The sequence below is a fragment of the Halichondria panicea genome, chromosome 1 (genome assembly GCF_963675165.1).
Source record: "Halichondria panicea chromosome 1, odHalPani1.1, whole genome shotgun sequence".
In the NCBI taxonomy this organism is placed as follows: Eukaryota; Metazoa; Porifera; class Demospongiae; order Suberitida; family Halichondriidae; genus Halichondria; species Halichondria panicea.
The window spans coordinates 9,115,919-9,186,546 of record NC_087377.1 but is presented as its reverse complement, the minus strand read 5'-3'; the positions used below and the strand labels follow the sequence as shown (position 1 = coordinate 9,186,546).

Genomic DNA, 70,628 nt, shown 5'->3' with positions numbered 1-70,628 from the left:
GATAAACAATTTAATTTTGCTGCATGCAAAAACTCAGAGAGTGGGTAATGATCGACCATGATTGTTGTTAAAAACGATTGATGCCAAAAGTTCAAGTCTAAAATTAATGGAGCCTTGCAGCTCTCTTCTCACTCTTGCAGCTACCAATAGCTAGCGTTCTAGTGTAGAGCTATAACTACTAAGTAGAGCAACACTCGGTAAACAAGTTTGGCTATGTGCTCTTCTGAAAAGGCTGCAATGGCATTCCAAGTAAGCAAACTAGGCCGCATAACTCGAGAACGAAGCATTACCGGTATTTTGCAAATCCACGAATTAAAATCCAAGTAAACATGACTAGAAGCCTATAGAAACTCTTACTTGATTCATCCTTCAGCAGCTGTAGCAGTCTACACACACACAGACACACAAACACACTACCGTATACCTCGCTTGCGCATGCACTGAGGCATAATAAAGACTGTACGTCCAAGACAACTGTTGAAGAGCTAGTAAATCTGTGATACATATTAAAATTTGGTTTAAATTTTTCTTTGAAACAACCAATTGAATATTTTTTCCTGATATTATAATGCCTCAAGTACAATTACCCTCTTTGTAGAAAAAATTTGGTGATGGGATCATAATGGGTTTTGGAGTTAATAATTATTAGGTGTATACTCAAATGAGTATAGTCTTGTCTATAAGGTGTTAACTACATAATTACTTTATCTCCAAAACCTATTATGATCCCATCACCAAATTTTTTCTACAAAGAGGGTAATTGTAGTTGAACATTATAATTCAGTATACCAGGAAAAAATTGGTTGTTTCAAAGAAAAATCTAAATCAAATTTTAACATGTATCCCATAATCAGTAAATTGATTAATAGAAGCCGCACAACATACCATACGAAACCCCGTTACATAAGCTACAAGTTGATATTAGTGACACATCTTGGAAACACTCTGATCATAAGTTATTTCTCTTTACGTACAACTAAGTGAGGGAAACTGTGTGGGAAAACGGCAATATTCAGGTGGCCATACCTCAGAAGCCATACAATAAATAATTAAGCTATATGGGTTAATTACCATCAGAGAATTTTCAATGGCTGCATCATGGATAGAAACATATAAACAACATCCAATACAAAAATCAACTAGCTTAACATTAATTTTGTTTGTGTGCACCTACGTTTGGGTAGTGGAGTATATCATCTATTAAATTTTCAGTAGACATAACATTACTTTTAGTTGTGTTAATTAACTCATGTCCTGTGGTTAACTTTACTTCCTGTATAGTACTTTTCTGTTATTGTGGTTTCTGTTCGTTAGTAGGTTCTTTCTGTATAGTTGTTCTTTGTTCCCTTTGTGCCTAGCTATAGGGGCCCGCTCCAGGCGGCTCTTTGTGTATGGGAGCCTCTGTTCCACTGCCTTTTGTCTTGTACATACTTATACCTTTGTTCTTGTGCATTTTATCAGTTGTTGAATACGATTTCACTAAACTCAAATGTCTGCATGAACCTGCGACATAACAAACACTTCCTAATAAATTCACACGGTAAACATCCTACCAGTAATTTGAATCCCTTCCAGACTCTCCCGAGAGAGTAACATCTTGTTTTTTGCACCTGCTTCCAGATCTTCGATAGCATTGACAGAATCCTCCCAATCTTGAAGATATTTCAAAAAATCCTCATCAAGCCACTGTACGGGAAAAACACAGGACATAAATTTTGTGAATATAATTACCTTCCAGTTACCTGAGAAGTATAAGGCTTTAGCTGAGGCTTTCGTTTTCGAACATACTCTTTAAGCAATGAAAGAATTAAGATACAAAACATTGAGTTTCGACGGTTGCAGGGTCATTAAAATACGCAAAAGCACTTGCTACACTCTGGCTCAACACCTAAAAAGCAATGATTATAGATCAGGTTATAACATTAAATGAGTGCAATTTAACTCACTTGTGCAGCTAGATCCACACGCATCCTCGAAAAGCAAGAAAGCTTAACGTGTTCTCCTTGAGTTTTGGTAACAATGACAATCCTTTTGAAGACAGTGAGGTACTCTGAACTTTGTTATGGAGAGCTCCGCAGATGTTTCCATTCAATGTACTTTCCGGATACCTATATACGGAAAAATAACAAAATAGTTACAACCTGCAAAACTGTATTACCTTCATGCATGAGTCGGGTACCGCCAAACACTGAATGCGACCAACAATTGCGAATTGTCTTTATCAAGTGTGGCTGGTCAGAAAAGAAATACACCCATCGGTTTTCAATACTATAAGGATTCCGTGCTTTGTGGATAAAGGTATCCTTATCTTTCGGATTTTTGTACATCCGGAAAAATTTTCGGTTCGGACTTGCTCCGTCGGCAGTTACAGATATAACACTTAGTCCATTCAGTTCAAGCCTTTGAATAGCTTCCCATATGATGGGATACAACAAGTCGGCCGTAATACCGAGCGTTCCAAAGTTAGCATATGGAAAAGTTAGACTAAACATCGTACCACGGACCATCAGCACCAGAACTTGCTTAGCTAGGTGATTCTCCTCCCCCTCCTCTAGCTTTAACAGATCATTGTTAATATCTCCAATAATTATTAGTAAAACCAATAACACTACCCGTTGCTTTATTATATACAATCCCCTCTTTTATCTTCATTTCGTCAATTATCAGACTTATACAAAATTTCTATGGTGGAAGATCGTCTAGCAATTGCTTATCAACCTCATCTTGAAATTCAATTTTCGACTCAAATACATTTGAATAATCTCTAGAGTCCTTGCATATGGGAGAGTTAAAAACCCACTGGTACGTAGGGCACTATAAGCACCCCCAGAAAGTAGTTTCAGATTCAAACACCATTTTATTACTAGAGGATGCCACCATCTCATACCATTAGTTTTCTAAAGAGGCAGCTTTTCTTTGCTTGTCTCAAAGCAGTCGTGGGAAACTTCCCTCAGGAAAATCTCTAGATACATTAGCGTCATTTTTCGTTCATGATTGTAAAAATCGGAATGCAATTTGTCATCTATACTAGCTCCCCATTAGACTCGATTAATGTCTCAACTTTTGATCTCTCTTAATCTTGTGATAGTTTTTCCATGGCGTTAACTTTAGATCGTAAAATCACCATTTTCTTCTTCTTTTCAGGAGTGCTTACATATCTCTCATTACAACGAACATCGACAGTAACAGTATTAATTGATTTCTTCCATTGCATGTGGATAGAACGCAGATTACCTCTATACTTTATACAGGCTTTACACCTCCCACTTGCGAAAATATTACAATTTGTTGTACGAATAGTTTCGGAATAAATTGTTTGCCATTAGACTCAACTGGATTCTTGTCTAAGAAAGAGGTGATCTTTCCACAAACTGAAAGTATTTTCCCTTTTTTTGATTTGATCATTGTAACAAAATCGTCGTCTGGATGGCCAGCATGCACACAAGGTTTTTTGATCTAATACTGATAGTATTTCTGTCACTTTGATAGGAGAGATACATGCATACAGGTAGATGCTTCAACACATCACAGTTCATGCGGTCGACTTCTTTTCCGTAGACATGCATGTACAGTCCAGGTTCCATCCTTCTTAACGGTTACATTGTGCAACACTTTAGCTGGTTCCACAACAGCCTCATTGATGGAATCCCTAGAATCCCATTTACAATATACAGTCTTTGTTTGCGTCTTCAGGCAACCCCACAATTTGCCTGGCAACTGAACTTCAGTACTATTAATTATGTGTTTGGCTTGACAGTTTTTATCTCGTTCCCTCCTTTTGTCAGCCTTCCTATATATGGCGTTTTCGAGGCATAGAGATACAGTATGATACCGATTGTGTTACATGTGTATTACGAGATCTAACAATGGGTACTTCTACAATACTACGATACGATGCACACACTTATATAGAATCAGTATATCAAGCTAAATAGCACAAAACTCCAAGCATTATTTTTACAGAGGGGAAAAATCGATGTTTTCATCAATTCAGTTAAACGTTTTCAAAATTAAACTTATAGTTTCATACAATTCTCTCAGTGATATATTCACTTACCTTTCAAAATCAACAATTCAGATTCTCATAAAAGGGATTAATGGACAAAAATACTAGTTGGTTGGGGAGCTACAACACTGTGGAAAAGTCAAAACAAACCTCAACGGTTTTTGAAGACTTCTGTATAAAGCACACAACCATATTAGCAAGCATGCACATTTACATTGCATTTAATCTCAGAATAAGAAGACTGTAGCTCATTTCCCAGGAAATATACAATGCAAATAACGCATCTGCCATCAGTACACATGTAGAAACATAAGCCCACGAGATCAAGTTTCCAATCCCTCTCCCTCCACTATCTATGCTTATATACTGACAGCATGCAGGCCTTCTTCATACAGAAACAATTGACAGGGGGGGTGAGGCGATTATCTGCATGTGTACTAATGCACACGGCCGTCTGGGGGCATGCTCCCCCAGGAAATTTTTGCATCGCATCTGATGCATTCTTAGGAAATGTGGTGTCAGTGTTAGGGGTATATTGTTATTTACTACTATAATAGTATTGTGGAATGTAATAAAAATGCAGAAATTCAATTACCTAGGCTGAATACTAGATAAAAGCCACAGCCCGAGCGACACAAGCCTTTCTCACTTAATGAAATAGAGGTGTTACGGTACGTGTGTTTGAGTTTCGTACGTCGTATATTTCATCTATATAGTATGGTCAGGAGGTTGATAATTATAATGGCTGATAGCAATGAATAAACTGTGGCTTTGCAGCTACCAATTAAATAGCTAGCGTTGTATAGTGCAGAGCTACTAAGTAGAATATAGCTAAGTTATAATTATTATAACAGATTTTGCTACGCTACGCAGTCTGAGAGTCCTACAAAACCAACAGCGTCGCAAAATTATTTTTAAATCCACTAACTGCAATGTGACTTATTATAGAAACTCTTACTTCTACTTTAAAGCATTATTTTGTAAATCCACTAAAAAAATTGTGACTATCGTATATCTTCTAATTTATCGGACAGCAAAAAATAATTATTTTGGAAATTGTCCGTGTATAATTGGAACAGATTTTTATAGAGCATGCGAAGTGTCCGGAATAATTAGAACAAGCAAGCAGCTGCGTGCGAGCTAGCTAAGTTTAATAGAACAGTGTGCGACTGAATAGTTGCACTAGCTATAAAACTATATAGTTACTCAAAGCTATATAACTGCAGCACTCTAAGTCTTACTTGCCGTCTATGAATGCAACTTTGTCCGGATATTTAGTAATATTAAAGCACTGGAGTGTCCGTTGTATTAGAACAACGAAAATTGCCCAAAAGAGTGTCCGGGGTAATTAGAAGTGTCCGATAAATTAAAAGATATACGCCGTATATCTTTTAACGGTAAAAGCGTATAGAACGTTCTCTCTCACACACACACAAACACACTACCGTATACCTCGATTGCTGCGCATGCACACCCGAGGTAAAAACATGGCATCCTTATTATGATAGTCGCGTGCCAAAAGTAGCAAAGGCTGATTATTATAGACTGTCATAAATCTAGGTGATGGAGCCGCTGAAACCTTAGTCCCACCCACTCTTCCCAATGGAAGACTGTGTTTCTGCCCTGGTGATATGGAGACCTACATTTGTACTGTGGTCGGTGGAGTTATTACGGTGTGGTCAGGAACTGCCTTTGATTGTCCAGCCAACAATGTGATATTAGTCCATAGTCAGTACTCTGGAGGGACTGCTGTTGGAACTTGTACAAGTGGGGCTATTATCGGTAATGGTACTTCAGTGGACACTAGTGGAGCAGAACCTTGCTATACATCAGAACTGTCAGTTACTATCAGTGCCAACATGGATGGACAAACTGTAATGTGTTCAAGAGATGATAGTACTGTGATTGGCAGTCATTCCTTGCAAGTAGCAGGTAAACAGCATCACAGTGTGACAATAGTCTACTGACGTTTAACCTCCCACAGGTCCACCCCCACCACCCACTAATGTGATGGTGACAGCTGTTGATGTGGCCACATTCTCTGTAACTTGGATGGACTTAACCAGTGGCTGTAGAACCTCGTCGTCTTATGATATCATCTCAGATTGTGGAGGCTCTTGTTCAGTTTCTACCAACATGTTAGGAGGAGTTTGTTCTGGTTTGACTGCTCCACAGAGCTGCTCAGTTATGGTCAGGGCCAACTCTATCTTGTGTGGTGGTCAGACAGGAAGCTTTAATACCATAATGCTTAACTTAATGGGTGAGTGAGAGCTATAGGGTGAGTGTATCATTGTGACTCTTAATAATTATATAGAACCGTCTCCCCCTCCTGCTGGTGATGTCAGTGTGCTGGCAGTGTATTCTGATGACAGCCTCGACTCTATCATTGTTACCTTCCCAGTAGTGGTAAGCTCTAACTTGGTAGCATTTGCCGGTACTGTGCGTTACAAACACTTTTCATGCACATGCAGACTCCTGTTGTGGTTGCTCCTGGTTTGTCTCCTGCAGTTACTTACTCCGTACAAACCGTCGGTGATCCACAAGTTGTTCTCATGAGCGACTGCAATGCTACCCTGTGTCAGTACCAGACTAATTTCATTAGTGATAATCGCCCCAGCAACCCCTTTACTGTGACTGTGACTGTGTCCAATGGAATAGGAGGTGGTCAATCAGTGAATACACCCTTCCAAGGTGAGTTTGATATTGTTCATCTTTGATATTAACCATTTTTTGCAGTGCCAGTCAGCATCTCTTCATTGGTGACTTTGACAGTAGTTGTAAAAGATTCCAATGCTACTGTGTCCGCTCGTCTGTCCAGTGGTTTCCAAGGCTCAACCGGTTTGACAGTGACCTACGGAATCATGTCTAACTGTGATGCCAATACTGTAATTTCAGCTAACGGCACGGCTGGAGATACTCTGGAAGTTATCCTTACATCTCTACAACCTTATTGTTATTCCATTTACTTCAACCAAGGAGTACTATCATTTAAGGTGACGGGAGTATTACGCTCAGGTGAGTGGTATATAACAGCAAATATTGACTATGTGCATTTACGTATGTATACCACTGCAGAATGTGATGTAGCTGAATTGTCTGAAGGTCCAATAGAACCCTCGGAGATGTGTTTAATGGATGGTTTTGTTGGTGGTATCATCATTTCCAATGGGCGTGTGTGCTACAATGGGACCACCCCTGGAGCCCAAAACTTTGCCATACCGTTCTGTAATAAGGGCACTCACCTACTTTCAGGTGACTCCTCTCCATACAGAGAGTGTTTGAGCAATGGTGAATGGAGTGGTACTGTTGCTCAGTGTGAACCCTTTATACGTGAGTTTAATGCAGTATAACATGCACAATACCTGATTGAGACCAACTGCATCTTCTTTTGTTACACATGCTCTAAACATGATCTTATATATATATATATAATTATAATATATACAAAATTATATAGCCATCGCCCTAGCTGTGTTCCTTGCATTGAAGAATTAATGCTCACAGCTTCATCAATTTTATTTCCGAATTGCGTTTAACATTTTTGTGTAATGTGTAATTATATGTCGTATGCTTCTATTTCTGTAGCTACCTTGTCTCCAGAAGCTGCAATTGCTCTCACATTTGCCCTAACTTTCCTGTTGACCCTGGTTCTTGGAGTATCCATTGGTACCATCAGTGCGCTGGCAATAAACAAGTGCAGGAGGAATCAGAAAATAAATCTGGAAACGGAAACTGAAATAAGACCACCTGTAGTTGCTATATATGAAGAACCAGACAGTATTAAACCAGAACCCCACACCCAGGGGAACCTTGCTTATGGACATGTGCAATTTTAAACACTATAATAATCATCGTATTGTCCATTGTTTTTATTACTTTAGATGACTTCTATTTTTGCAACTCCAGTGACTATAATTAACGATTACATTGTATAGTGTTTAGATGTAAAAAATTATAGCTCCAGGTGTCTTGTGTGAACACAAAAGTTCTTATTTATTTGTTCTGTTTTACGGCTATAATATTATTACAATTATGTATAGTGCTTGACAGCATAACTGCAACCAAATATGATACCCAGCAATATTAATGCATAACTGTCTGTAGCACCATCCAGAACATTTTTTACTTCTCACCATAGACTGGAGACAGAGGGAACATTAAGGTTGCATTCCATTAACCGCAACTATATGATAATCAATTCTAGTACTGCATGAGAAGAAGGAAAACTCAACAAAAGGAATTTACTGACTAGACTGGAAACCACGCCCCTTTCTTTAGGGAAAGAGACTGGCCAGGTTACTATCAACGACTCGTCTTCATTGTGTACTGAATTTTGCGGAAGTGGTTCAGGGAAAAGGGTGTGGTCACCAGTGTTGCGGTTTAGTATACTTTGGCTAGATCGAGCTAGATCTACTTGTACTCTAGCAAGCTAGCTAGCTCAGCCACCTACCAAACTTAATTTCAATCACAAGTCAACTGCTGCAAAACTATGTCCAAGTCTGGAGCTAGCTGTCACCTGGATGTACCTAGTTCTTGTCCTGTCTGTGGCAATGATACCGCTGTAATAGAAACTCAAATGTTGCTGGCAATAGGGCAAAGCAAAGGGACTTTCCATAAACCAGTTGGCAGAGAGACAAATATATCTGATCTCTGCTACTGACTTCTGTCTGTTATTTTTGCAGTGGCCTTGTAGCCAGCCAGGTTATAGCAACTTTAGAATTGCTTCATTGGAGAAGTACTGATAGACAACTTATATCCAAACAGCTAGCTAAGTAGACATAACATTTATACTGCAACTGTACAGCTAAAAATATTAATACTCACATAATAATAAAATTTATGCAATATTGTGGTTTAGATATCTCCCACGCATTCATGCACACACTACATTCCAAGCATTCCGTTGGGACGAGTCGTTGATAGTCACCTGGCCAGTCTCTTTCCCTAAAGAAAGGGGCGTGGTTTCCAGTCTATTTACTGACTTCCTGTTCATTAATCTACGGTCTACATCCTGTTGAATGTGCTGGTTTAGCTTGATTGCCCGCCCTCTAGGGCTAAGCTTGAAGAGTATTGGAGGAAAGCTAAGCACTAGACTCAAATACACAACATCATGCAAGGCACAAAAGCCTAGCCTCGAGTCACGACTTATTTTAAAGCGGCTGAGCCTCGAGGCTAGTTAAACGTCACACTACCCTGACTGACTGAGAATCGCACTGCTAGCATGTTAAGCTTTAGCTAACTCAGTCGGTCAATAACGTCTTTTTGTGATAAGGAATGCCAAAGTTGTGTAAATCTAATCATATCATTATAGACAACGTGAGTCCATCGTACCGTGAATACGGTGTCACAGGAATGAATGACTCCCCTAAATAATGACTCCCGGTACGCGGTCACTCCTACCTAGGCACCAGTGACTCCCGGTCACTCACGCCTAGGAATAAATGACTCCCCCGGTCACTGACTCCTAGTCACGAATGACTCCCCCCTGGAAAAAATGACTCCCCCGAAATTTATATACGAACACTGATCCATAGAGCTAAAGAGACTTCAGGGGCTATACTAAGTACAAGCATCCCCAAAAACCTGTCACAGTGTGACTATACAATCAAGCTCAAGACTGTTATCAGGACTGTATGCATGCTATCTGTGAGAGACCTGTTTAATACATAGTATGACTATAATTACAGCTGTTCCTTATATACTGTAAACTGGTTCAGTCTAGCTATTAGTACCTATAGTACTTATACTACATTGTACACTCTGTTCACATTTTTACACGTCTCACGGTCACTGTAAAGCAAAACTTATAATACAACAACATCCATCAAAATAACAAATAGATCTACAGTGCATGAAAAACAAACAAAACAACAGTGCAAATTAACAGTGTATAAACAAAAACAGCTAGTGGAAGATAACGAAATGCTAAAAAAATTCTATCTAGATCTACAAGTAGGACAAAACCAATCTCCAAGTGGAGATACTTTAATACGAACACATTTATAATGATACCACACATTACACGTATCGCACTGGACCATTTCATCATAACAGTCAGGGCGGAGACAAGGGCAGTATATCGTAATTACTATGCTGGAAAATCTTTCTGGTCTCTTGCGGCTACTAACATCTTTTGACTTTGGAAATCTTCTGAGTTTCTCATTTTCAAAGCAACGCACAAGATGTGGCCTCATTTTGTCTTCATTTAGGGTGATGGTATCCAGTTTTTTGTCTCCTTGCAATGCGTGGTATGCAGCGGCAATTGCAAACAAACCACAGTTGTTACTGCCACTGCTCTGCTGTTGAATGGAGGCCACAGATAGTAACAGCCCATTGTGCGCTATTAAAGGCTTATACATCTGTGCGATTTGCAGCTCAGCACTTGGCTCCAGGTCTTTCCCATATTGGAAGCAGCTATCAAAGAGGAAAAGTTCCCCCTTGATGAGTGCTGTCGCAATCCAGTGATCCCTCTCTGTTACAAAGAATATCTGCACGGCTGTATAGGATATATATGATATAATTATTATACGGTACGGCCAAGGATGAGGATGAGGTATAATTATACCAATACTATAATAATACTACTATTAATTTAAGTAGAAATTATACCTGTGGCTTCACTACTAGTGACTGCAGGAAATGACATCTTCTGAACCAGAAGAGTAGAATAACAGCCTTCAATATTTGGAAATTGCATTCGCATCAGTTTGTGCGCATGCAGCATACATATGACGGTCAGAAAGCATCCCGCTCTCAGCAAGAACTACATCCTTGTCTCCCGTCCTCAGGTCCAAATCCTTCACCCAGTAACTTGAATTCTGTCGAATGTGCACACAATAATTATAATGAACGGTTTATAGTGTGCATGCACATAATTATTAATAATAATTGTAATTAACGATAGCTCCTGTTAACAAGTATATAACTATATACCTTTCTTGTTACAGACTGAGTAGTCCTTTGCTTCTTCAAAGGTGGCTCCATAGAAGATGCAGTCTTAACCTGAGAGAAGGGGGCGTCTCGCTTGCGAGAGGAGTGAGCATCTGGCTTGTGAGAGGAGGGGACGTCTGGCTTGTGAGAGGAGGGAGCGGCTGGCTTGTGAGAGGAGGGGACGTCTGGCTTGTGAGAGGAGGGGACGTCTGGCTTGTGAGAGGAGGGAGCGGCTGGCTTGTGAGAGGAGGGGACGTCTGGCTTGTGAGAGGAGAGGACGTCTGGCTTGTGAGAGGAGGGAGCGGCTGGTTTGTGAGAGGAGGGGACGTCTGGCTTGTGAGAGGAGGGAGCGGCTGGCTTGTGAGAGGAGGGGGCGTCTGGCTTGTGAGAAGAGGGAAAATCACAATTTTTTCCCACAGCTTCTAAAAATGGAGTGTATAATTATAAAGAAACATGAAACATTAAATTAATATCGTAAAGAGAAATGTAATGTAATTATAATTAGCTTCAAAATCTAGAGACACATGCATTATACCTTGCTTGGGTCTTTCATAGGAGTACTCGTCAAAGAAGGGTTAAACTGATCGAGAGATTCATCGTGATGGTTGTCTGATAATTCGGAAGGATCCGAGAGAGAACTATGTTGATCCAAGATAGGTTTTTTGGAGTCTGAGCCATGGTAATGCTTTAACCGCTGTTGGTTAACAGCCTTTTTTAAGGTCTTTCCAGTCTTAGGGTTGGCAATCTTAAAGACTCCCTTGTCCAAGCACTCCACCACCGTGTATGGGCCTAACCACCGAGGCTTCAGCTTGTCTCCCTTCTTACATTCCCTGGCTGAATTCCTCAGCCAGACCAAAGTCCCAGTCTTAAACACCTATATAATTAGAAAAATGACATGGCTATGACATTAAACGAGTAATGAAAATAGCCATGGTACGCTCATACAATGATATAGCCTGCTCACCCTCTTGTCTGCATGCTTCCGATCATAGTACATCTTGTCCTTTTCTTGGGCATTGTCAATGTTCTTCTTGGCTTTGCTGTGGATATCATCCTTTAACTTTGTAACAGCTCGAGCATGGGTCATAATGGCACTAATGTCCCAGCTCTGCTCAAGTTCACCCTCGCTGCCTAACTCCAGTTGAATAGGGAGTACAGGTTTCCTGCATGTGGAATGTTATAACAATAATGCATGCATGCCAGATTATCATGTAATTATTATAATAATTATAATAATGAACAACTCACGGACAGAACATCAACTCGAAAGGTGAATACTTCGTTGCCTTTTGCTTACTCGTCCTATAAGCAAAGAGAATAGCGGGCAAGTGGTAGTCCCAGTCGGTCTGTGAGTCATTCACATATTTGAGTAGTGCTGTTTGAAGTGTTTGATTGAAACGTTCAGTTAGCCCGTTGGTTTGTGGGTGGTAAGCTGAAGTGACCCTGTGCTCTGTTCCAGTGAATCGAAAAAGCTCTGTGTTGACCTGATTAACAAACTCACGGCCTTGGTCCGATATCAGCACCTCACAAAACCCAAACCTGCGTGCATGTATAACCATAATCATTAAATACGTGTTATTATAATTATGTGTAGAGATGCATGTGATTACAATTTCACACACATGCATAGCTTACCGACAAAACAAGTTGTACAGGAACATTGCCACTCCAAATGCAGTTTTGTCAGGGAGTGGGGCTGCTTCAGCCCATTTGCTAAAATAATCGACCAATGTTACCACATATTTGCTGCCATTGGGTGTAATCGGCAAAGGTCCTATCAAGTCTATGCCAACCTATAAAGTGAATTACATAATTATAATTAATATATGATTGTGCTCAAAACAAATAATTATTATGCAATGCCATAAAAATTATAGTATACATATACCTGATGCCAGACTTTGGGTTGTACAGATATCGGATGGAGTTTGGCATTTGTCTTTACAAATGCTGGGTTCATTCTCTGGCACTGGCTGCAGTTCTTTACATACTCTCGAATCTCCTCCACCATCGACTTCCAGTAGAATCTAGAACATATCTTGTCTATAGTTCTATCTCTTCCAAAGTGGCCACCAGCTGTTCCTGCATGCATGCATCAATTGGTATAATAGATTACAAGCATACATACATACACGCTCTATTACCTACTATTATCATTTTACCAAAGCCATAATAATTATTATACCTGCATGCATGGCAATCTTCGAGGATTCTTGATTTCTCCTCATTGCTGCGCACACATATCCTCCAGTCAGCTGCATCAGCATGCAGCTTTGGTGTGCTTCTTGTAATAGAGGCTACCATTTTCAAACTTAAAGTTCTGCCTGCATTTTCTTCTAAAGTTTGCCTTCTCTGTTTTGCTGTTAATAGTAGGAGGGTATTCTCCTTTTCGTAAATAGTTTTCAATCTCTTGTAAATTCTCCATTTCTTGCTGCCTTCTTCAAATGACATGACTGTGAACGATCACTGGTTTTATACCATAGATCTAGCTGTCACTTGCTGTCAACTACAGGATAGAACAATTAACCTTGCAACTCTGCTCTTCACACATTTATAGGTCTACATTCCAGCTGTCACTTGCTGTCTACTACAGGATGAACACTTGCTTCATTGCTACCTTGCATGCTACTACTAACCTTGCTCTTCATCCTGCATGGCTCTTCATTCTCTACTATATATGTCTATGAGGAGTGCATGAATGTACTCTTGCTACTATATACTTACATTGATGGCAACATTGGCAGAACAAACATAGTCTCGAATACCCGCCTCAACCTAAAAGGTTGAGGCGGGTATTCGAGACTAGAACAAACATGCGCATAGGGGAGTCATTTATTCCTGGGGGAGTCACCCACACCTTAGGCAGGAATGACCAGGGAGTCATTCATTCCTCTGACAACGGTACCATTCCTCCAACAAAAATAAATGAATAAATAAAACATGACTTAGATCTAGTCCGTGGTAGGGGATGATAGTGTTTTTGCCATCCTTGCTATCAGAGCTGGTGGAGTACGGATGTACGTCAGGAAGGCACTGCTTTCCCATCTTCCTAACGTTTTTATCATTGAATCTTCAATATTCGCTTTGGCAGCGGTTGAAGCTGCCCCGATACGAAAACTGTGGCCAGCATAGTGAGTATTATTCAAGCCGAGTGCCGATAAGGCTTCCCTGATGCGTGGAACAAAGCTCTGTTTTGTCAGGAACTTCCCGTCGGCGTAAATAAACAAGGGGCCTGAATGTGTACCTCGAATCGCGATGTATTGTAAGAGGGCTGCTACAGGGCATAAATCGTCGTCTGTTCTGCCAATTATCACAAGCTCACCTCTCCGGAATTGGTCTGTCTTGGACTGCTTCAAGGTGACAGAAATGTAGGTCGGGCCAGCATGGCTATCAACTGCCAGATCAGCAAGGATCAGGTCCTTGTGATTGACTGCATTGGCAGACAAGCAAGTAATTTCTCCCAACCTGAAGAAACCGAAAAAGCACAAACAGCTCGCAGCCCAAAGCATGACTGTATCTGGTTGTATTGGTTCAACAGACCATAGTGCTTTTATCTGCCTCAAAATGTCTGGGGTAATAGGCAGCCTAGGTTTTTGGGGGTAAGAGATTGCTTTCTCTTTTCTAATGCCTCTCTTGACTAGCATGAATTTTTTCCAAGCCGCTTGCCGAGGTTCGGGAAAATTATGAAGGATATGCAGGTGACGCAATGCCGAGAGGTAAGAATTGATAGTGGAATATGATAGACCACTGCGAGCTAAATATGATACATATAAGCAAAGCATAGATTGAGTAATAGGGAGTGACACAAACTGAGGGGGTAACCTAGCACAAAACTCACAAAACTTTTTAATTCCACTTTTGTAAGTTTTTTGGGTGGACTGAGCTAAACCTTGTTCAAAGTAGCGTTGAACATCCGCCTCCAATGTTGTGACATCCAATCTGGCCTGGAGCCCATCAACATTTCTAACAACTCGAAAGGTATTGCCGATACCGCTGTTGCCGAGAGGTTGGACTTCTGTAAGAAAGCAGAGAGATTGTCACGTGACAGATCATCAGCTAAATCATTATCGATACCACAAATATGTTCAGAAATAAGATTGAACCTGTAGTAAGCTTCGAAAAAATGCAAACAACGGAGCAAATGCATCATCTGTCTGTCCCTGCAAAACCGTTTTGAAAGTGCTGCGACTACTGCCATATTGTCACACCGAAAGAGGACCTTGTCCCCTTGCCAACAACTACCCCACAAAGCTGCTGCAACGATAATGGGGAGCATTTCTTTGGTTGCGATATTTTCAGTGGCATAACTTTCATATAAAGCCCATGGGATCTGAAACCAGTGATGCCTGGTATATGCACCACAGCCCCAGGAACCCGAAGCATCTGACGTAACAATCGCCGACGGAATTGTTGTGCAACAGGTAGAGAACAGGGTGATGCCATTCCATTTCTCCATAAATGCTAACCACCAAGCTAAATCGGATCGAACTGCCTCGTTTAGACGTACGTGATGATGAGGCTTGGATAAACCATAGATACACGAAAGAAAGGGATAGGCAACACCCAGCACTTCCGTTGGATGAGGCGAGTTGCTAAAAAGGGGCGTGTAATGAGCAAAAAGGGGTGTGTGCACTCAAAATGTATTCGAGACGATCAATAATCGGTGCCGATTGCTCCAAAGTGAAAAGTGCACAACAAATTTTTTTCCATGTACAGGTGGGCCAGGTCCTCTGCAACATCTGTGCAAAAAAATCCAACTCAGAGTCTTGCTGTAGGCAGTGGTAGCTGCTGAAGTACACAAACCGGAGATATTAATGTTCACAATAAATCACTTGTTTTCGATAAGAAGATATAACTCCCGTCTAGTGTATAGCTAGAGAAAACTAACTACATGAAACTGTAGAGTAGCCTTTGGGCTTGAACTGGCACAAAAACTGATATCTAATGTTTGATATCTAATGTTTCTGCTGAGCTGTCTTGTTGCACTACTACACACAATGCATGTTCGTTTCTGCGCATGCGCAGTAAACGCATGTATTATCATCATTTAGTACATCACATTCAATGATTCATTACAAAAAACATCAAAACTACTGACCACAAAGACCACAAAGAAACTCATTTGGAACTGCTCCAATTCCCAAGCAAAAAGAGTGATACCACGACTGGCAAGAGTCACATTTTATCCACTTAGGGTATTGGTCTTTGCTCTGCTCAATTTTACATGGTAGAGCCTGACAAGGAACGTCATCTTCCATGTCTGCACAGATACATTTGTTAAGTAATGTGTCAACAAATGCATACACTCACCATCACTGCCATCTTCTACAGTGGAACTCTTAGAGGCAACACCTGACCCCAACTTCTTAGATGAACAGGCTGCAATAAATAAGCGTACACGTACATGTACATATGACACACGTATATACACACACACACACAATTTTAGTACCTTGATGTTTAGCTCTTGTACCACGTGTTGTGGAGCTGGAGGAATCAACCTTGTTGATAGGTACGTCTGCAAGAAAAAGAATATGGCTTACATTAATTCAACAGTATAATTCCAATAAAAACCAACCATCACTGGAAACACTGCCATTTTCTACAGTGGAACTCTTAGAGGCAACACCTGACCCCGACTTCTTAGATGAACAGGCTGCAATTAATAAATAAGTGTATACATGTACATGTACATATATATGATACACGTATATACACACACACAATTTTAGTACCTTGACGTTTAGCTCTTGCACTACGAGTTGTGGAGCTGGAGGAATCAACCTTGTTGATAGGTACGTCTGCAAGAAAAAGAATATATTGGCTTACTTTCAACACTAATTTACATTCAACACTAATTCTAATAAAAACCCACCATCACTGGAAAAATGGCCATTTTCTACAGTGGAACTCTTAGAGGCAACACCTGACCCCGACTTCTTAGATGAACAGGCTGCAATAAATAAGCGTACACGTACATGTACATATGACACACGTATATACACACACACAATTTTAGTACCTTGACGTTTAGCACGTGTTGTGGAGCTGGAGGAATCAACCTTGTTGACAGGTATGTCTGCAAGAAAAAGGCAATTAACACTAATAAAAACATTCTAATAAAACTCACCATCACTGATAAAATCAACACCATCGAAGTGGAAATCATCCTCTATTGAAAAAAAAGATGTATGTAACTAAGCAACTGTATACATCATACCTAAAACCAGCTTACCATAGGAGTCATACATGTACTCCTCCGTCTGTGATGTGTCCTGAATACTTGCTGCAATTAATTTAAGAGAAGTCAAATCACCAATGAAAGCATACATGCATGTACATGCAGTGTATCTTACCTAGCAAGGAGGCTGCGGCTGTCTTTGTCTTTCTCTTTTGTACAGCGAGCCCTTGTTTCTGTTTTTTAGCATTTTCTTTATCAATTTTCTTCTTCTCCCTCTCTTCCTTAGCTCTGAGCTTTTTTAGAACATCTTCATCTTTCTTCTTTTTTTGGCTTGAAGTTCTGCTATTTTTGCACTGCGCGTTGCTACAAAAGCACGCCCTTTGGGAGGCTGTGGTCGTTGAGGGGGTTCATCAAAGGACAACAACTTGCTCAGTGTGCTACGTGTGTTCGCCACTTGAGCAGGCATGTGCACCTCTTCTAACGGGTCAGGCTGTTGGGACGGAAAAGGATTTAACGAGTCATCTTCATGTGGCTGTTGGGATAAAATAGGATTATCGGGATGGTTCAGTGAGAGCCAACGATTGTACCGCTTGTCAGTAGTAAGATCGTATTGATTTTCGTAGTGACGCTCAAAGAGAGCAGTCTCTGCAGGTGTAAACGTACATGATGTAAGATTAGGAGGCTGTGAAGAGGAAATAGGGGGCCTACACCGATTCTTTTTCTTGGGCATTGGACTGGTCATAGGTAGAAAAGGAAGAGTAGTTTCTGACACGCTAGTATGATCATACTCCACCTTCTTTATCACGGCATTTCTATCTACAGGGTAGATACCTGTTGTTTTGAACCCAGCGATAACATTCTTCATGGTCATAGAAGACATCCAAGCCTGACGGAGCAAATTTGAAAAAGAGTATCGTGTGACCACTTTCCCTGGATTCTCACTAATGAACCGGTGGCAAACTTCCCTCCAATGCGATTTTAGGGGTCCAAAGCACCCCTTGTCAAGCGGCTGTGATAAATGGGTAGTATTGGGGGGTAGAGCAAAAATAATCACTTTGTGCTCCGCAGCTTTCGACAATGTGTCCGGGCAGAAATGCGATGAATGCCCATCAAGGAGCAGCAGCAGTGGTCTATCGCTAGGGGCATATTTCAAAAAGTGATTACAAAACCAGCCGTCAAATATCTCAGCATTAACCCAGCCACTGTCAGAGAGTGCATAGCATGTCCCCGGCACCTCCCCTTCGGTGAGTACTACGTTCAAATTTTTTCGGTCCCATATTACCATTGGAGGCATGCAAAAACCAGCAGCACTGACACATCCCACAACAGTTATTTGTGTTTTGTCTCCGGATGAAATGGATGTAACAGATCTGGCCTTACTGTCAGCTACTACCTTGGGAGATTTGGCATTAAGAGGCATCCCAGATTCATCCATGTTGAAATATAGCTCAGGACGGTCTCGTAAATCGTACATATCAATTGTTTCCTCGAGTAGATCAAAATAGTCATTGAGTGTGTCGATATTTGATGCAGCTGCACGTGCTCTACTGAGAGAAGAGGGATTACGAAGGGTTAACCTGGGATGACGTCTGCTAAATGAGGTCCACCACCCATCACTTACAACACGCATGACACCGTTAACGTCTAATACCCTCTGAACAATACCCATGACTTGTTTACGAGACTTTGGGTATCCGATTTTGGCACACCGCAGGAGAAAATCAACAAGTTCACATTCTTCTATATCATTTAAGTACTTGCTTGGCCCACTTTTCGCTCCAGGTTCTACTTTGTGACTAACTCTATCACCCAAGGTAGACCGAGGGACATTATACTCAATGGCAGCTTGAGTTGTAGTCAAGCCTTTACTTTCAACTGCATATAGAGCACGAGACATGTTCTCTTCTGTCCAACGTTTGTACCTTACATCTCGACTTCTTACAACAGCTGGTGGAGAATGGAAGTGCTTTTTCGGATTACTTTGAATCGTCCTTAGTTTTAACGCTTGCATGCCTACAGCATATACTTAACATGACGCAACCGATCTTCTGATGTTAATCTAATAAAATAGAACACCATTCAAATCAAATCATTCAGAAGGCTACATGAAAGGTTTACAGTAATTTCATGTGCTGCCTTGATAGCCAAGTGGGCAAAACACTGAGTTATGGTTTAGCTAAATAGGTTTAAGGGTTCAAGGCCAAGGCTGGGTTTATTTTCATCTCTCACTTTTACATGGATCTATATCATAGATAGCTAGTACTTATTCTCATTAGTTGGCACTATCCTCATTGTCTTACCTTAGTTAATAGGGTCTGTAATACCTTAGTTAATAGGGTCTGCTGCCAAGAACACCACATCAATTGATCCACATGGCAATAGAGCACAGTGCGCATGCGCAGAAACGAACATGCATCGTGTGTAACAAAACAGCTCAGATAACGCATAGATACAGCGGTTTTCAGAGTTCTTGCATCTCCAATGTCTAGAGCGGAAGTCACTGGTCACGTGATATTCCCAAACATTTAAGGTTGGACAACATCACGGGAGCACAAATATTGCTGAGTCAGGCAAGTTTTTTTACATGAGTTTTCAATAAATTTACAGACAAAGTTATTCGTTACTAGTTATTCAGAAAAGTCTGAAATAAGCGTGTAGCTTCTCAGTATTATATAAGAAACTGGTTGAAGTGACTGCCCCGCCTACTCATTTTGTGTTGCTGCAAGCTGATGAGTCATATAGAGAGTAGAATCTCTCTTAGCTCCAGACATCCAGTCCTGTGTTACTAATAGTAGCTCACAAAACTATTGGAACTGCTTACAATCTCAAGGATAGCTTCAGCGGTGATACCAAAGGCTTGCAAAGGCTATTTCCAAGGTTGATTTTCTCCCAAATCATGTATTGGAAAAAAATCGGTTTAGAATGAGGCTAGAACTTCAATCTTGTTACATAAAGGTTCACGTGACAGGTACTTCCGCTCTAGACATTGCAAATGCAAGAACTCTGAAAACCGCTGTAGTAGAGGAAGGGATTGTGAACGAGATCACGTGAACTCAATTTCATGGGATTGTCCGCGTTAGACGGAAGCAGCATGGCATGGCAGGAAGTACACAGGAAGTATAAAGATTTACGTGTTGCTAGGAAGAATGGCTAGTGCAGCTATGGTTGCAGCCAGCTCTGTGGTCCCTAGTGAAGATGTATCAAGTAAGTAGTGACTGTTTGTGTGCAAGCTTTTAGTGTCAATCTTTTTTTCTAGGTTCTCTACTCTTGAAATGTGTTCATGCTCTCTTACAAGGGGATTCCTTCAAAATATCCACTCCTGCTGCAGCAAGTACACTTAACTGCTACTTGCGAAGACAACCTGGCTATAGGACGATTGTAGACGTAGATGAGAGCCTCTTCTGTCTTTAGACTAGTGTTCAAGCCTTCTACACCAACGCAATAGATTGCATAAGACACAGCTTCACAGATCTCAGCCATGGAGATAAAGTATTACCAAGGGCGTATACAGAGAAGAGGGCATGCAACTCACTATGTACCCTATGTACTCATCCGACTTCGTATCAGAGACCGGATATGCTAAAAATAGAATCCAGTATACGGACGTGAACAAGTGGGCGGTGTTGTTTACGGAGTTATAATTATGGGCGTGTACATCAGAGCTGCCTAGCCTTTGCTAGCTAGCTAGCTAACAGTGGAGTATTATTTTAGAGAAGTGTCATGACCAGTCCTAGTCCAACCAGGTCCAAGACAACCCCTTTGAGCGGGAAGTTAAGTGCTGAGCGCATTGTTAAGAAGTACCAGAGACTCAGGAAGACAGGTTTATTGTACCTAGGTTTCATCTTCTTGGAGTTGCAACTGTTGGATGGTTTGCCTTTGACACTGCTAGTACGAGCCATACTGCTGCTGAGAACTAGTTTTACTATGCTGCAATCGAGCTAGCTAGCTAGCACAGATATAAAAAAGACTTTGATTTACCTTGTGCGGTCAAAGATTACGCGTGGGCGTTTTGTGGGCAGTTCTAAAAATAGCTCAATACGAAGTCGGATGATTCTGAGAATTGGGCGAGTTGCATGCCCTCTTCTCTGTATACGCCAAGGGCGTATAACGGAACATAATATTATTCTTAGTAAACGAACTAATTTACAGTCTAATTTACTAAGGTTTTACGTTCATAGTACGATTACTCGAGTAATTTGAAGAGCATGCGCACTATATCACCCTTGCAATAGGTACCAGGCCGTATTTTAATCGGCTTTGAATCGAGGCTAGGGTTGGGTTGACTCTACCAGAAATAATTATCAGGTAAAGATCATTCATAGTCAAAAGTAAGTTATTGTAAATTGTAAAGGGTAAAGATCTACATTGCTAGATGCTCCTATTGAGCACCAGCATGCACTTCAGTACACAACAGTACACTACAACAGTGTACATGTATTTGAGAGCGACCTTTATGCAAGTGTGCGGCCTCTGATCGAGCATATACGGTACTTGCATGTTCGTAATTGTTTAGTGTACGTGTATATATTTTTATTAACATGTTTTCATTCCTAAATGTATACAGTAGTTTTGACATATGTATAATTATTATGGTATTATACCGCCGGGTATAGCCGGGGGGAAAAATATTCGTGGTTAAACACTGGACCACGAATGAAGCGACTTGACTATACCTTTACCTTTACCAAGCAGAAAATATATAGATCCACGAACTGACTATTGCTCAACCACGAAAATTACCTATACTTAACGATCAAATCGCAGTGGATTTATTAATTATTATAGCAAAAATCATTACTCGAGCTTCCGAGCTCTCCACACACTTGAAACATGCAAAGTGAGAATCCATGAATTGTACAGACTACTAAAAACGTGTGAACAAGAAATAAAAGTTATCAGAAGTAATGATTGATATAGACTCACTGTTTTAAAATTAATTGAATTGCACACGTCCATAAGCAACGTTCCCGTGGGTGTAGGGGTCTGGTTTAATGTCCTCGTATATCGGTCCCTTCAATTGAGCTGACTGTTGAACATGACCATAGGCAAGATTGTCCTGAGTGTGGGGGTCTACTTTAAAGGCATCAGGATCTTCGTACACTGGACCCAACTGATGCATGGAGGTAAAAATAACAAAATAAATTCTCAAAGACTGAGTGCCATCACGGTTTTGGGTGATTCATTTATGAGGCTTGTACATGGTTGACATGCACAGGGTCCTATAGCTAGCAACATTACAATAAAAACGACAATAATTATATTGAAAATTGAAACGGTTCTCATAAGACATCTGTATTATACCGCACAAGTATTAAAGTAGACTTTGCAATTAGTATGTGTACAGGATAACGAATGGGATGAGATAAAAAAGCTTCAGATACCTTTTATTTTATTCAGATTTAGAGGGGATATACTTTCGCGGAAAGACCGTTAGAAAGGATTTCGTGGACTAGCAACTTTTGATTGCTGCATGCATGCGATATTGATATTCGTGGTTATAAATGTCCATGGTACATGCTAATCAGAGAAAACTGCGACAATTTATACCCTCAAAATAACTTATACCTGCTATACGGTAACTCATTCACCTTGTCGGATCCAGGTGTGGGCGGGTATTCCGGTATGTTGGCCATGGGATCCACCTCTTCCCCATTATTGGTACTGTAGGGGGTGTAAACACACTTATAATAGGTATATAATGTAAAAATTGCGTACGGCAAAGCATTATTGCTATTTATGACAATACAGTTATCAAGCATCTCTAGTGTTAATATTCAGGGGCGCAGCGTAACGAGGCGTCCGTTTATTAGCCGCGCAGTGTCTTTTTTGACCCCTCTTAAATTAGTATCGTGAACGTCTAGTCCTTCAGCACCTGAAGTTGCCACTAAGATGTTGCTATCTCCACTCCAGAAAATTTCCATGGCAACGTGTTGATCAGCTTGCATGTGTCATTCCATTGCTACCCTGTCCTGTAATGACTATTGGCTTCAAAAAATTATATTGGAGGCTCCGCAGCCATTCGCAAACAGCATAAGCATGACGTTTTTTATGTACAAAGAATATACTCCACGTGATTTCGGGTTGTTTCGAAATTGCTCATTGATGCATTCTTTAGCTCTTTGTAGGAGTGGATTCTCTACAGGCTGGAGTGTATTCAGATGAGATGTCAGGGTGTGGAGACCAGCCTATCTTAAATGTTTGCACATGATTTGTTGAATTGTGGTCCTCATCGGGTAGGTCCTTGAAATCTTCTAGAACCTTGATGGCATCTTCTTGTCTTAAGTCCATATAGATTTTCAGAGCTTGGCAATAGCAAACCAGTAGTCTGAGGGTAGAAATCTTATCCCTGAACATTGGATTATTGCTATAAGTTCTAGTGGCTGCTTGGCTTCACAAGCGATAGTTTCGTATTTCTGAGACCATTTAGGAGATGAAGTCTTTAAAGGTGTATGTTACCTAAGTTTAACCATTTCTTCTTTGATCAAGCACACAAATGTTTCGCTTTGACTTCGATTCGAAACAATTTTTAGGCCAAGTGTTGGTTCTGTTCCAAATCGGCCGCATTCTGTTGAACAGTGACTATTCCAGTTGAGGCAGAACTGTTTTTGCCGTGTCCAAGTTTGGATTATCACCTGCACCAGGTGAAGCTGTAAGACCAACAATTTGAGGCAACTCTGCTGAAGAATCTTCGAGCTTGCAACGAATGTAGTGGAACATAAGCTGTGCTTGTAAAGATGACTTCCGTGCATGGTGACACTCATCCATTACGACTTGGTTTTGTCGGCTTGAGCTTCTGTATAACGGTAAAGCTAATCTGACCATGTCATGACTTAGCTCATCGAGAAATTTCCTGGTCATACAAACCACAATTTCACATTGGATAAGTGCATCCTTTATTATGCCGATACTGTCCCCCCAATGCATTCTACCTTAGCCCCTTGGACATACGATTGTAGACTTGCACATTGATGAATGGCTTGTGTGGACCAAGAAAACCACTTTAGCGATATCACACGATGCTTGTACCTTTTCAGTGCTCCGCAATAATAATAGCTGTTACAAGTGTTTTCCCGCTACCAGTTGGAGCTACAAAGAGGTAATTCTCACCCCTAATCCCAGGCTCAGCAAGCTCCTGTTGATAGTCTCGAATCTCATGTCCTTCTGGGAGTTTTAGTTGATAACCAGTAGGGATTGGCTCACAGCTAAGACATATTTTAAGTGTGAGAAAAAATCACTTACTTCTTGTCTTGTTCCAGTAGCACAGAACAACGACAATGATGACCACAACTAATACTAGAACAAATAAAAAACCAACGATGATTCCAGCTATACAACCTCTGGTACATCCTCCGCCCTGTGTTGAAGGCGTCCCTGGTGATGAGGTTGTTTGCTCACTGGTGGTAGGGGACGTCGTTGGAGGGAGAGTGTTGGGCCATTGTTGCTATAAGAATGATAAGTGGAATCAAAGAGCATGCAGAGTTAAATATCAGGAAAATATATTATCAGTAACAGTTCTCTACAAAACGTTTTACCTGCCCAAGGCAACAATTATAATTACTGTAGGAGTTCAGTTTTATTTAGGAATTCTACTTAAGATTGGCCACTCGTCAACTTACGGAGAGCTGCAATTAAGAAATCTGCCACAAAAGGTTCCACTACATCTGTCATGTCACTGCGACGCACAACACGAACTGTGTAGGTGTAACTAGTACCATGGAGGCATAAGTTAAAGACCTGAGAACATCACAGTGTACTGGTAGCTAGCAGGGCAGTCGGCTACCACTGGTGCAGTGTCATTGGGGTTAAAGAGATGATAATTTGTAGCTGGTCTGGTCGATACTCAGTTAATGGTAGGTTCACGATGGCAGTGAAGCTAGTATCCAACACTATTCCTCCATTCTGTAAAGTGATGTTTTGACCGGGAACTGGGGTGGAAACACAACATGCGTAACAAGTTAAAATGTGAGTTAGAATGACAGACTTACTTATAAAATTTCTCGATGCCATTTCCATACAGTCCCCAACGGTTAGTTGCACACACATCGTAAATATTTCTCCAAAGTCAGCGTCGACAGGAAGAGTGACTTCAAATGAGTCATTAGTGAACTCCGTGTTAGGTGTACAAACCATACCCGCCCGACTGTATCCAATCATACGACTGGGGTCAACAAGTTGAGATATTCCCTGAGGAAAAATGACTATTTAAGTCATTCGTGTAGACATACTTGAACCATCCCAGAAAATATTTTCATCGTGATGTTCATAGTTACGTTTGTCCCATTAGTTTCCATGATCATGTTATTCAAATATGGCGCAATATTAGTGCCAAAAAATTAGAGTATATACGTATTTTTATCTAGGGGGTACTCTTTTTGTCAACTGGTATAGAAAATAAACATTCAGGGGTACACTTTTTGTCAACTGGGTATGGAAAATATATATTCAGGGGTCTTTTTGTCAACTGGTATAAAAACTGAATATATACACTTATCAGTTTTAGGTCCAAAAAATAATTGTTTAGCTACTAAACTAACTACTCTTCTATATAATTTTAAACGTACATGAACTGGAAAGAGTACCCTCAAATAAAAAGAGTACCCCCAAATAAATCCTAAGGTTAAAGTACACGTACTTTAACCTCGCTTGTATTTCTATTTAAAGCGCAGGCTTAGAGTTTGAGTGTATCCGTACTGGATCAGGTGTCATATACGGCACCTCGCTAATTAGATTCATAAACGTGTGGGCGGGAGTGGGCGAGACACAGGAAGTCATGTGCAAGTCCTTAGCAACACAAAATCAATGTACACAGCAAAGAGTTAGAAAAGATCTGGCTACATAACCAAAAACAGTGACTGAGTGAGTCAGTAAAATAATAATACCAATGGTTGACTATATAGTGTTAAATAATACCAATGGCTGACTAAAATCCTGGTTAAATAATGTTGAATAATGGTAGAGATGTAAGAACTCAGTGCCATTCTCACTCTCACACAGTCCCCAAGAATGGAGTTGAAGGCATCCTTGTGGCTAGTGGTAAATCTTTCCCTCCACATAAATTCATCCAAATAGCTTGGAAGTTGATGACCGTCACATCCTTTCATCCTCTTGAATTTTGTTTTGACACGGTTCCAGTAGGATTCCACATTCTGGGTATGTGTTCCAGTTATGGGGTCGACAAAATGCAGTGAGTGGTTTACAGCAGAATAACTGCTGACATTGGGAAGAGAAAGCATGTTGTTGTACGCTGCCCACTGGTCTGAGTGAATGGTTGTTCCAGGAGCTACATGAGCCTGGATGATAGGCAATAGAGTGACAGCTCTTCGGTCATTCACAATCTCCATGTATCCTAGAGCTGGTGTTACCGATGTATCTACCAAACCAAACACCCATATCTCTTGCATTGTAGCTCTTCCCCTGTGATGCTGTTTGTATGTGTACAGCACAAACGTACACTAATGTATAATTTATATATTAATTCACCTTTGGTTTGTGTCGGAATAGAGATTCATCGATCTGCACTGTTATACCAGGCCCACCCAGAATACACAGTGTGTTGACAAGCTTGGCGGAACAAACTTCCCTCAACCACTGGTATACATCGATCGCAGTTTTTTTCTCTACTTCTGCCAGCTGGTCGGTACTAGTTACAGGGAACTCCCACGCCCATAAGTGAATTATCATCAGCCACTTTTGTAGAGTTAGTTTTGATTTGGAAAAAAAACTTCCGTGTCTTATTGATTTTCTTGTTTTGCATTGCCTGCACCACCAACTAACTTGATCAGACACATCACGTCGTGGTTTTTCGGACATTGGGATGTTACACCTATTGTGAATGGTTGTATATAATTTGTTGCTGCTACATTGCTTATTAATTTTTATTAACAGTTGCTGCTACATTGCTTATTTTATTATTATTTATCAGTTGCTGCTACATTGTGTATAATTAATACTTGATTTTTATTATTTCTAATTATTTATCAGTCAACTCATGGTTGGTTATACCTTGAGCAATCACAGGTAGATGCCAGCAAGTGTCTCTGTCTTAAATACTGGATGTACCTGCCACTCCACCAAACAACACTGGTCCTATCACCAAAAAAAAACATAATTTGTATTCTACTTCTTCAATTTCGCGGTAAACTTGCAGCAAGCACATGGCTTCCTGTCAAAGCAAGCACATGGCTTCCTGTGTCCCGCCCACTCCCGCCCACACGTTTATTAATCTAATTAGCGAGGTGCCGTATATGACACCTGATCCAATAACTTACTCTAAATAGAACATGATGCTCTCTCCCAGCGGATGTGTCTGCTTAAGCCTTTGAACTACCTACTACACTAAGAATTAAGAGCTAAAAGGAAGGTTTAGAACACCGTTTTTAGAACTAAAAAAGACAAGTAGCTATCCAGAATTTTTACACACAAAACATATTAAAAATCGTGGGCGTGGCTGCGTTTTAGCTGATTCAGCAATAATTGAAGGTCCCAGTCCTTAATATACCTGAGTACCTCTTACCAGTGACGATTATGAACAGCTGTGTATACAAATTGATCCTGTTCAGCTAAGTTCTGAGTATGGGTTAGATGTGTATGCAAGAACAATTCAATATGTGTACAGCCATATTAGTTAGAGATAGATATTAATTTGTTGTGTGACTTTGTGTGTATGAAACTGACAATAATTTATTATGATTATTACACTTATAACCGAGTGGGGGTGAGCTTCCATAACCATTAATTGACATCCTCTTTAATTTTATGACAATTGCACATAATTATATTCAGTTAACGGCCGGTTAATGAGAAATGAGTGTGATGTGAACACTAGCAGTTGAGCAAAGTAGTGAGTAACGGGTTGGTTAAATGAGTCAAAAAATGAAAAGTCACTGTTCAGTTCAAAGGATGCCAAGGCCATCGTTTCCTTTTAGGGAGAGTACAAAACACTGCTTGAACTGTTCATAATTGTCATGCTTGAAGGGAATCCTTATACGAAGGTCACATGTGCTGGCTGTTGCCAGCTGTCCTTCAATGAAAGTCAGCACAGGTCGTGTGGGGAATCCAAGAGGAGGCTCTTTTGACGCTCCTGTAAAGAAAATGAGAATGTCTTCGACAGTTACCACCTCTCCATTTTCTGTAATAACGTCTCGATCTGCAATTAAGGGAAAAAAGATTGCCGCCGTAACCTACAACCTTTGAACAATATCCACTTAATTAAATGTGTATTGTTGAATGTATAAGTCACTTACAAAAATAAATTAATTATAATTACCTTCACATTCCTCAATGAAGTCTAGTAGAAACATGTACGTAGCCTCTTCATGTACGTAGCCTCTTCTTTAGCCCTTCGAGGATTGGTTTCAGAAGAAAAGTTGGCCTTCAGAAGTGACTTAAAATACACTACAATTAAAGGAGAAAACAGAAATTAAGCAATGTACACTTAAATTATGTATGTGTACAAGGCAATTAATGATGTGTACACGGGTGTACAATTACACCCCGCTACAGATATCTATATAATTAAATACACTATTATATTTATATACCTTTGTTGAGAACAGTAGCCTCAGCAACAAACAGAGGTTTCATCAAAAAAGAGTACTTTATTATTGTTTCCAGAACACTCTGGTTTTGTAAACCCTCACACAGCTGATCCATTTCTGCCTTCGTCTTAATGAGAGTGTGATAGTCCCGTAAGGTTTTCTTCAAGTGGTCTTTATCGTTAACAGTCAGCAAACATAATGCCTTACGGAATCCAGTTTCACACACAAGGGAATCGTTAGCCTTGTCTGGATTGTCGTCATCAAATAGAAATGTAAGGTCTTCGTCTTTGTCTGCTTTCTCAATCTAAAGATAAAAGTGCTTGTACTTACTTACTATAAATATACAACCTTACCTGCTCTAGCAAAACCCGAACTTCTGAATCTGCAACTTCCTTGTCATTAACCACTTGTCCAATATACTGACCGGTAGCAATATAATTGTAGACGGAAGGGTGCAGTACTAGTAAGCCCGAACCACCTTGCACAATACACATGGCAATCAACATTCCAATAGCTTTAAAGTCACCCCGCTATAAAAAAAGACAACATAAACATAAAATTGTATGACTAACATAGTGGACACATGACACCCGCCTCAATTTAACTATAATCATAGGCACAGTGCTACGAGGACTAACCTGCAGAGCTGGTACATTCTTGTCTAGGAAACATTCACCGCTATCATTGGACACACAGTAAGAAGAAGAAACACCACTGGCAAACAGACGCCAGAATTCTCTAGAAGGACCACCGGTATCAACACCCTCTTCACCAACAAAGTGAACCTGTGAAAGTATTATAGAAATGTTAATGTTCAACACCAACCCAAGTATCTACACTATATACTTGTACTGCAACAACATACCCGAAGTAGGTTAGAAGAATTGAATCGCTTCTTTTCAGCTGCTCTCACACCATCAACAACCACATGACTCCTCCTTACATCTAAGCTACAACGAGGGGTCATATCCCACTCCTCATCAGTACTCGGAAGCTTGATACCATTTTTTTGCTGCAACATCACCACTACATCCTGCAGTGTGTCAACTTCTTCCTCCACGCTACACACAATAATTATATTGTACATAAATATGCCAAAAAATCACGTCTAACACATACCCTTCTACAGCATCTTGAAGGCTTCTCGAAATTGCTTCTGACACATCACTTTCAAACAAATCAACACTTGATGTAGCAGTTGAGATAGCCTAAAACACACATCAGTCACAGTAAGCCAGTCACATCGTATATGTAACAAGACAATAGCAAATTACCCCTTGGCATGGCGTTATTGGAGAAAATGGGGGAGCAGTTGGAGAAGTAGGGGACCGTGTGCAGCCACCATCTTCTAGGAATTCCTCCATCTCAGAAGGAATGTAACCCCACTTCGTAAATACTCCGAACACTCACCTGCTTCAGGTGGGGAGCACTTGTTATCCCTATATACACAACAGTTGTTGGTACAGTTTTAACGCACAATCTAATAAATTACCTGACACAAGCTTTGATGTGGCTTCTCAACAGGTGCATTGGTACTGACTTCTCGCAGTGCATACACTTTTCAACAGGAGCTATTCCCTACAATAAACAATGCCCAGTAAACAATAACACAAAAGTCACACAACTAAATAGCATACCAAGTCATCTTTGTCCACTAGTGGATCCAATGACAGGTCTTTCTGAATCGGCCTAACAAACACTTTAGCCTGGCCAACAATACGACGCAGATACTCTGCAGTGTATCCGCCAGATGGTGGGCTAATGACAAATAGCTCTCGATTGTTGTGTTGCTGGGTGCGTAGTAACTCGTAGCCACCAGCGTTGCGTAACTTTGGAAATGCACAGGTGATTTCATCATGAAATTCGAAAGGCTCTCCAAAGTCAAGGAATGGTATCTTTTTCGGACCTAGACCTGCCCTGATTAGATCAATTTTCTCCATTGACGAAGGTGGAGTCAACTGGCCACAACTAGCTAAACAGATGAACTCGTGCTCCCAAAGGCTAAGTTTCACTTTTTTCGACTTTTTGGGCCCTTTTCCTTTTCTTTGCATCCAGGATGGCCGTTGCACTTGCGCAGTGTTACGACCAAGCATTTGCGAGCGAGGTTGCATCATCTGCTGATGCTGGAGAGGTTGCACACCACGATTAGCAGGTTGCATCATCTGCTGGAGAGGTTGCAGACCACTCACTTGATTAGCAGGTTGCATCATCTGCTGGAGAGGTTGAACACCACTAGCAGGTTGCATCATCTGCTGGAGAGGTTGAACACCACTCGGTGCTTGATTAGCAGGTTGCATCATCAACTGGAGAGGTTGCAGGCCACTCCTTTCAGGTTGCATCATCTGCTGACGCTGGACACCCCTTCCTGCATATCAAAAACATAGCATGTGAATTCCCAAAGTGATTATATTATGCTCTCACTTATGAGAGTTTTATTCTGCTGCATACTATTTTTGCTCTATAAGGTTAGGGGTACTTCCAAAGCTCTTACGACATTAATTTTTAGACCCCCCCCCCCCCTCTTAACATCACAAGTTTTGACACACTAGTTATTGCATGGTCACAGACCAATAGTTAAATCCCTCTAGCTCTAACTCTTCGTAATATAAATGATGATACTATAAACGTAATCACACCTGCACTTCTTTCAGGAAGTCTTGTAAGAGCCTGCCTCAAGAAGTTTCTCGTAGCTTCCACTCCATCTGTATTATATGGATAACCGTTTGGGTTTCCAGTAGCCATGTCACGATCACACTGCTAACAGAAGACTAACAGATAACAGTATCTTTGGTCTATGACTGAGCCACGTGTTGAAGCTTATTGCGCATGTGCACTAAAGGTTAAAGTACATGTACTTTAACCTTAGGATTTATTTGGGGGTACTCTTTTTATTTGGGGGTACTCTTTTTATTTGAGGGTACTCTTTCCAGTTCAGGTATATACATTTAAAATTATATAGAAGAGAGTAGTTAGTTTAGTAGCTAAACAATTATTTTTTGGACCTAAACTGATAAGTGTATATATTCAGTTTTTATACCAGTTGACAAAAAGACCCCTGAATATATATTTTCCATACCCCAGTTGACAAAAAGTGTACCCTTGAATGTTTATTTTCTATACCAGTTGACAAAAAGAGTACCCCCTAGATACAAATACGTATATTATACTCTAATTTTGGCACTAATATTGCGCCATAATTCAAACGGTATATATAATTATACATTACAGCGGTATCATTGCCACAGACAGGACAAGAAGTTGAACTTAACTAGGCAGTCACTACGCACGTGCACGCGGACAATTCACGCGTGAATTTTATTTTTGTTACATAATCAAAATAGTAAACAAACTGTGAAGATGGCTGCGTATGTCTGGTAAAATTCCTTTCTTGGGCTACGTACTAACTTTAATCAGATGTAAGGTAGAATAAATGAGAGAGGGAGAGTCACTAAACAAGATCTATTGGACAAATTCTGATGTTTGCACGTCCTGAGCTATTTCCAGCTGGTTTCTTCTGGATAAAGCTAGTAAGAATTCTAGTTGCCGCTTACATTTCTTGCCATTGACTGGACACAAAACGTGTGCACAATACAAAATTCAAGAAAGAGAAAGGTGGGACTATAAGTAAGAGGCTCTGTAAATAGTATATTATAAGGGCTTGTCGTAAAAAAAGATATCACACGTTTATGAGCCTTAATAAAAACTCCAATATCAATAAAAACATGTAGGTGTAAGTATAAAATATTTCATACATGGTGAATCAAGTTGTGACTTTAAAATAAGCATAAAACAATTGTGTTTGTCTGTTTAACAAAGTACACTGTTCGATTGTTCTTCATCAGAGTCACTTTCGATGTCAGTCTCGTTTGCTTATTGGGAATTTTCTCTAAAAACAAAATCCATGATGTCTTCAATTTCACCGTACTGGTCCACATACTCCTCCTCAATAATAACATCGACTAACTGGGAGGACCTGTCTATAGTAGGGTGAGGTGTACATGTGTTTACATGTACGTTATTACAGCTTTTACACTCACACCCTGCTGAACAGCGTTTACTCCCTCTGTAACAACTACACCTTTTTGTAGTACAGCCTGTGACACATTTACAGCCTTTAGTGAGAGCACATACTCTCTCGTGTATTGTTTTAACGTAGTCTTCACTATCCCAGACCACAGACAAATTCTCCTTAGTTGTATCCCAGCCCCAATTTGTCAATGGTTGTAGAAGCATTATGTTTCGATCAGCCTGGTTCCACATGTTTGCTACCCAACATACTCGCTTCCAGTGAAACATTAGAGCCTCATCCGATGCAACCATTTCATTTTCGAACTTTGTGCGATACCAAATGGTGTTTCGTATACTTCTTAACCAATCCCTATGTTGTTGTTCAGGTGTGGTATCTTGCTGTACACAGGTAGTAAAATACGTACTAGGGGAATTGGTTTCAAAACCAGATGCAAACTTTTTGAAGTATGTTGTACCCACCAATCGTATAAATGCCAGATATCCACATTTGTAGCTCCCGTCTTCAAGACCGATGTCTGCCAGTGTTCCCGGATGTGTCTCGCTGCCACCTGTTATGAAGGATGCATACTGGAAAAAGTACCTAAAAAATGTCGCTTTGCCAATCTGACTAAAAAAGGACAGGTAATCGCATCCAGTGCAAATAAATATGATCTGTAGTACTAGTGGTAGCAATTCAGGGTTTATTCGTGCTAAGTCTGGATCATTGGACAAAGCTGCCACTAGGTTGTTTAAAATTACAAATTTCAATTCTTTGGAATTGTAAGTATTGACCTGTATCACCACTAGTTTGTTTTTAACTGACGCCAGAGGAAGACCAATGTTGTACACATCTGTGTCGGGAGACATGACCAAAATATTTTTGTGTGATGTTTTCTTGGCATGTAACCATATCCTGGTATCTGTCTCTTCAGCATTGCAGATGTATTCGGGATCTGGTTGCTTAGGCGACTTCCCTCTGACAAACCAAGCTGTGTCTCTGATGTCTCCTTCAAAGGTGCCAGCTATGTACATCGCCTGATGATCTTGAAGGTAAGAACTACAGTTATTCAGAAAGAATTCTCCTATGAATATGGCTAATTTCCGTTTGCATTCCCTGCAATTCAGAAAAGATTCCCTCCATTTGCCTTGTATAACTTTCGTAGATCCTATAATATCATCACATCTGTGCGTCATGGATATTTTAGCATTGGCATCACGTCTTTTCTGCTCGAAGTACTTGGGTGTGTTTTTAAGCCTTCCTGGGCTGTCGAAAATTATGTGGATTTCTTTCATGCCTTTCTTTAGATTCGGTAGTACATACCTTCTAAATAGGAAGTTTGCATAGTCTGTCATGGTAGTGTGACATCCAAGGGGTGTTGTGTTAATCATAAACATGCCTTCCAGGATGCAACACTCTGGTATCCAATCATGTGGTAATTCTGTAGTGATCACCGGTGGATTTGTGTCAGTGTACCTCGTGTTTAAAGACTTCGTGAAGTAACTTTTCTGGCCTTTCAAAGGGTTTCCATCATTGTCACAAAGAGAAAGTGGATACTCTAAAATTTGCTCACCAGGTTGGCCTATAGGTTTCCCTGTTTTTATAGAAAATTGCATTTTCTTTTTGATTGTTGAAAGGATTAGCCCTTTGTCTCGTTCCAGCTGTGACATCTTTCTGGTTCGAACGTGTTTCTGTGAGAAGGTTTTCAGAGATCTTTTTCGTTTTGGAGCTTTCACACTAGGTTCCTTTAGTATAAAACTAGATATTGTTAACAAAAACTCTTCCTGTCCAATTTTCCGAAAGTTTAGTAAGTCACTCGATTGTGCTAGAGATGCATGTACATTTGTAAATGGGTTAAACAAACCACGATTAACCTCCACTACTTCCAGTAGGGAACTTTTTTGTACAGCGATTATCTGGGTTCTCACGTTTTGCTCAAATTTTTTGTCATTGGGTTTGACACTTAATATATCGTTTGGCTCTGTAGACTTTTTATTCATTTCAGGAAATAGTTGATTAGTTGTTGATTCTAGAGCATTTATACGATACGTTAGGAACTTGGCTACTCTGTTTATATAATCTTCACTTGGTTTTACGAATGACATTTTGCATTTTTTGTTAATGAGCATTTCATGCGCCTCGACAATACCGACAGAATGCCATGGCCTTCCCATGATATTGACTACAAAACCGCCTTGCTGAAACATGAGTAATATAGCCTCTGGTAAATGTAGTACGTCTGTAATGTGATCTGATATGAGCTTTTGATAGGTTGGATGATCGAAAGCAGTGAAAATAGGTGCCATCATTTTCATACTTGCCATCCGCAATTCCCAGTCTCCACTTCGTATAGACAAAAAGAGAGTGACATATGCCATTGCATCTGTGAATACAAATTGTACCCATGTCCTCCATGTTTCATCTCTCATAGCCATATTTTGAATGAACTGTTTGAACCCTTCATAAAACGGTTCTGTTAGGGAACTGATGGTTGATACTGTAGCATAGAATTTTTCGGTAAATGTTTTATCATCTTGTGTACTTTTGTGTAAAACAGATAACTCTTGTTATTGTGTCTAGTAGTGGGTCCTGTGTCAGTGGTTCTGAGTGCGTGTCCAAACTCAAAGGTCTGTCAGCTACTAGTGACTTCGAGTACGTACTAAGCATTGCTCTATATATAGCCTCCCAAGCTTCAAGGATGAAGTAGTGCGTTCTCTTGAATTGACTACAAGTTTGGATAGCTGCCACTGGATATTTTGCTGCCTCAGCCATAGACTTAAGCCCAGCATCAAAGTATGGCTTCATCAAAGCTATTTGGTAGTTCATTAGCATATGCCAATCTCCTGGAATGGTATCAACCATTCTAAGTCTTTTGCATATTTATATTTCAGTGACTGAAGTACTGCATACAATTTAGCATCACCCTCAATCACAAGATGCTGGTGGATGTTAGTTTTTACGTACTTGCAGTGCAAATCGTGTAGAATTTCTGTTAGTGTATCTTTATTGTCAGCTACTGCATCCAGGACACATAAGTAGTGCACATTTGACTTTTCTGTGTGGCTTGGCCTCAGAATGGAAAGATAGTCTTGAAGGTTAATTAATACACTGTCTGGTTGCGTGCTTGCCAATGACACCTTCCCAAGCATGTATGTTCCAATTTCTTCCATGATTTCACCTAAGGATAAACTCTTTGCACTGTTCATGAGATAATCAGATAGAGATTTCTTAGGACAGGAACTATTAAAAGCAGAAGGTTGACACTTTTGGTGAAACTGCATCCCTGAGAGGAAGTAGTAGTGCGTGCAGAGACACGAACTTGTTCCGTTCCCGTTCTTAACCTTCTCATTAGCTTAGCAGCTGGTGATCTTGTGAGTTTCAGGGGGGAATTTATGGGTGACGTCCTTTGCACTCTTTTACGTGTTGTAATCAAGCTGACATCATCTGAATCTTCAGTGCTTGGTAGGAAATACGTAGCTGTGCCTTCTATCCTGGAGGTTGATGTTTCCAGTAGACACGTGATTGAATCTGTCTCTGTGCTAGTGTTTTCAAATAACACTGCTAGACTATTCACTCCCCTCTCAATATCGAGGGCATTGGCTGTACCACTTGAATAGATGTTCCATGCCAACTACTTTTTTGTTTGCCCAGGTTGTTCCTAGCATAGGGATGCATTGTGTCAATATTGTCTATGGACACTACCGTGTGGCTCTCTGGATCACTGAATGGGATGGGTTGCTGTTCCAGTGAGGTAACCTTATACTGAATGAATCTTGCTAGTGTGGATCATAGTACCAAATTTTCGGGTAGTACAACAATAGTTTATATGTTTCCCCAAAGCTACGGTGAGATTACTTAGTATCCAATTTGATGATACTGTCCTGTTCACTGTCAAATTATGGTTTTGAGCCATTTTCGATAAACAATTGTTAAACATGTCTTGAACTGTTGGTAATAAAAGTACATTTCTCTGTAGCAACTCATTTCCTATGTTAACAGTGACTCTTTTCATACAGATATCCATTAGATCGTCCTCTATCTGAGAGTTTGGTGGACGGGTGCTCTCCTGTATAGCTTGTATAATTTGAATTAGATCGCTGTCAGTGCTCGTCTGTTCACTATCCATTGTGTCTAGTATGACCAGGTGAGATCGGTAGCATACATAGCATACTTTATCTCCTTCTTTGATCGTACCCTCAAAACCAGCCTTTTCTTTGAGATACAGCTCTATCACATTTGGTTGATTGCATGTTTTTGAGTTTGTGTGTTTAAGTGATGACCCACATGTTATACAGTGTGTTTGCATAGGGTGTATTTTATTATGCAAAACCTGATAATGATGTTTACAAAGCGGTGTAGGTGTAGGGACAGTTGCATTTGGTTCAAGATCACACTGGTTAAACACTCCGATAATATCAGCATTATGTAGCGAGGCAAAAACTTTGCTATCGCATGCTTTAACACTGCATACTTTGCTTTCCCTCCCAGATAATTTTTGCCATCGAGGTACAAAGGTGTCATTAACAAGTACCTTGGTTATGTCTTGACGGCAAGCATGGCAAACATTCAACACACAGGGGTGCAGCGACAGCATGTACGCCATTGCATCTTGGTTTTTTCCATTTTGATGGATTGGACAATTTGATGGTATCCCGCTCATCAAGACAAAGTTCGCACTTTTTGTCTATGAAGGAGATTCTTCTACGACTCGTTCTTGTGGCCATCTCACTCTAGACACTGTATTTAATTATTGTGTGATATTGCTGTATTGTTTACAGTGCTTAATTGTATTCACTTGCTGTAGAACTTACCACTTTAATAACTCCAGCTGGCATTGTGGCATTGATTAAAAAAGCTGATTATTGCTGACCTCATATCTCAGGATTCCTACCCCTGCACACTTTATTTTTTTTGTATTGTAATTGCCTATCATTGAAGTTTTTGATGGGCAATCCACCAAGAAATTTTCTTTGTCATAAAAAAAGATATCACCAAAAGTCTGGGGGGTACCAATTATTGACTGAGTGTGGTATCTGGCTATCTCAACTGTTTTGTGATAAAATTTGGAAGCTAAGATTTAGTACATGCAAAGTAGACACATCTAGGTAACTCTCAGTATAAACCTGGTACAGTGAAAGTAAAGTATAGAATTGATATGAGTGCATGAATATTTAATTAGTATTGACCACAATGTTTTTTCTGACAGGACATTGAACTTCCTCTAAAAATAAAACTATACATAAAAATTATTTATATTGGCATAGATACTGTATACGTACACTCCGTGGATGTGAAACGTAGGTAGTATACGGAGAGATTACGGAGTATTAATTTTGTGTTCACTCACTGCAACGGCACCCAGCTGCAGAAACAGACACTTTTAGTGTTGTTTTTCTTGCACAGCTGCGCACTTGTAGCTTCAGTTGAGGAGAAGGTCTGCTGTACTCGTAGGTACAGGTAGGAGGTAAGTCTATCATAGAGCATGTATATTGAGCCTGCATTATTAGTGGATAGCCTTTTGGAGCTCATTTTTGTCTGTAACTTACTAGGTGACAAGTTTGTGGTTAGGCGATCTTTGGTTAGGTTTTATGGTTGGAACATTTCGCTTTGCTTTCCTGTTAGTCTATGAAGTGAAGTACCGGGAGAATGTGTTCAGCACTTAAGGAAATGTATAAGGCTAGCAGCAAACTGAATGTTAGGTCAAATTTAGGTGTTTAACGGTACTCATCTTGTGGTTAGGCGATCTTGCCAACAAAAAGCTCCATCACTTAAATGATGTGGTCATTCAATAATATAGATGTCCTTATACCAGGAGAATCTATTTTGACCCTCAGTAAATGTTTTGTTATTTCAGGAAAGCGTGTCTTTTTATGGTGAACATGTTTACTCATACAAATGTACTGTATGATGATAATGCATACATGATCCTACAGCGGCCGGAGTAAATTATTACGTGCATTCTAACATACATATCTTTAATTTAGGTAATGCTCTATCACCAAAGGAAGCGGAAAGGAGCATAATTATTCCCTGATGCAAGACTAACAAACAAGTGTACGAGCACAAGTAGCGATAAGACGAAGAAGAATCCTCCTTCAACTTTAAATCAGTTTTAGTTGTCCATTTAGTTGTCTATTACTAAGTCTATCTCCATGCATGGATGCCTGCCTATATACTATTCTGTGTGCATACATGCTGTGCTATATACAATGTCATCACAAAAATTAAGTCAGCAGTGTACATGTAGCTAGATCTAGATTTGTCAGGTTCCAATATGATTTCTGCATCTCCACTTTCATTCATGAACATCTCTCTTGGCTCTCCCTGCGCAGAGAATCAGTTAGCACTGGAAGAACTTGGACTGGGAGCTTCAGTTATCTGATCACTCACACGTAGTTACTGTTATTATTGTATCCATGCAGTAGATTCCGTATACTATACGGAATTCCGGATACTCCGTCCGTGTCATCCGTTGCAATGAGTGTTTCAGGACTTTTGGTAGTGGGCGGAAGTGTTTCACATCCACGGAGTGTACAGTATCTATGATATTGGCATCCGGTCCGCGTGCGTACGCGCGTAGTGACTGTAGGTACGTACATCCAGGTGACAGCTAGCTCCAGACTTGGACATAGTTTTGCAGCAGTTGACTTGTGATTGAATTAAGTTTGGTAGGTGGCTGAGCTAGCTAGCTTGCTAGAGTACAGTAGATCTAGCCATAAAACCTCAACACTGGTGACCACACCCTTTTCCCTGAACCACTTCCGCAAAATTCAGTACCGCAATGCATGAAGCAAGTCGTTGATAGTCACCTGCATGGCCAGTCTCTTTCCCTAAAGAAAGGGGCGTGGTTTCCAGTCTACGATTGAGCTAGCTACAGTACATACAGTGTTTAAACATTGTTCTAGAGTTGCTTCAAGAATGATCAGTCGATTGCTGTTTGTTTGGGGTGTCTCCTTTCTGTTAGTCCAAGGCCAAACCGGAGAGAATGGTATGTACGTGGAGATACAGCACTATTAAAACTTTCTAATAAGCTAGCTATATTTATATACTAGATCTACATGCATTCTACCAAGGGGGTATAAGAGAAGAGGGCATGCAACAGTCCACGAGCAAAAACTGAATGGGCGGAGTAATGTTACTGGAAAAGTACAGTAATATCTAAAAATAGATTTCTGTTAAATGGAGTTTGGTGCAAAGTACAGGTACAGTTGAGCCTCGGTTATCCGAACACCTTTGTCCCCGGGCCCATTCGGGTAAGTGAAATATTCGGATAATCAAAAGCTGGCTTTTTGCCAGCCACGTGGGCAATTTCCTACTGCGCATGCTCAGATTGCACTATGCTCTAGCATTCGGATAATCGAGGATTCGGATAACCGGGATTCGGATAACCGAGGCTCAACTGTAGCTGATAGCTATAAATAGATCGAATGCAGTTTTTGCTCGCACGTTGGACTAATAGTGAGTTGCATGCCCTCTTCTCTTATACGCCCTTGATTCTACTAGTAAGCCTGATTGTAGGTAAAGCTACCGAGTATGTTTACTACAAGGTATTGCCTCTTAATTGTTTGCATGGCACTTGTGTAGTATCTCAATGCATGCTAGACTATATGCATTTATATCTACACGTACACTTCAACTCTAGCTCTATGAATATAAATAACACAACTTTTGTATGCTATTGTGCATGCATGTATATAAATACGGCAGGTATAGACTCCACAACTTACTCACTGTTTACTAACCCTTAGCAACTCTCCACTACAGAGGTTTTTGATATATTATATGAGGCCCCTCAAAACATTAGCGCGCCCAAAGGCTTCAACGTGAGTGTTGTTTGCCGTGGAAACGGGAAAATTGTGTGGGAATTCAACGACGTTCAAGTCAGAGGAGATATGAGAGTTGCAGATTTTCGGGATATAGGAATCTTCACAAACATTGATCAGTTCAATGAGTCTACAACGGTGATTCTGGCGTCAGATCTAACTGATAACTATCGTATGGTTTGTCGAATAGAACAGGGAAATATTGTTTCTGGAGTCAAATTTCAGCGGAGTTCTCCTGCGTACTTCAGTGTTTTTGGTGAGTGCTTCCCATGTCTGACGTTTTTAGCTGTGAAAATGTAGTGGGTGTATACTCAAGCTTAAATTGAATGCAGTACATGCATCTTCAATAATTAATTATACAAGACACTCTAATTTACTTGTACCTGTATTTAAAACAATACTTAGGGCATGCCTCATTACTGTCTTGCATTTTCCACATTTTTGATTAACAAAGGCGTGTAAACAAAGCGCACAATTCATTAAGCCATGGGCGTGTGTATGTGTGGGCGTGTGTGTGGACATCAGTGTATTACAGTACAGGATATTATATGGCTGTACTGTTCATAAACGTTTGCAGAATAGTCCTTCAAACTGCTTTAGTACACTTTTAGTATACTTTTAGACACACCACGGGCCTTGATCTCCCACGACTAGTAAGGGCTATTCCTTCTTTTACAGCATTTATTTGTTTAGTGATAGTGACTGAGTGGCTTAGTCGACTTTTTAGAGCTAGATTCTCTTTACTTGAAAAATCAACATTAACTTTTTCACTGTTTCTATGCACAGCACATTGTAGAGCAGTCAAGACACTCAGGTAATGAGCATGCTGACTATAAAAATAATCCTTTGTAGTTTTAGCCACACCCTATAACGCGGAGTGTTTCACGCAAACATTTTTGTTTCCAATCCCTCCTACTGTTCTATCTATGTCTTAATACACTCCTGCTAGCGTTAAATTATAGCTAGAAAATAATCGGCCTTGTGACAAGGCACTTGCAGTTGTCTTAGGCTGGTCACTGTTCATACTCTTAGTTAGGTTGATTTATGTTTCTTCTCCCTCATGCAGTTACAAATGTTCGTCGAGTAAATGACTCTGTAATTGGAGATCCACTGATGACCGTACCACTCTACTTCACCAACACCAGTGCACTACAGAACAATATCAATCTCGGAGAAAATGAAGTTATCAACCTTTGCTTTGAAATCTATGGTCAAGCAGACGAATACTTTAACCTCGTGTCCGACTCCTGTATTAGTGTGAATGCACATTACCAGCGAGCAAATCCACAACTCAGTTCCAATATCATAGATGAGATAACGGTTCGAGCAGCCGGACTTGACGGGATTTGTCGAAACATTTTAGTCCGTGTTGGAAACTGTCAAGCATCAATCGATGGATCTGTGCTTGATGAGACTTACACAAGTGCTGGAATATCTGTGAGAATGTATCGGAATCGTGTTCGAATCTCTGCCCCTAATTGTCAAGACCTTGATTTGGTGATGTGGGTGTTTTGTGAGCAGACAGAGCTGAGGGACCCTGAACTGGGAGAGCCCGATATTGTGGTCAATGTTAGTATGATTCACTTTGTGATTGCTCGTGGACTTAATATTCGTGAATCGGCTCATGGTCTGCTGGGTAAGTGATGGCTAAATACCTTATACTCTCGTGTTTAGCTAAACATTAATTCCTTATAACGATGCAGTGCCATTGTGTACACTAAATCAGTTATACAACGTAGCCCCATTGAGGATCAAAATTTCGGCCATTATTTTACAGAGGTGGTCTTTGCTGCTTTATACACCATCTGTCAATTTGGGGTCTATTTTATGGCTTTTGTCATGATATTCACAATGACAGAACTGATGAGAACAACATGTGGCACACAATTTACCTTAAGGTGACATTATTATTTTCACAGGTAGATTTTGTTTGCGATTTCACTCATTTTGCTGGTATTATAATTCTTTCGAGTTGTGAGATCATAACGTTTCTATTTTACTTGCAAGGAATTCATTGCAATTTCCAATAATCTGCGGGTACATATTTTGCGATTTTACTCTCATCAGAAATAGCAGAAATTATTAATACTCGCGAAAATACGTCACCTTACGGTAAGTACAAAATACATGGTGGGTATGTCCCTTAATGTTACTACCGTATACCGTTTCTCGAGAGTTGAACGAATTTTTTACCCCACGAAAATTACCTGCTATAATTATGGTATATAGCGCGACATTTTCAAGGGGCTTAATTTTCACTGATTTTGATTTTGTGGGTTAGCAATCCTTCACAAAAATTGTTAGAATTATCTGCTACAACGTGCAAAGATTAAAGGTGTGGCTTCTGGTAAACAGTCCTTCCACGAACATTGTGCAACGAAATGCTTTTAGAGGCCATTCCACGAAATATAAGTGCCTCGAAAATTTCACGCTATACGGTATTATAAACGTGTACTCGAAGTTTAAATTATGTCCACGCTAATAATAAAACGCATGTGAATCTCATGAAACAATATCTGCCAAAATTAGTACCTAACAGAAAAATCTGAAAACGCTAAAATTACTACCTGTCTATAATAGTAACCTTAAGATAGAACATGCATGGGTATGAATACATGCAGGCAGTGTCTCTGCAGTGTTTACATCATGTACGTATTTGCTACAGGTCAGTTTTGGAATGTTCCGATCACCATTGAGCGCTACTTGGGCTCTCTCTCTGACGGCAGCACACGAGACGATACCTACATCCTGACTGTCAACTATCCGAACACACCCCCTCGTCGTTTTGTGACCTTCCTGCACTCTCCGACGTGGGACAGACGAGGGAAGGAGTACTGTTTGTACGGGGGTAACAGACAGGGTGGAGGGATATTTGAGATTGAATCACCGAATGATCCGGTTATCCAGGGACAATACCGAGACTATATTATGTGGGAACAGTTCGGAGTTGAGTTTGCGTATACTCATTTTGATTCTTTACAATGTAGTTTATGAATATTTGTAATGCACCACCTGCTAGTTAATATATTGTGTGAACTCTGAACTTGGACACTTAGATGAATTGTGCATAATTATGAATTCTATGTGGTTTTATCTACTTCCTTAAATTTTTTTCCAAGTTTATTGTTTGCATCTGAGGTTACCACAACCGTGAGTTGGGTTTTGCTTACTGTATAGTGCTAGAAATTATATGCGAGCATAAAATTATAACTTCTGGCCGATTTTAAGGTTACGAAAACGTTGCTGCGGTTATGTATAATTCAATAAACCCCGTGATTTAATCGATGGGAATATATGCGACAAGAGTAGCCGCTCGCATATAGTATCACGCGTGCATTACAGTATCTCCATCGGTAAGTAAAAGTGGGACTAATAGTAAATAGGCTAAAAGTTGTGTGGTATGGCACCAAGAGGTATACACAGTCGAACGGCCAAGACCCGGAAGTTCAATGTAAATGCCGTATACTTTAATATTTAAGTATTACAGGATGATATGAGGAGGGAAACATGATGGAATGAAGCAAAATGGTGAAAGAATAATTAATCCTGTTTGCACACTATGCAACCCAACTTTCCTTAATTGCCACTTTTATCTGCAAGTAAAGTTGGTTGTGTTGAGTTCGTGCACCGAGCAGCGTGCGGCAGTTCAAGATTTAACATTCAACCATAGATCAACTGGCAGTATGCACAAAACATAGACGGTCAATACTAAGACAACAAAGACAGTGGAGCAGAGGCTCCCATACACAAAGGGTGCCGCTAGGAGCAGGCCGCTGGGCTAGAGCACAAAGCAATAAGATAGACTATACAAAAGAAGTGTTATCCAGTAATAAGAACTCATGCGCATGTACAATTAAACAGGAAACATTACAACACAGGAAACATTAAGAACAGGAAATGACTAAGTGAATAACTAACTAGCAAAGTCATTACATTTGTGTGGTAGGGCACCAAGAGGTATAGGATGGGGAGGAAAACATATTACCTTTAGCCATGCGATAATAGATAATCGAGCCAAAATTCAACCCTAAACTAAACTACTCTCACAAAGCGAAAGGAAGACACCTAAGCTATAATTTGAAGCAAACAAGCCCAGCAAACGAGTGGCGCCTATACTACTCTTGAACAAAGCGAAAGGAACTTTAGAAAGAAGCCAAAGCTAGAATCCCAGCACTTCCATACATCCAGCTCCTCCCCCATGCAGCCTTGCAGCAAAAAGCACAGCACACTGCCCAAAAAACAAGCGTCTCCTACTACTCTCGAACAAAGCCAAAAAAAGAAACTAGAGCTTCTCTCTTTCATTCTAGTTCTGTTATTATATTACTAGACAAAGCATCTAGCTACAATAATTGTTATGTTATTACATGTGTATCTTGTAAATCACAATACAATGTACAATGTTGTAGTCTGTAGCCCAGAGCAATCTATAGTACCGGTACTATAGCTCATAGTTCCCTGCTAAATACACTCAAATGGGATCTAATATAATTATACTAGCAGCCATTTGGACTTTTGGCATCGATCTTTTTTAACAACAATCATGGCCGTTCATTAACCAATCGTTGAGTTTCTCTCTATGCTTGCATGCAGCAAATTGTTCATCATGATAATTATAATCAATGTGTGACAGTGTATAAAAGCTATTGCTAGTAGCTGTAGCTTTGACACCTCCACCATAGATACTAGTATCTATGCTTCCACCGAGGCATCAGCTTTCATTATAGCTATAATTATGTAATTACATAGCTTACCCGTAGGCACTATTCTACTCCCAAAGACACCATTGGTACTGAGTCCAACTTGATTCATGGAGACCAGGGTGAACTCGTACAATTGACAATCTCTCTTTCCGATGCTCTCGCTAAAGGTGAACGGTGAACTCAGAGTGGTGGTCATGCGTGACTCGTTACTGACTTGATTCCGTACCGTGACTGAATACGTGAGATTCTCCCAGTCATGGATCAATGGAGGGGTCCACGATAGAACAAAATCTTTGCCTTGAGTGGATATATTGAGGTTTGAAGGGGCAAAGGGGATCCCTGGAACATCAAACAAAACATACTGGCTATATAGTTAATTGCAACACTAGGACAGCATAATTATTCTATTACAGATTCAACATGTGATAGATTTTATATACGCAACTTCATCAACTTATATAATCATAGATTCGAGAAGATTGGAAATGGAAATGGATCACGTGGTGCTCTATGTATATACATGGACCTGATGCTTGTGGTTAGAAGGCCTTTGATCTCATCCGTGTTTTGCTTTTTATTAGTGAATGTATTATAGCGTTATTAACTCAACGCACTACGTCCTTGTATTTTACTGTAATGCATAACAGTATAATTATATGGAACAGCGGGAATACTACAAAAATTGATGCATGGTTGAAACTAGCTGCAGTGAATAATTCAATCACATTTCTGTGTTGTCCCAACATAGCAACTGATCCCTGTAAAGTTGTAGAAAGGGATTGTTTAAGGTGTCTGCTGACAAATACAAGGATTACCCCCTTTTTGGAGAATGTACGTGCGCATACAGGTCGCCTAAAGTTCTCTTCGCAGCCTGGAATCGAGGCTAGTTTTCAATGTACGTTTATTACGGCCGGATATATATGACGTTTTGAGTGTGGTTTTTGGCAGATAAAATTGTAATTGAGAGCAGTATCCTTCAGTATCCTCGAAACAAGAACCGCAAAATTTTAGTCATTAGATTCGAGGTAACGTCATTTTAAGCCGCGGCTATTTCCTGAAATACAGCCACCTCGCTATTCCGGCCAAGCTGCACTGAAAATAGCCACGGCTAAAAAATGACCCTACCTAGAATCTAAGGACTAATTTTGCGGTTCTGTCTCGAGGATAACGAATCAGTTTATATACAGTGGAACCTCTGTTAACAACCACCTCCGAATAAAGGCCAGCTGCTATATAACGGCCAGGCAACCAGGTCCCAAATGAACAGTTTGTGTACAAAACAATCTCTCAACAAAGGCCACCTCTGTATAAAGGCCAAAACATTGTTCCCCAAAGGTGTCCATTATAGAGGGGTTCCACTGTATAAGTGTAATCCAATTTTATCACTGTAATAAACGTATTAAAAACCTATAGTTTGCATAGGGCAGCCAGAATAGGTAATGAGTGGCCGCATTTCAGGGTGAGTTTTGTGCAGTAAACATCTAGTTAGTAATCATTGCCAAACCAAAATCGCCGGTGTAATATCAAGGTGGCTGTACTTCAGAGAGCCGGAATAGCGAGAGTCTATACTATTATTGTAACTGCAGCGTTGGTGTTTTCAAAAAGTAATTTTAATGTTCGGTTCGTGATGATGATTTGGAGTGCATTGCTTGAAGTGAATTAATTACGTGACGTGGCTATTCTGTGGTTAATAACATAGCTATTTACAATAGCATGACAACAACTTGAAACTGAAGTAATCTTGTTTGTTGGAAAGAAACTATAAACTGTTTTTGAAGAGAAAAATGGACGGAGGGGAGAGTAAGTAGCGGTTATAACTCAATTGGGGCAAGGTTGCATATTCTCGGGGCATGCATATATACGAGTACAGCAACTTGGTAAAGGTATGCATGTGGTTTAGTGTGCAATTAAACAATCTTGGGTCTAAGGTGCGGTGTAAGATCTGTACATAACCAAAGTATATTATTGAGCGACATTTTTGAGGGGCTTAAGTTTCGCTGTTTTTGTGTGTTGCAATACTCCACAGAAATTAGTTCTACAAAATGCACAAACGATTAAATGACAAAATTAATGACACAACGTCATTTGCCAAATAATTATGACAGCCAGGTGAGCACTGAGCAGAATGCACAGAACGACAGAGACAGATTGATCAGACTACTTATTGCTAATCATGTGACCTACAGTCAACCAATGACATGTATCAATCAAATCCACGGTCATGGGACGTACTAACTGTAAATGACTTAATTGCACAGTTAAGTGTGCAATTAATTAATTTGTTAATTGCACACTTTTTTAATAATGACTCTTGATGATATTATCCAGCGATAATTATATCAAAAGTACAGCTTGAAGCTAGGTAGCTCTTTTCTAACCCTAAACTGCTTGAACTGGGTGTCCAGCTTCGTGATCAGCAAACAGACCATTATAACACACTTAGCTAGCTAACGTGTCATGGTTCACTCCGAAGATGCAATATAATGCACGCTAAGTGTAATAATTATATTCAGAATGCTCCGTCTCACATATCAATGTGGTATTGGCCTCCATTTCCGCTCAATCACCTCACATTCCTCATATAATCCAGAATAGCTGGCGCCCACTTCGTGGGCTGAGCCATTCTATAATTATGGTTCATAATTATACCATTATAGCGGGTAATTTTCGTGGGGCAAAATATTCATAGTTTTTGTGGTTGAAGCTCTGACCACGAATATTTTTCCACTAATGAAGCGACCTTGCCTGCAGTGCAAGCAACAACCACGAAAATATTATACGAAGTACATGGCCAAATATTGCTCAATCACGACAAATGTTTCCCTCCCCCCCGCTATACATGCAGTAGATACCTCCACAGACCTGTCTCTTGGGCTTGGACCAATAGAAAGGAGACGCCCCAAACAAACAGCAATCGACTGATCATTCTTGAAACAACACTGGAACAATGTTTACGAATCCAAAAACATATTTAGCTCAATATTTGTACTCTATCAAAACTCAATATTGAATAAAAACTTTGATTGTAGTCAAGTAAAGTGCTACAATGTCATGTAAGTTTGGATGTTGCATATTATACTGATCTGGGGTTGGGCCGGATATAGCAAAAATTCCCCCTGAAACCTCATGCATCATATAATTATACTGTTTTAAATCTAATGCATCATAATTATACTGTTCTAACTTAAGTAAACTGCATGCGATCTGTGCATGTGTGCAACGTACTATATACTGTGGGTAATCAGCATGTGCATGGGCATGCATGCATATAATATAATATTTAATGTTATACAGTACGATTATAGTCAACACCTGATGAAAACACAAGTAGAGTTATGACATTGTTGTATAAACGGTGACTTTGATAGTGAAAACAGATTTTAGTGCCTATAGTAATAATTTGAGCAATAATTCATTCACAGCCTGATGTCTTATTATATATTAGCCTCGTTCCCAGGCCCCTAGGAGTCGACCTAGCGTTCAATTGGAGACGGATCGGCCTGGGAACGAGGCTATATATATACACTACAAAAGCACAGCATTTTAAATGGGTGAAAAAAGAATAATGTACCCACTCTAGCTATAAATTAATAATGATTACAGCCCACCTTTCTTCACCAAAAGCCTTATCATGAAAGACAAAGTGGCTGCTCTAAAATGATTTCTTCAGCTCAATATCTACAATACTGTAGTAGATCTCCGGCTCCCATGCATTCCGTGACCTCTGCACGTCTGTGATGAGTTGACCTGACTCAGTGTCGGACACTTCAGACCTCGGTTTTGATATCTTAATAGCAAGGAAGGAGTAGATCTATTATAAAGAAAAAGTGTGTGTGCATGAGTGATAATATGCCATAGAAACTAGCATTATGACCAGAAAACAGAATCCTAGTCATGAAATTGGGGTAATAATAAACTATTGTAGAAAACACCAGATTTGCCTATAGCCTTAGTATTTTTAATACTCTCACTGTATTTTCCAGTTATAATTATCTACTCAGATCACTTCTTCATTATGAAGTTCAGCTATCTCCGGTGATGCTTACTCACAAGCCTATCCATAGACGCCATGTTTTCATTCATGGGCATGTGCAAGAATTATCTACCTCGTGGCTGTGTGTACGTTTGACCACTCAATGGTTTGACAGAGAATTTGGATACGACGTCCCTGTACGTCCCAGGACAGCATAGAGACACTAGATCTATCACTATGGATGATACATCACAATATAGCAAAGCAAAGACGTCTGTGGACACTTGGCTAGAGGAATTCAATAAACTTGACACGACGTGTACGTAACAGCTGCTGCAAGGTCTGTCTGCTTTTGAAGTCTGTTGTACTACCGATGCTTGATGGTGAACCTTTTCAACCACATCTAGTACACGTATAAGGTACAATACATTGCTAAGATTGCCTTACTCTATTGTGCATGTGATGCATGCATGTCATAGCACTACCATACCATGATGTAATTCAGTACAGCGCCCAAAACTTCTGAGTGGCGCATCACAAAAAATTGCGTTTAGCCCAGCTGGCGCCTACCATGCATATAAGCTCTTTTTAGGCTTCTTTTTTTATGTGTAGCTTATGTGGCACGTGGTCCGTTGCCAATCCCTCTCTTTCGGTATAGCGTGAAATTTTCGAGGCACTTAAATTTCGTGGAATGGCCTCTAAAAGCATTTCGTTGCACGTTGTTCATGGAATGACTGCTTACCAGAAGCCACGCCTTCACTCTTTGCACGTTATAGCAGATAAATAATAATTTTCGTGTAGGATTGCTAACCCATGAAATCAGCAAAAATTAAGCTCCTCGAAAGTGTCGCGCTATACGGTGTATGAATACATCAGTCCCCACTACCCGTCGTGTTTGTGGGAATTTGACTTCTCAGTATATACAAACTCACAACAGTAACACTTAGTTCATGCAGTCATCAGTTAAATCTGAGGTATTATTACCCGAGGCGCGCATGGGTGGCCACGGGTATAGTAGTCTGTTGGTTTGTTTGTTTGTGATGGGATTTTATACTCACCTGGATGCCACAGCACTGCGTTTACAGCATGGATAGCCTTCACACAACAGTATCTTGTTTTAAATAGTGGAAGATTTTGATGTAAAAGCTCCTTTGTCGAATAAAAGCGAGCAAAAGCTAAACTTGCTCGTGGCCTTGAGTCAAGGTACGGGATCACTTCTGCTGCAAATACGTAGTCAAGGCTCATTACGTATTTTCAGCTGAAGTGATCCCGTACCAGGAACAATTGAATAGGCCTACGGTCAAGAAAGTAGAATTGTGGCTGGTTGTTGACTGACTCTGGATCCTATACTCTAGCTTAGCAGGAGCCATACTTCTCTTAGTGTAAGACTCCAGGCTTAATTCTTTGCTGTGATCCCAGTCCACAGTGCATGTCTCATGTAGTTGTACGTTGTTGTTTAGTTTTGAGTTGCTGTGCTAGTCATAGGCATGCACTGCATTATAATTATACCATTCCTCCGGTTTCTTTAGTATCATGTCACCAGCCGAGGGTTTGCACTTTAGTGCTCTAGTGATATAGTTTTTGCTCATGAATTATTTATGTATGTGTCTACTGTTGCACTACTCATAAGTAACTATTGATTGCTGTGCTTTATAGCTATCATACGTTAACTAGATGCAAATATTGTGTGGTCAAATACAGGAACTAAACAGTGACCTACTAGTCTACTGGATTATTAGTGCTTACTCGATTATTTAAGCGTATCTTTATTTTAAGCGCATGCTCAACTGTGTACTCGAATTGAAGCAAATATAAATACGAAGGATTATTAGTGAAAATTTAGAATTAGTTTCAGCTAATTTTGTTTATCTATGCATGAGGTAGCTAGCTTTTACCTTGTTTGATCATGCTAAGAGAATGTGAGCTAGACATAGATGAGGTGGACTTGGATCGATGAGGTGGACTTGGATCTTTTCTGTTCCAGTTCTTGATAATGACAGATGTTGTAAAATGAACTGTAAAATGTGAACTGTATATATATATAGTATATAAGTATGATATAAATCCAGTTTGGGTTGCCTGCTTGCCTTGCTTTCTCACTGTCTACGTTGCTTTTCAGCACAGAGACATCCAGTTACTGGGTGGGGCTCGAAATTGACTGCATTATATATAGTATAGGCGCATTCTTGAATACTGTATAAAGGGAATACTGTATAAAGGGTAATTTTTGTGGGGCAAAATATTCGTCGTTGAAGGTCTGACCACGAACGTTTTGCCCCACAAATGAAGCGACCTTGCCTACCTTTACCTGCAGTACAAGCTCTAACCACGAAAATATTACTCACGAAATATCTCAATAATTTTATTGCTGAACCACGAATGATTTGTTCCCCGAAAATTATACGGTATAAGCCTATAGAGCTCTGCTATTGACCCCATGAGCACATGCGCTTATAATCCACTTTCTACTGTATAATGTACTTAAAGGCCGAAGCTGAGGGCAACTCGAAGAGTTCTTGCTTCTACTTGTCTGAAAATGCCGGAGTTTACTAGCTGGTCAGCTATTATTCTCCTTCTACACAGCTAACTAGATGACTGTTTAAGAAATAATTATTTTTGGCCTCGTTTTAAAGATAATTACCTTGCTGGCAAAAAGCATGCAATGTCAGCATATAAAATGACAACCAGTTTAAGACAGCTACTAGATAATTACTGCGTGGGCGAACAGGCATCATAACCTTGAGGGGGAGTATGGGGGGGAAAGTAAAATTTGATTATGCTCCCAGGGGTCGGGAATTTGACAAATCCCCAACCTATCCCGCATGTGAGGTAGTGGGGACTGACATTTATCGGGATTACGTTTTCGTAAGTGGCTATGACCACATTGCCATAATTATGGAGAATGTGAAGTCTTACAGTTACGTGATTGAATCACTGCATGCACGTTTTATACACGAGACAGCGGTGCGGTTCACAAACACTGTCACTTGGAAACACGGCTACGAAACGTAAATATCTGGTACATGTGCTAAATTAGACATTCCTTCTCTTATGCTCTTGCGTGCGTGCGTGCGTGCATCGGGTAAATGCGATTATATGGTTGACAGTGGAATCTCCACTTCAGTTAACCACACCCTAATACTAGGCAGGGGGAAAGGGGGGATACCCCCCCCCCCCTTTTTTTGCATTCAGGTACTAGTTGTATGACTGAGTGTCTTACTATAACAGGGTATTGAAAAACATAAAACGTAAACATTGAAGTTCTGAAAACTTACGCGAAGTGTATAAAAAATGTTGCTAGCAGTCTGCGTGCATTATGTACTGTATGTATGTAGCTACATTATAATAATGCTATATCTACTGTAGGTACGCGAGTTGGGGTTAGGGCTAGTATTTTTTGTTTCCTACTCTGTTGCAGTTCCTGTACTCAAAGAACTGTCTCCTTTGCATGCTTCTGAGGTTTGAACACAAACCGAGATAAAGCAATGGGTTGGTGTTTTTCTTTCTCTCTGTTTCCTCAACTTTATCCCAGTGTTCTCCGGTTTCAATTTCACCAACTTTCAGTATTTCAACATAGATATCTCCGTGTTCACGGCCGTGATTTGATATTGACGAAAATTGTTGACCATTCCAGTAGACGAAAGGATTTTGCTCAATGTCGACTTTTAGTAGGTAATCTTTGCACCATGTTTCGTGTTCCTCTTCAGCTGTTTGTGTGTCTAGAAGTACAAACCTCACATATTGAATGTGATTCTGAGAATAGTATGTGGACTCAAAGAATAAACACCACCTGCTGCTTGTTTCACTACTAAGAAGTGCTGATACTGGTATATTGAAGCGCTCGGCGCCATATGGAGACTGCAGAGGTTCTCCTGATCTTGATGTTGTTGCTGTGAGCCAGACTCCCTTGATTTTCTGTCCTACGGCTAGTGGGCATTTGATTGGGTGTAGTGTTGGTTTAGCTAACAGTTTGCCAGTTCTTTCTATCATTCCTTTATGCTTCTCATTGGTGCAGTGAGTCAGGTACTGAACATCATTCATTGTTCTGCCACTCACATGGCTGGACAGTAGAGAGTATTGTTCCTTCACGTTTGAGCGTATTGCAATAGCTTTCTTCTCTTTAGCTGAGAGGTTCTCTCTTTGTTTTTGCAACTCCCCTCCCTTTTGCTTCAATTCTTTTTTGTGCTGCTTTAATTTGTTGCTTACGTTCTCCATTGCTCTGGGTTTTTTCTTGCTGAATTTGTCTTCACTTTTGAAGTCTTTGAAATCGTTTCTTTTTTTCTGGTTGAGAGCTGTTCGCTACTCTGTTGACTGTGACGTATTTTTTGATCTACTAGAGAAGAAGATTGTTTCTCTACCTCTAGTCTAGTCTTCTTGGTGGAGGGTCTTTCTGAAATGCCACCATCAGCTTGTCTTTTTCTTTTTCTAGCTTGTTTCTTTTGCTCCGGTTCTTCTAGTTTCTTAACAAAACTCTTTTCTGAATAAACATCTTGATTTTTTTGTTGACTTGCTTTACCATCTAATTCTCTGTTCCTGGTGAAAGCCATTGGTTTAGCTGATTTTCTTTGAAAGTGTAACTTTAGATATACCACGCCACCAATGAAAAGTGGGAGTTCCCAAATGGACACTATCTAATGATTTATAGATCCCACTTTTCATTGGCTAACTATAAGCTAGGAACATTACATCATTAATTGTTTATACCCTCAATCATATAACTCCCCACTCAAGTGGGATCTACTATGCCCCGTGGGCTGAAGAATACTAGAGTGCATAGGAATATGTACATGTGTAGTATGGCTTATTGTGGTCATGTAGCAAAGTGTGGCTTATTGTAAACAGAAGCCTTACTAAGTATATTGTCCCACGGTAGCATGTACACGCAGTGATTATCTAGTAGTAAATCAAGCTGTCTTCACTGATCACGGATCGTTATTTTTACCCGAGGCGCGCGTGGGTGGCCACATGTGTAGTCGTCCGTTGTTTGTGACAGGATAATCTACTCACCTGGGTGCCATAGCACTGCGTTTACAGCATGGATAGTCTTCAATATCTTAGTTTAAATAGTGGCAGATTTCGATGTTAAAGCTTCTTTGTCGAATAAAAGCGAGCAAAAGCTAAGAAGCTGTACATTCTCCTAGTTACGGGTGTGTATGTCCTGGACGGTCACAATATTTTGATCTCATGATCACTAAATACATATACATTATATTGTGCATGTGCTCAGGCAATGATGACAGTCACATACCATGCTATACGTATTTTGAGGGTATAAATGTTATCAAAGCAATGGCAAGGATACTAATTGCACGAGGCGTAGCCGAGTGTTATTAACCTTGCCAGTGCTTGTTATAAATCCCTTATTGCACGAGTAGCCATACTATTGATTGTTAATCCTTTGTGATGCAGTTTTAAGGACGTTTTAGCTGCAGTTTCAGTAAAAGAATTAGCCACGTCCGTTATTCGAACGTGTAGTCGTCAAGGCAGTAATTGCACGTTGTTAATGACGTTAATTACTGATACGTGATTGATTAATCCACTCTACAAATCACAGTGAATAATAGGACAACATGCGATTAAGTACCTAATCAATAATTATAGTGGCCCCCATTACCGGCTTGGGTCACTTGGTTGGTTCATGTGCCAGTGAGGGTTGATAATTAATTAATCCAGAACGTCTCGTTATAATTTCTATATCTGGCTAAACCCTAAGGTGGACAATGTTTGCTATTACTATTTTTAATCATGTACCACAAAGTAAGTATGCATGCTACTCCTTAATACACCCCATATCATTTCAAATGCAAAGGTAGAACTCTTTAAGTTTGTTTCCAAACCAAAAGTATATTTCCAACCTATTTACGTATTTACAGTGCATTTACCTTTAACCACTCCCTCCACACGCCCACACATGTGCAGGATGGGGAGCACTGGTTGAAGGATGAGCCAGTGGATAACTATATGAGGTGAGTTTGTACTACTGGAGAGGAAGTATAATGTGGCAAGATAGTCTGTGCTAAGTAAGTGACAGTGTGCATGTTAGTCGAATGGGAGTGCACAGAGTATGGTAAAGCTAATGTTAGCAAACAGTTATGCATGTATGTGAAGGGAGTGTCAATGTGTTTAGAGCCCTAATACTATTAGTTATACTAACTCTCAACTTCTTTATCCTGGTAACATCCAATACCATCAATATACATCAATGCATCATGCACGTCGGAGGCATATATATACGTACAGTGCATGTGTTTGTGTGTGTCAGTGCATTATTGTTGGAAATGTTCTATGGTTGCAATACAGATACAAGTAATAGCTTTGCTTTTATGATTCGTGGATTTGAAACAAAAAGCTTCTGTCTAGAGTTATGGCTTATATATTTGTGGCTAGTTCGTGTTTAGCAAACAATTTTGCATTATTGTTGGAAATGTTCTATGGTTGCAATACAGATACAAGTAATAGCTTTGCTTTTGATTTGTGGATTTGAAACAAAAAGCTTCTGTCTAGAGTTATGGCTTATATATTTGTGGCTAGTTTGTGTTTAGCAAACTATTGTTGGAAATGTTCTATGGTTGCAATACAAATACAAGTAATAGCTTTGCTTTTAGTTTATTTGATTTGTGGATTTGAAACAAAAAGCTTCTGTCTAGAGTTATGGCTTATATATTTGTGGCTAGTTCGTGTTTAGCAAACAATTTTGATTATACTAACTTCACTTTCACGTATAAAAATTGGTAATTTGCTCTCTGTACCATTAGCACTAACTATTGGTGGCTGCAACCCTAACCCTAACCCTAACCCTTATTAATAGTCAATCTTTTCCCACTCTTTTGCACCGTTCCCTGCATACAAGCAAAAAGTGTTGTATTAATTTGTTCGGATCCATGTATACCGATAGATCAGCACCCACGATACTTTCATTTTTATAGCGCCAACGAGTAGTCTATTCTAAATGTATATTTTTATACTCTTGAGTAGGGTTAATAATGTCCTTCATCCTGTACAGATACAGTCAGCTAAGTTTGAGAATAAAGTGAAGAGTCTCAAGATCGCTAAGAAAGTGCGCGAGTGTGTGTTGACTGTTTAGGATAATTATTATTAATTTTATGCTCGCCCATAATTACGTTTCAACTTAGTGAAGTTTTACACCTCAGATAAATTATTTGTCTCTGTATTGAATTGTGCACACAACCTACGTACCCATATAGTGGGTTATTTTCGTATCAGTATAGCACGTACAAATATTAAAACAGCAAATTTTTCTGGAACAATAATTATAGATGTAACGTCACTATCCTGAGCTGTACGAATACAGTAGACTCTCACTCTCTACAGTACGGCCATTTAGTATGGCACAGATTGTTAGCCAGATGTTTACTACACAAAACTTGCTGCGGCCACTCGCTATTCCATAAACCGGTTGGTTGTGTGGCTTTCCCAAAGTAGGTTTTTTACGGCCGGGTATGATGTTTTGGGTGTGGTGTGGCAGATAAAATTGGATATGGAAAGTAATGATTCATTATCCTTGAAACAGAGCCGCAAAATTAGTCACTAGATTCGAGGTAGGGTCATTTTTAGCTGCGGCTATTTCTGAAATGCAGTCACCTCGCTATTTCAGCCAAGCTGTAAATACTGTCCCAAGGGTGGCCGGATTAACAAGAGTCTACTGTATTTGATAGTTTGTACAAAACTACGGCACATGACCATGCAAGAATTACATGTACATTTACTTAAGCAATTAATTTTGGGTGTGATTAATCAACGCTGAGTTCCGTCCCAATAAAGAAAAGTGCTTGTGTGTCTATAATTCTTCGCAATTTCTCCATTTCAATCGCCTATATGCAGTGAAGTTGTATTGCATTGCAAAAAACGATATAGCGGGTTATTTTCGTATTGAAGAGCATCATACGGAAATTAAAACTACAAAATTAGTCTACGGCAATTGATTCAACGTCGCTGTCCTAAGCTGTACAAAATTAGTCAAAATTAATATTATATAATTGAGTCCCTGCGTAATTATCATAATTTTATATCAGACTAAAAAACATTTTGCAAGGTGTAACATTGTTAGGACAAGAAATTTAGCAACAGCTAATCCCTTAATATTCCTTCATTATTATCTCATTTTTGGGTGAAATGTTGAGCGAGACTTTGCGATCTAACCTAAGCGTTCTTGCTTGCGTTCTGGCTATATAGGCCTTTCCAAATTAATTTTTTCTCTCAAATTGTCTACCCGATTGTTTTCTTATGAGCCGGTGTGACTCGTGCATGTAAGGGTACATCATACATGTACAACTCAATTTACAAGTCATTATTGTACTGTACCGCAAATTATAATAATAGCCATTAGATGAATAATTATTTTAGCCACTGCTATTTTCTGAAATGCAGCCACTTCGCTCGCTAAACTGCACTGACCATGATTTAACGAGAGCATAAAATAAATATCGCATAACGTTCTTGCCATAATAATATTATTTCACGCTTGCATATAATATTTCTAGCATTTAATAATTATATACGTGTTATGTAGTAGCTAGGTTTACTGCTACACTATTGCTGTGCACACGGCTATCTTTATTGTCTTGGTTAAAAGATCATATATTATCGAGACTCAGGTGATTACAAAACATTGCATAATAAGTTGAACAATACAGCCGGCTGCGCAGAGCGCAATGCCCAACCGGATATGACTACAAAAATCAATAAGGTAAATACCAGGTTAGGAATAAGTCCAAAACATTACAATACGGTAATACAAATCCCCCAAAATGTGGCTAAAAGCGGCACACCTCTAATAACATGCAGTGCTAATACCACCCAAATACAGTATAATTGGTCAAGCATAATATACTTCTATATCACTCAAAGCTGCAAAGCTATAACTACTAGAATTATGGTGAGTTATAATAATTATTAAACTACCATGCATGCATCGTATGCTACTATGTAGAATGGCTCTGCTAATTATAATTATATATAGCTCGACTTTCCTGAAGAATAGATCCATTTTTTCTCTACTAGACTATTCGTGATATCTCCGTCTTGGTCTGCCGAAAATGCCGCATTGAATGGCAATACGAACTCAACTACAACACAGCTATAGAATTGTTCTGCATGGCAATAATTATTTACTGTCAATGGGGGGGGGGGGTCGATAATTATTTATAGTCTCATCGTCGTCATCGATACACCTTTAAAGCATGGATCGATTTATGTATATATATATATAATTATGTGTTGGTACAATAAAATAATAAATGTAAGCAAGGGTTTAAATATCACACAACTGATTTATAAATCTGAGCATTGATTTATGAACCAGTCAAAAATTCCGAGAATGTCTCATGTTTTGTTGCTATCACATTTTTCTGAACAAAAAAGTATGTTGCAATCTGCACAAAATTTGCTAGAATTGGCTTGGGGACTGGGGAGATACCAAAAACTTGGAAATGAGCTGGAGAGCCCAATCTGTTATAACGTTTGAATATGTGCATTTTTTCGAAATTTGCGAGTGTTCTGGAAAAGCACCAAAAAATGTGGATTGCAATTTTTCACATTGCTCCATGGTGGGATGAGGTTTACTTCTCCAATTATTTGTGGGGCATAATAATACAGTTTTAGTGAAACCTAATCTCAACACTTTTTGGTGTTTCCCCATGCATCCAATTCTAGCCATTTTTTCACATTGCAATAATTATCAGTTACCTAAAAAAAACCATCATGTGATAAAATACTTGATATTCTCATATCTATAATTATGATCCCAGTTTTTTACTGATTTAAAATCCATCCCATGATTATGATTATTAACACCTATAATTTCAAGCTTAGAGATAATTATATCATTGATATAGAGGATTTCAAGTTGGTTGGCAGAAGTTAAAAGTTAAAGTGCAGTCAACCATGACCACTAATTGGATTAGTGAAGTAAAACATACACAGTGTGAGATGGCTGCACTTCAACTTTTAACTTCGACCAACCAACCTAGCTGAAATCTCTGTAAACGTCATGCAGATTAATTGAGACAAAATTAATGGCAGTGCACCCTACAGCTACAACTGTTAAGTGTTTTTGAGCATTAAAACTTGTGGTTTGTGGTCAACCTGGACTGCGCATTCATGCATGTGGTCAGTGGCTACCAGCATGCGGTTATTTATGGGATAGATTTACATGTAGAGTTACAGGACCGAATTAGTGCACTGAAATTGCCTCCTCTGCTCTGGGATCTGGGCCAGGTGACTGATTCTACAACTTTGAGAACCATGGAAGGTAAAAAGACAATCATCTTTTTGCTGTCGTTTGTGACTTGTTCGCTGGCTATTCCACGGGAGGAGTTTTATTCCTTTGGGCAAAATTCAGGGGATACGACTGTGCCCTCAAACGATGATGGATCATCTAAACAGATCACTCTACAGTTTGGCTCATTCTCTTACTTTGAAAAGCAGTATACTAACCTGTTTGTAAGTTATTTGTGTTACCAACAGCAACACCATAATGCTAACCTTTTTATACAACTATAATGTATAAGTATGCAAGCTTAGTGTTAACCGTATATAGTTAATGCCAGCTCATGCAGACTGAACTAGGTGTACAAAGAAGCGCTTGTAGAATATAATTGTGGCGCTTATAAAAAGGTGTGTTTTTGATGCCATAGCAGTCAGTTTTACTTACAAAAGTATTTATAATATAATTATATAGTTATATATAATAACTATATAATATAATTATATAGTTATGGGAAGATTTTGGCTTCCCATCGTCGTCCTACCAAACTCAATGAAAGCACCGCGTACAATTCGTGCTTTCATTGAGTTTGGTAGGATGACGATGGAAAGCCAAAATCCTCCCATATAGTTTATAGTGACACCTTTTATACTCCCTCTCAAAATCAAACACATGCACACTCAGTCAGCTGACTGAATATACCTCCAGGCATAAATTATAGGATGTATTTGTAATGTAAAAGTTGGTAATTTAAACTATAGCGGTTATAGTTATAGCGGATATATTATTCGCGGTGTTTGCTGATTTAGCATGCACTGCAAACATTTTATATCCACGAATAATAATACTAATATCGCATACATGCATGCGCCAAAAGGCTGATAATTACGAAAATTTAATCCGTGAAAATTTATTCCCTCGACATATACCTGTTGTACAGTACTATATGCGCCTTGAGTAAATTACATTCTGGTTTGATTGTGTAAAATAATCATTAACTATACGCAAACACTTTCGCCGTCAAATAATTAAGTGTCATTTGCTTGTTCATTGAAAATATGTGTGTGGTCTATCTCATACCATTCTGTGTATTTTTTACTATCTGCATGCACTCCAATATACCTATAATTATACTGATAGCAAATCGGGTCCCTCACAACTATTAATGCTCCAAGTTGAGTTATCTTGTTATTCTTCATAATTTATATGTTATTCTTAGTCTTATCAAGTTAAGTTATCTTGAGTAAATTACATTCTGGTTTGATTGTGTAAAATAATTATTGACTATACGCAGACACTTTCGCCGTCAAATAATTAAGTGTTATTTGCTTATTCATTGAAAATATGTGTGTGGTCCATCTCATACCATTCTGTGTATTTTTTACTATCTGCATGCACTCCAATATACCTATAATTATATTGATAGCAAATCGGGTCCCTCACAACTATTAATGCTCTATACATATTTTGCTACTTCAGGTGAACACAAATGGAGTTATCTCCTTTGATGCTGCAGTCTCAACTGTCATTCCTCAATCATTTCCGTTGTCCGGATTGTTTTTGATTGCCCCGTATTGGGCTGACGTGGATACAAATGGAACAGGTACTGTGTACAACAGGGAGACGCAAGATAACGATGTTCTAAGACGAGCTAGAAACGATGTAATGACGTCTTTTTCGAGAAGATTCCTTCCAATTTTTGTTTTCATTGCCACTTGGGATAGAGTTGGACACACTGGCCGGGTAGGTATATTGAAAAAAAGCGTGTTCTATATAACAATAGTTGTTCTTAAACATAGATTGCAAGCGTGTATAGCATTGCGATTCATCTTTGACGACACAGAAATTAATAGAGCACTTAAAAAAAGTCTAACCTCGATATCTAGATTGCTTTCAGATGAAGTTGCTGGCTAGATCTAGTAGCGTGTCTAGCACGGAGCTCATCAGTGGGGTTGAGCACCCCCCTGGCCTGACATGCAGACAACTATTAAACTAATTTAGCTATCAGCACTAGCGCAGCTCTGTTTATAAACTATACACTTGCAACACTGCATGGTTTGTTATTACTAAGTCGTGATCTCGCCCATTTCTATAGCATGCGCAATCAGCAATCAGCAATAATGCTTGGGTTTTTCTATGCGTAAAGATTCCAATTCCAAACAAATAACAGTTCCGAAGAAATAAAACCCCGGACAATGCATGGATATTTTCTGATCACCGACGCATGACCTCTTAGGTTTGACTCACGAATATCATTACTGTTCGTAATAATTATGTATTTTAGTGTTCATTATATCACTTATGAGATGGGCATGACTGTGACATGCCCGTAAATGCACGCAGATGCAGCAGTTCAGTTATTGTACAGCTCCTTCCTTTACAGCATGCGTGCAGGTCTCATTCTCGGACATTACCATGCAATTAGACTTACCAAGCATTTGAAACACAGCACCTTTAGCTTATATGATTGGTTAAAATTTACTATACAGTGCCTGTAACCTAGAGAGTAGAATACCACAAATTTGTGAGTAGTTGTACTTAAGTGTATGGTTTGTCTCCTCCTCGCTTGTTTTGATACTCTTTGGTGCTTGCCCGCGGCCAATCCTATAGAAATTTTCAAGTGGTTTCCAATTTCCTAGTAATTTTCATAGCAATTTTCACAGTGCAAAATGCCGTTTTTTTTTACTTTTCACCCTTCTCCGACACAGATTGCAACATTTCAGTTTGTGCTTATGACAGATGGAACTTCCTCTTTTGTCAAGTTCTTATACGCTGATGGTGAGATGCAATGGACCAAAGAAGATGCCTCAGGGAGCACCAATGGATTTGGGGGAACCCCTGCACAAGTTGGATTCAATGCTGGTGATGGGAAGAGGTTCTATATAGTGTGCCAGGCTCACTGACCAACAGAATCATGAATATTGATTCCACTACCAATGTGAACATACCGGGTGTATGGACATTTCAAGTCAACGGTGATATTGCACGATGCTCTGACCCTGAGGACATGGAAAATAGTAAGCCTTTATATACACAAGTCCCACAAAACATTTTCAATGTAAAAAGTTGCTAGGATTGGCCGCGGGAACATGGCAAAAAGCGTGGAAACAAGAAATTCGGCAAGAGCATACGTAACTCCAATCCGTTATACAACATACATTTTTTTTATAAGTACATTTTTCACTGGTATATTATATAGTTTACTGGCAATTTGTAATTTTATGCCTCAGGGCGTAATATATGTCCAACCCTCAGAGGAGTGATATATACCCTTACGTATTTTAGTCACGTGCAACAATGACTCTACTGTTGAATGTTGCACGTAACCAAGCCTACCTAATTGAGGTATATACCCTTGTCGTACCTCCTTTGCTCTGCGTCCACCCATAGCCCATAGCGAAGAGTTTAAGCAGCATGCTCAAATATCACGTGTTCGCAATTTTATAAAGTGCCCAAGAAGAGCAGTTTAGTGAGTAGCTATACAGTTACACTCTACTCTTTGCTGGTACCAATATACTTCCTACCTAATTATTTTACTAAAATCTAAACTAAGCCATCTACGGACAAGTGCATTTTACTTTCTTACAACGCATAAGTATAATTATGTGTGCATGAATGCAATACCAAGTAAATTCCTGGTTTAATCTGCCGTAATTTTCAATGTGTATAGATCATTATAATGATTGAACACACAGCTTCACTTGTGATCACCCCAAGAGTTGGAAACATGCTTGGAGGAACTGCAGTCTCCATTACCAGCACATGCTTAGAGGAATCTGACAACATAACTTGTCAATACGAAGGATTCGATACAGTGGATGCCGATGTGGGGCTTTTAGAGCTAGATGAGAATCCAACTGTTGTGGCTGTTTGTGTGTCACCGGCATTTTTAGAGCCTGGATCAAAAACTCTTCGTGTCGTTGTCACAAATAAGAATGGAACGTTGAAGTATGACATTGGCACTCGATTCTATGCAGGTATATACGAACAAAATTACATTCTTGTAGCAATTATATGTAAGCTATTATGTATAATTTATAGTAATTAAGTGCATAATTATAATATTATAATTATATACGTGAAGTGTATGCATGTTGAAGCATTTTAGTTATGTATAACTCTCGTCACCGTGCATTAATAATTATGTTACACTGCGCGCATGCATGTGGCTATTCCTTTTCCAGTACACATTGAAGACAGTACTGAGGTACAGCACAATTTGAACATTCCAGTCATTCTTCCTCAAACCGAAATCTTGATAACTTGGAATCCTTTTAATCTTCTTCCCTCTCATGCCGAAGACCCGTCCTTCTACAAAGTCAATATTGTTCTTGTTGAGTTTGATATGAACACAGGAGAATGGGAAGATGTTGAGATACTAGCATCAGGTTTACCAAATGTTGGGCAAGCAAATGTGGTAATCCCAATTCTCAGTGTGCGTACCAATAATAACATGGCTGTACGACCAATTGCAATTCAAGTTAGGATTGGAGATTTTTCTGGAGATGTACTGCAACAAATAAGGCCGATTGTCCGGTTGTTGGTAAATATAGAGTCACTCTGTGGACGCCAATTCTGTATTACATGAGTAGTAATAATCTCCGATTAAGATGTGAAGCTTGGTGCAATGAGCAGCCTACAGATATCGGTAAAAACCTTCTTGATGAACTCCCCCCTTGTCCACCTAGGGTCACTCAAGCTAGGTTATTTAATAGTGGCTTTGTTGAGGATTCTGGTATAAATATCATTTTAAGCAGATACGTCTTTCACGTTGGATCGGAGACCTGCTTCAGATCAAGAGAGGCAAGGTGGATGGATATTTTCAGTACCAGTTTTTTATATGGCAAAAACCATGCATGCAACTGCTTAGGAAAAGCAGGGTGGCTATAGTTAATGATGTTACAGAGGAATTAGAGTGGTGTTTGCAACTTATTAATATAATTATATGGTCCTTTACTAAATATACACTATCATTTAATATTACACTTTGTCCAACTAGTATATTCTCTATATAGTCCCTCAGGTGCTGGACAGCAATGTTGTTATGAAAAAAGTGGAAACCTGTTGGTGGGTGCCCCAGGAGGAGGCTCAGTTGACAAAGTTTCCCCACAAAATTTTCTTGGCCATTTCCTAGAAGATGTCCTTCCTGTTTTTCTCTGCTGCTTTGGACCCCTTAGTAATTGTGATGCCTATTATCAGAAGCGTCCTTCCGACAATGGAGAAGGATATAACCCACCCAATCCTGGTAAGTATAATCATAGATAAAGATCTAGAAATAACTTTTTCCTCCCTTGTACATGTATATATAGTGGTCCATATTGTTAGGTCTATAATTATTGTTAGATAGTGATGACTTAACGATGTATACAGTGTTTCCCATTATTATACGCAGCATGTGTCTATGGAGATCCCCACATTGTGACTCTGGATGGATTTAAGTACACCTTTAACGGCAAGGGAGAGTACCTGATAGCTCAAGTGGATGACATCTTCTCATTTCAGGGACGAATGACCCAAGCTGTGAATCCTCAGGGAGACCCAGTTGGAGCTTCTGTCTTCTCCGCTGTTGCTATGAGCGACGGTTCTAGTATAATCCAGTTTCAAATTGGTTTTTCCGATGACCCTGATGCTCTTATAAATGGAACATTTATCGATTTTACTGAAGTGTCTCTTCAACAGTTCAATGGAGTGGCTGTCGAAAAAGATGGAAATAAACTTTTTGCGAGATTCAATAGCGGAGCGTATATTGAAGTCAGAGAAGAGAATGGTTTCTTATCAATTCTGTTAGTGAGTTTTCCCATTTTATGGAAAGGAAGAACCCAAGGGTTAATAGGAAACTACAATGGGGACACAGCTGATGACCTCACACCACATACCGGGAATCCCCTTTCGCTGGATGCGGACTTGAAGACCATCCATGAAATGTTTGGAGTTATGTGTGAGTATAATATAATGTAGCCACGAAAAAAGTTGTGATACTCTCTGCCCTCCCCAAATCTGGCATTAACTTTGTGTAGGTAATAGAGATCATTATGCGGTTGAACTCAACAGGTGTCAGCTTTGTACTATTTTCGTTTGTCGTTAACGTTAATAATTATAATGTTACATGCAGGGAGTATTAACAGGCCACAAGACAGTCTTTTCACATATCCTGAGGGTGAGAGCTGGGCTAACTACACCTTCCCGAACTTTGAACCGACATTCGAGGTAGTATTTTCTAATTCATCCTTAGAGCAGGAAGCAGATGACCTCTGTGGGGATGACTTTTTCTGTCGGTTTGATATAGCCACAACTGAAAACACCATGGTCGGACTCTCGACCCTCAATGGAGGACAGGAGTTTGAAGATATTGTGAACATTTCCCGACCAAGTAAGCAATGCACATTTCTTAATTCTATACCCAAAAGCAATACAATGCACCATGCAGACTACAAAACATTTGCAATGTAAAACTTAATTGCTAGGATTGGCCAGAAAAAGCATGTCTAGTTCGGATCTAAGATTACAGTGGTGCTTAAGCCTTTATTACGGTGCTATATAATTATAATATGCACATTAATTCATCAAAATAATTTTTAGACTCCTGCTGAGATACATTCTGCGAATGAAAGCACCAACTCATCCTGTACTATTTTAGCGCGTACGTGAAATATATATGATCAGGAATTTTGCACCTATACCTTTGTACACGTTCTCAAACACACACACACACACACACACGCACAGCTGTATGTGATCCACCACGCCTCAACGGGGCTTGCATTGCCACAAATACCTGCAGCTGCTCCGTCAGCTACACTGGGGTCAGGTGTGACGCGTCCCTCGTAATGGATTGTGACATTAGTCCATGTGAGAACAATGGAAGCTGTGCGCTACTAGCTGGATCCTATATTTGCACATGCCCCTTCAATTACAACGGAGTGAACTGTCAAAATCCAGGTATGTCAATATTGTTGTGCTGCACGCCTAGATCGGTATAATTGTTCCTACGTATAGCCAAACGTTCAGCCACATCATAAAGTGCATGACCATACTAGCAAATTTCATTTAATGACAGATGTTTTGGGAAAATGTTCCACCATCTGGTCTGGTCGTCCTGGTCGCATTATCAGGGTTAATCGCTAGGATTAAAAGTTTGGGGGGGAAGGTTTGGGCGCGCGTAAGCGTACTAATAATGTTGTACTTATAGTAATGATCTGACGATATCATTATTCTACAACATTTGGGGGGGGGGGAAGTTCACCCCTGCCCGGCCCCTTCCACTAAATGGACGTTATATATTCAGGGCAACTTCAATATCTATCCAAGTGACATTCAATTGGGACAGTATAGAAACTAAGTTTGATGCTGCAAGCATTTACCATTTTTTGGACATGCCTAGCGTCAGGAGTGTATGAAGAGGAGTATGCGACTCCCATGCACATTCCATTTTACATATCGGACTGAATCCGTCACTAACACTTGTAGTTGTGTAAATTGTTAGCCATGAATAAAATTAAATGTGGGCTGGAGGTACAAACCACAGCAGACCATGTGCGTGTTAGCCTCCTTCACTGGCCTTCATAGAAAAGAAGGCCTGCTACTGACTGCTTGCGCATGCGCCAAATTATTGGATATTTTTCCCCGTAAAATTTCCTATAATACTGGATTCATCAGAGAAAAATCCTAAAAGTCATACACAGAGCTATATAGCTAGCTAGCTAGAGACAGAGCTGTGTAGGTTTGTTGTACAGCTATTTTCTTCTGATAGAATCAGTAGCAGTAGTAGACTTTCACCAAAATTAGTGTTAAATGGGCGTGGCCTGTCGTCCATATAGGCTCTTGTCAGCTTTCACTCCGTTCAGACGATCGTCATCCACACTGTTGCAGGCTGTGAGTCTTTTGTTAACATAGCAGGCTAAAGGTAGCTATCAGAGAATGCTATCTGATGGGCTAGAAACCTCTTTCTATCTACTTCCTTCAATCCACTTCCGTTCGTTGTGATGTCATAGTTTTACTGAACATATACGATGTTATCCAAAGCCCCCAGATACCGGGGGGATATTAGCGCATGCGCAAGCAGTCAATACCAGGCCCACTTCCCTAAGTGAAGTGGAAAGTGCGGCCTGGGATCGAGGCTATGTGCGTGTATGCTGATATCATTTTTAACTCTACACCTACGCACCCACTTAAGATGCAGTCTGATAGTGACGTGGTATGACATACTCGTACCGTAACCTGGTTTACACTACAACTGCTACAGTTGGATGACTCCTCTTAATACACTCCTGCTAGCGTGAAAATAATCGGCCTTGTGACAAGGGCACTTAATATAATCAATTGTCTTAGGCTGGTCACTGTTCATACTCTCAGTTACAGGTTGATTTATGTTTCTTCTCCCTCATGCAGTTACAAATGTTCGTCGAGTAAATGATTCTGTAATTGGAGATCCACTGATGACCGTACCACTCTACCTCACCAACACCAGTGCACTGCAGAGCAATATCAATCTCGGAGAAAATGAAGTTATCAACCTTTGCTTTGAAATCTATGGTCAAGCAGACGAATACTTTAACCTCGTGTCCGACTCCTGTATTAGTGTGAATGCACATTACCAGTGAGCAAATCCACAACTCAGTTCCAATATCATTGATGAGATAACGGTTCGAGCAGCCGGACTTGACAGGATTTGTTGAAACATTTTAGTCTGTGTTGGAAACTGTCAAGCATCAATCGATGGATCTGTGCTTGATGAGACTTACACAAGTGCTGGAATATCTGTGAGAATGTATCGGAATCGTGTTAGAATCTCTGCCCCTAATTATCAAGACCTTGATTTGGTGATGTGGGTGTTTTGTGAGCAGGCAGAGCTGAGGGGGTACCCTGAACTGGGAGAGCCCGATATTGTGGTCAATGTTAGTATGATTCACTTTGTGATTGCTTGTGGACTTAATATTCGCGAATCGGCTCATGGTCTACTGGGTAAGTGATGGCTAAATACCTTATACTCTCATAAAATTATGTTAAGCTAAACATTAATTCCTTAACGATGCAGTGCCATTGTGTACACTCAATCAGTTATACAACGTAGCCCCATTGAGGATCAACATTTCGGCCATTTACAGAGGTGGCCTTTGCTGCTTTATACACCCTGTCAATTTTGGGGTCTATTTTATGGCTTTTGTCACACACAATTTACCTTAGGGTGACATATTTTCACAGGTAGATTTTGTTTGCTATTTCACTCATTTTGCTGGTATTATAAATTCTGCTAATTCTTTCAAGTTGTGAAATCATAACGTTTCTATTTACTCGCAAGTGGTTTTAATGAGATTCATTGCAATTTCTAATAATCTGCGAGTACAAATTTTTTCGATTTTACTCTCAGCAGAAATAGAAGAAATTAATACTCGCGAAAATAATTATAGGACACCGTCCTGACTCCGGGTGTATGTCCCTTAATGTTACTACCGTATACCGTATAGCGATTAATTTTCGTGGGATAAAATATTCGTTATTTTCGTGGGCAATATTTTTGTGGGCAAGCTGACCTCCACGAAATTTTAACGTAGGTGTGGCTTATCGGAACGTAGGAATGCAGTGCAGGCAACGAGAGACTAAAAGAAATTTTTACTCACGAAAACCACCGTTTCTCGAGTTGAACGAATTTTTTACCCCACGAAAATTACCCGCTATACAGTAGTGCGACATTTTCAAGGGGCTTAATGTTTGCTGATTCGATTTTATGGGTTAGCAGTCCTACACGAAAATTGTTAGAATTATCTGCTAGTGCAAAAATTAAAGGCGTGGCTTCTGGTAAGCAGTCCTTCCACGAGCATTGTGCAAACATTGTGCAAAGAAATGCTTTTATTCCACGAAATATAAGTGCCTCGAAAATTTCGCGCTATACTGTATTATAAATGTGTAATCGAATTTTTAATTATGTCTGCGCTAATAATAAAACACATGAATCTCATGAAACAATACAGTAGACTCTCGCTATTCCGGCTCCCTGAAGTACGGCCACCTCGATATACCGGCCATTTGGCTTGGCACGGAATGCTAGCTATATGTTTACTGCACAAAACTCACCCTGAAGTACGGCCACTCGCTATTCCGGTTACCGGCCAGTGCTGGCTGTCCCAAACAGGGTTTTCAATGTAATTTTATACGTGTATTACGGCCAGATATGACGTTTTGGGTATGGTTTAGCAAATAAAATTGAATTACACTTAAATAGAGAACAAAATGATTCATTATTCTACATTATCCTCGAGACAAGAACCGCAAAAGTAGTCATTAGATTCGAGGTAAGGTCGTTTTTAAGCCGCGGCTATTTCCTGAGCTGCAGCCACCTCGCTATTCCGGCCAAGCTGCATGGTCCCATTAACGAGAGTCTACTGTATCTGCCAAAATTAGTACCTAACAGAAAAATCTGAAAACAATAAAATTCGTCTATAATAGTAACCTTATAAGGTAGAACATGGTTACGATTACAGGAAGTGTACTACAGTGTTTACATCATGCACTTATTTGCTACAGGTCAGTTTTGTAATGTTCCGATCACCATCGAGCGCTACTTGGGCTCTCTCTCTGACGGCAGCACACGAGATGATACCTACATCCTGGCTGTCAACTATCCGAACACACCCCCTCGTCGTTTTGTGACCTTCCTGCACTCTCCAACGTGGGACAGACGAGGGAAAGAGTACTGTTTGTACGGGGGTAATCGACAGGGTGGAGGGATATTTGAGATTGAATCACCAAATGATCCAGTTATCCAGGGACAATACAGAGACTATATTGTGGGGGAACAGTTCGGAGTTGAGTTTGCGTATACTCATTTTGATTCTTCACAATGTAGCCTATGAATGCAATGCACAACTATAATTACACTGGTATGTTAACTTTGAACTTGGACACTTTAGATGAATTATTATGCCTATGTGGTTTTATCTACGTCTTTCAACTTGTGGTATTCATTAATTATTGTCCGTTATTGTAATGATCTTTCCGAGTCTGTTATTTGCATCTAAAGTTATCACAGCAGAATTTTTGCTTACCGTAGTGCTAGAAATTATATGCAAACATAAAGTTATGCCTTTCGGCCAGTTTTAAGGCTATGAAAACATCATGTGATTTATATAATTATACGATTTCCTCGATAAAACCCCGTGATTGATTTCAGGCCTCAAATAAAAGCCAATAGAATTGTGTGATACAAACTTATACGAGAAGGTTCGCGCTTGCATAAATAGCATTAGGGTT

General features: G+C 39.8%; 7 protein-coding genes and 2 long non-coding RNA genes across 13 annotated transcripts; 5 read left to right on the top strand and 4 right to left on the bottom strand.

The window, feature by feature from the left end:
• The first annotated feature begins 5,514 nt into the window (after window positions 1-5,514).
• LOC135344450 (uncharacterized) lies at window positions 5,515-8,043 on the top strand. Its single transcript, XM_064541661.1, has 7 exons — window positions 5,515-5,938; window positions 5,991-6,266; window positions 6,321-6,412; window positions 6,478-6,697; window positions 6,743-7,021; window positions 7,082-7,336; window positions 7,592-8,043. The coding sequence occupies exons 1-7, from the start codon at window positions 5,638-5,640 to the stop codon at window positions 7,840-7,842; spliced, it is 1,674 nt and encodes a 557-aa protein (XP_064397731.1). The 5' UTR covers window positions 5,515-5,637; the 3' UTR covers window positions 7,843-8,043.
• Window positions 8,044-24,893: 16,850 nt separating this feature from the next.
• LOC135352501 (uncharacterized) lies at window positions 24,894-31,863 on the bottom strand. Its single transcript, XM_064551678.1, has 4 exons — window positions 31,858-31,863; window positions 25,343-25,424; window positions 25,103-25,301; window positions 24,894-25,042 (listed from the first exon to the last, which is right to left on the bottom strand). The coding sequence occupies exons 2-4, from the start codon at window positions 25,412-25,414 to the stop codon at window positions 24,894-24,896; spliced, it is 420 nt and encodes a 139-aa protein (XP_064407748.1). The 5' UTR covers window positions 25,415-25,424; window positions 31,858-31,863.
• Window positions 28,124-31,810, bottom strand: LOC135343121 (uncharacterized). 4 transcript variants are annotated; one of them, XM_064540124.1, is made up of 9 exons: window positions 30,147-30,225; window positions 29,929-30,093; window positions 29,774-29,862; window positions 29,520-29,715; window positions 29,293-29,439; window positions 29,008-29,184; window positions 28,658-28,958; window positions 28,384-28,511; window positions 28,124-28,263 (listed from the first exon to the last, which is right to left on the bottom strand). In XM_064540124.1, exons 2-8 carry the CDS (start codon window positions 30,016-30,018, stop codon window positions 28,405-28,407), a joined length of 1,107 nt encoding a protein of 368 aa, XP_064396194.1. In that variant the 5' UTR covers window positions 30,019-30,093; window positions 30,147-30,225; the 3' UTR covers window positions 28,124-28,263; window positions 28,384-28,404. The 4 variants fall into 4 exon arrangements, 3 of the variants coding, with proteins under 3 accessions (XP_064396194.1, XP_064396298.1, XP_064396369.1); XM_064540228.1 differs by having other exon boundaries at window positions 28,757-28,958; XM_064540299.1 differs by lacking the exon at window positions 30,147-30,225 and having other exon boundaries at window positions 29,520-29,687; window positions 29,929-29,980.
• A 508-nt stretch (window positions 31,864-32,371) lies between the features above and the next one.
• Window positions 32,372-36,438, bottom strand: LOC135330755 (uncharacterized). Its single transcript, XM_064525701.1, has one exon. The coding sequence runs from the start codon at window positions 35,093-35,095 to the stop codon at window positions 32,525-32,527; it is 2,571 nt and encodes an 856-aa protein (XP_064381771.1). The 5' UTR covers window positions 35,096-36,438; the 3' UTR covers window positions 32,372-32,524.
• A 372-nt stretch (window positions 36,439-36,810) lies between these two features.
• On the top strand, window positions 36,811-37,629 carry LOC135330756 (uncharacterized). The gene is made up of 2 exons (XR_010392861.1): window positions 36,811-37,085; window positions 37,149-37,629. It is a non-coding gene; the product is annotated as an uncharacterized LOC135330756 (long non-coding RNA).
• Window positions 37,630-39,510: 1,881 nt separating this feature from the next.
• On the top strand, window positions 39,511-43,628 carry LOC135344560 (uncharacterized). The gene is made up of 4 exons (XM_064541789.1): window positions 39,511-39,648; window positions 40,425-40,739; window positions 41,550-42,119; window positions 43,149-43,628. The coding sequence occupies exons 1-4, from the start codon at window positions 39,579-39,581 to the stop codon at window positions 43,475-43,477; spliced, it is 1,284 nt and encodes a 427-aa protein (XP_064397859.1). The 5' UTR covers window positions 39,511-39,578; the 3' UTR covers window positions 43,478-43,628.
• A 519-nt stretch (window positions 43,629-44,147) lies between these two features.
• LOC135344911 (uncharacterized) lies at window positions 44,148-49,309 on the bottom strand. Of its 2 annotated transcripts, XR_010397585.1 has the most exons (4): window positions 49,155-49,309; window positions 48,792-48,994; window positions 48,046-48,122; window positions 44,148-45,522 (listed from the first exon to the last, which is right to left on the bottom strand). It is a non-coding gene; the product is annotated as an uncharacterized LOC135344911 (long non-coding RNA). The 2 variants fall into 2 exon arrangements; XR_010397584.1 differs by lacking the exon at window positions 48,046-48,122.
• Window positions 49,310-49,433: 124 nt separating this feature from the next.
• On the top strand, window positions 49,434-67,983 carry LOC135344441 (sushi domain-containing protein 2-like). Its single transcript, XM_064541649.1, has 11 exons — window positions 49,434-49,575; window positions 55,076-55,122; window positions 60,861-61,124; window positions 62,090-62,398; window positions 63,077-63,358; window positions 63,566-64,189; window positions 64,397-64,626; window positions 64,774-65,319; window positions 65,494-65,751; window positions 66,108-66,320; window positions 67,770-67,983. The coding sequence occupies exons 6-11, from the start codon at window positions 63,966-63,968 to the stop codon at window positions 67,979-67,981; spliced, it is 1,683 nt and encodes a 560-aa protein (XP_064397719.1). The 5' UTR covers window positions 49,434-49,575; window positions 55,076-55,122; window positions 60,861-61,124; window positions 62,090-62,398; window positions 63,077-63,358; window positions 63,566-63,965; the 3' UTR covers window positions 67,982-67,983.
• Window positions 67,984-68,146: 163 nt separating this feature from the next.
• Window positions 68,147-70,406, top strand: LOC135344723 (uncharacterized). Its single transcript, XM_064541974.1, has 2 exons — window positions 68,147-68,342; window positions 69,903-70,406. Exons 1-2 carry the CDS (start codon window positions 68,147-68,149, stop codon window positions 70,229-70,231), a joined length of 525 nt encoding a protein of 174 aa, XP_064398044.1. The 3' UTR covers window positions 70,232-70,406.
• The last annotated feature ends 222 nt before the right edge of the window (window positions 70,407-70,628 follow it).

Bases quoted from the DNA above. Each gene is read 5' to 3' on its own strand.
- LOC135344450 (XM_064541661.1), top strand. From the start codon at position 5,638: ATGGAGACCTACATTTGTACTGTGGTCGGTGGAGTTATTACGGTGTGG. The intron at 6,413-6,477 runs GTAAGCTCTAAC...ATGCACATGCAG, and splicing joins TTGTTACCTTCCCAGTAGTG to ACTCCTGTTGTGGTTGCTCC. The intron at 7,337-7,591 runs GTGAGTTTAATG...CTATTTCTGTAG, and splicing joins TCAGTGTGAACCCTTTATAC to CTACCTTGTCTCCAGAAGCT.
- LOC135352501 (XM_064551678.1), bottom strand. From the start codon at position 25,414: ATGATCATGGAAACTAATGGGACAAACGTAACTATGAACATCACGATG. The intron at 25,302-25,342 runs GTATGTCTACAC...ATTTTTCCTCAG, and splicing joins TATTTTCTGGGATGGTTCAA to GGAATATCTCAACTTGTTGA. The intron at 25,043-25,102 runs GTAAGTCTGTCA...TTTCCACCCCAG, and splicing joins GGCATCGAGAAATTTTATAA to TTCCCGGTCAAAACATCACT.
- LOC135343121 (XM_064540124.1), bottom strand. From the start codon at position 30,018: ATGGAGGAATTCCTAGAAGATGGTGGCTGCACACGGTCCCCTACTTCT. The intron at 29,863-29,928 runs GTAATTTGCTAT...TGTGTGTTTTAG, and splicing joins CAATAACGCCATGCCAAGGG to GCTATCTCAACTGCTACATC. The intron at 28,512-28,657 runs GTATATAAATAT...CTTTAATTGTAG, and splicing joins GGCTACTGTTCTCAACAAAG to TGTATTTTAAGTCACTTCTG.
- LOC135330755 (XM_064525701.1), bottom strand. From the start codon at position 35,095: ATGGCTATGAGAGATGAAACATGGAGGACATGGGTACAATTTGTATTC.
- LOC135344560 (XM_064541789.1), top strand. From the start codon at position 39,579: ATGATCAGTCGATTGCTGTTTGTTTGGGGTGTCTCCTTTCTGTTAGTC. The intron at 39,649-40,424 runs GTATGTACGTGG...TCTCCACTACAG, and splicing joins AGGCCAAACCGGAGAGAATG to AGGTTTTTGATATATTATAT. The intron at 42,120-43,148 runs GTAAGTGATGGC...TATTTGCTACAG, and splicing joins ATCGGCTCATGGTCTGCTGG to GTCAGTTTTGGAATGTTCCG.
- LOC135344441 (XM_064541649.1), top strand. From the start codon at position 63,966: ATGAGTAGTAATAATCTCCGATTAAGATGTGAAGCTTGGTGCAATGAG. The intron at 65,320-65,493 runs GTGAGTATAATA...TGTTACATGCAG, and splicing joins TGAAATGTTTGGAGTTATGT to GGAGTATTAACAGGCCACAA. The intron at 65,752-66,107 runs GTAAGCAATGCA...ACACACGCACAG, and splicing joins TGTGAACATTTCCCGACCAA to CTGTATGTGATCCACCACGC.
- LOC135344723 (XM_064541974.1), top strand. From the start codon at position 68,147: ATGTATCGGAATCGTGTTAGAATCTCTGCCCCTAATTATCAAGACCTT. The intron at 68,343-69,902 runs GTAAGTGATGGC...TATTTGCTACAG, and splicing joins ATCGGCTCATGGTCTACTGG to GTCAGTTTTGTAATGTTCCG.